The sequence below is a fragment of the Oncorhynchus keta genome, chromosome 28, assembly GCF_023373465.1.
Source record: "Oncorhynchus keta strain PuntledgeMale-10-30-2019 chromosome 28, Oket_V2, whole genome shotgun sequence".
Taxonomy (NCBI): domain Eukaryota; kingdom Metazoa; phylum Chordata; class Actinopteri; order Salmoniformes; family Salmonidae; genus Oncorhynchus; species Oncorhynchus keta.
The window spans coordinates 20746973-20806308 of NC_068448.1; the positions used below are offsets into that span (position 1 = coordinate 20746973).

The window sequence follows — 59336 nt, forward strand, 5'->3', positions numbered from 1 at the left end:
GAAAAGGGAAAAGGGATCAGCGGCAGCTAGTAGGCCGGTGACAACGACCGCCGAGCCCCGCCCGAACAGGAAGAGGAGCCACCTTCAGTAGGAGTCGTGACAATATTATGGAGCTATTCTGCTTCTACAGGTCCTGGGGCATTTCGTAAGGTCAACGGCATCATGAACTTTACCCAGTACCAAGACATTTTAGCCAAAAATCTGCCTCTGACAGGAGGCTGAAACTTAGCCGCAAGTGGATCTTCCAGCAAGACAATAACCCCAAGCACACATCACAAAATCAACATTGTGCAATGGCCATCTCGGTCTCCGAACTTTAATCCCATTGAAAACTGTGGTTTGAATTGAAAAGGGCAGTCTATAAGCGCAGACAAAGGATATCAAGGATCTGGAAAGATTCTGTATGGAGGAATGGTCTAAGATCCCTCCCAATGTGTTCTCCAATCTCATAAAACATTTTAGAAAAAGGCTCAGTGCCGTTCTCCTCACAAGGTAAGGTATTGAAAGGTATTGAAAACAGGGGTGCCAATCATTTTCACCCCTTTCATCTTTTTGAGAGAAAAATACATATATATTACTTGTTTAAAAAAATCTCTTTCTCTGAGCAATTGTATTAGTATAAAATAATATAATTCTCAGATGTTTTGTTATGCATACAACATAGCACACTATATGTATTATTTTTTTCATACAGTCTTTTTTGCTAATCTTTATCAAGGGTGCCAATAATCTTCTACCATTTCAGGCATGTGTAAATCAACCCAACTAGCAGAGGCTCAGACATGGATGTACTGACTGTGGAAACAGCCGCGGCTGCACTGTGCATCAGTAGCCCTGTGTTGTGTGTTCCAGCAGCTTCATCCAGTGTTTGTCCATGAGGAGAGAGGATGTTGACTCACCAGGGTTTTTCAAGAGCAAGCAGGGAGAGGGTGGAACTAAAAGATACTGTACTGCACTGGTTCCCAAACTTTTTATGGTCCTGTACCTCTTCAAACATTCAACCTCCAGCTGCGTACCCTTCTAGAGCACCAGGGTCAGCGCACTCTCAAATGTTGTTTTTTGCCAATGTTTGTAAGCCTGCCACACACACTATACGATACATTTATTAAACATAAGAATTAGTTTTTGTCACAACCCGGCTCGTGGGAAGTGAAAAAGAGCTCTTCTAGGACCAGGGCACAAATAATAATATAATAATAATCAATATTTTTGCTCCTTATTTAACCATTTTACATATAAAACCTTATTTGTTCATTGAAAATTGTGCATCTCAATACAGGTTAATGAGAAGTGTGTGCTTGTAAGGATGTAATAAATCTGCAATGTTGGGTTGTATTGGAGAGAGTCTCAGTCTTAAATCATTTTCCACACACAGTCTGTGTCTGTATTTAGTTTTCATGCTAGTGAGGGCCGAGAATCCACTCTCACAAAGGTATGTGGTTGCAAAGGACATCAGTGTCTTAACAGCGCGATTTGCCAAGTCAGGATACTCTGAGTGCAGCCCAATCCAGAAATCTGGCAGTGGCTTCTGATTAAATTTCATTTTCACAGAACCGCTTATTGCAATTTCGATGAGGCTCTCCTGTTCCGATATCCGTAAGTGGACTGGAGGCAGGGCATGAAAGGGATAACGAATCCAGTTGTCTGTGTCATCAGTTTTGGGAAAGTACCTGCGTAATTGCTCACCCAACTCACTCAGGTGCTTCGGTACATTATATTTGACATTGTCCGTAAATTTGAGTTCATTTGCACACAAAAAAATCATACAATGATGGAAAGACCTGTGTGTTGTCTATGTTAATGCAGACAGAGAAGAGCTCCAACTTCTTAATCATAGCCTCAATTTTGTCCCATTGAATATAGTTTTGTCCCATTGAATACAGTTGCGGAGTGTCCCTGTAATCCTAGATTCAGATCGTTCAGGTGAGAAAAAACATCACCCAGCTAGACCAGCCGTGTGAAAAACTCGTCATCATGCAAGCGGTCAGACAAGTGAAAATGAAGGACAGTCAAGAAAACTTTAAGCTCGTCTCTCAATTTTAAAAAACGTGTCAATACTTTGCCCCTTGATAACCAGCGCACTTCTGTATGTTGTAAAAGCGTTACATGGTCACTGCCCATATCATTGCATAGTGCAGAAAATACACGAGGGTTCAGGGGCAGTAGCTTGGTGCTTTCCCCAGTAAGGGGACAGTAGCTCTTTGGCTGCATCAGATTCACTGTCAGTGTCCATGCTAGCTGGGCTAACAACAAATGTAGAATTACTGATGCTAGCATTGGATGTGCTCGTGGAAGCAGAACAACTTGTGTCGTCGATAGGTGCAGGTGTAGTACTGTTGGTAGTAGCAGTATTACCAGTAGAGCTGCTATGTGTCTCTATGGATGCGGGTCTCACTTTAAAAAAAAACATTTATCAATTTTCAAGCAAACGGAATGAGCAGCAGCTACGTTTGGCTACATACTGAATTGGAATTCCCGCGAGAGAGTAACCGTTAATGTGATTGGATGTAATGTATTTCACCTTTATTTAACTAGGTAGGCCAGTTGAGAACAAGTTCTCATGTACAACTGCAACTTGGCCAAGATAAAGCAAAGCAGTGCAACAAAAACAACAACACAGAGTTACACATGGAATAAACAACAACAGAGTTACACATGGGATAAACAAACGTACAGTCAATAACACAATAGAAAATGTGTATACAGTGTGTGCAAATGAAGTAAGAGCTAACAAGATGGTTTCATTTTATTTTTGTCAGTGAAACGAGGCTACTCAGGCAAGAAAAAAAACTCACCCAAATGTATAGCCACGTTGGAAAACATAAATTGACCCTTTGAAAATGTGATTTTATTTTTTATTAAACACGTTTTTTTAAACATTTTTTTATGTGAATCACATTTTTATTTGGCGTACCTCCGACGGCATTGTGCGTACCCCTGGGTTATTGTGTTTGGAATCCCCAATAATTATACATACAGGGTCCCTAGTATGGTGCGCAGGTCTTTGTCCACTGTGTGTGTACATGGTTTGAATTTGAAACTGATAGCTAACTGTCTCACATTTTTCCATTACTTCCCAGTAATGATGTCAATCTTTGTCTAAGTTTCACACTTTAAAGTAAACCAATTCGAAAAGTTCAATTTGTACAACAGAATTGTAATGACGAGTGACGATACATATTCAAAAATCTAATCCGTAGATAGATTATGGTTGATTAAACTGATTAATTGGCCTAAGCAGTCCCACGCACCCTCCACCAGAGAAAGAGAGAGGCCATAACATAATGTCAGACAGAGGAGATCACTGAGTCATCTGTGATGTGATATTTTAAGAGGAGAATCAATGATCCCAAGAGGGGAGATGACGACAGTGAAAGTGGAAGACTCCCAAACAAAGCAAACTGAAGAAATTAGTGGCATCATTTTAGCATTGTTTGAAAAGGGAAATAGGGGAAGTTGGGTGGCTGGTGTGTCGTTTCTGCACGCTGTCAGTTTTTTTCCGTTTGAGTTTCAGATCGCATGATAATTTGTGGTGATATATTCATGCCCACAGAAGTAAATACAACACTATTATATTGAATCTCTATGTTCATGCCACTGATGTAGTAAATCACATATCACTCTCGCTGAAGCAGTGGTATTGTAATCAATTGTATTTTGGTCATATTTCTACAAAGCCTTGTAATATAGGCAATAGCATAGGCAGTGTTTTTCCTTCATCTGGCCTCCATATCTTTCCCTCTACAGAGTATGAAGCAACAGTTTTCAGGACAGACTATGAACATAACACCAAAACTGATGGTAACAGCACTGTACTCACATGATGTGAGTTGAAATGCAATATATTTGTTTTGAACAGAGACAAAACATACACAACAGGGTTGTGCCAACATGCCCGCATTCAATGTTATAACCTGCATAGCTGGGTAGGGATGGCACAGGCCTAGATCTCTTCAATTCCTCTTTTTAAAACATTCAATGAAAAAATAAGAACAAGTGCAGCTTTGTGTTATTATGGGGATTTTACCTGCATCACTGTTGCTCAAATCCATAATGGTTTAAGAGAATAGATTAAACTAAGAGGAATACTGACCGTAAAGTCCCTATTTTTTTAAAAACATTCATGGGATGATGACCTTGAGCGGGTCCAGGAAACTTTGAGACAATAACAGTGCTATTTCATCTATGAGCTGTATCTGGAACAGCTACAAGAGGAATTTAATCTAAGAAAAAAGAAAAGAAAAGGAGCTAACAAAAGTAAGATAGTCAAAATCCAACATGTGTGAGTCAGAGTGATGGCTTTTGTCCAAGCCCCAGCATTGGCGAGAAATCAAAACAAAAGCATGCCACTGGCCCAACGCTCCACACCACACTGCAGCTAGGGCCTGACAAAGAGTTGAAGGGGTGCTGGAGGTGTTCCATTGCCGCCCATTTCCTTTCCTGGTGTAACGGATGTGAAACGGCTAGCTTAGTTAGCGGTGTGCGCTAAATAGCGTTTCAATCGGTTACGTCACTTGCTCTGAGACCTTGAAGTAGTAGTTCCCCTTGCTCTGCAAGGGCCGCGGCTTTTGTGGAGCGATGGGTAACGATGCTTCGTGGGTGACTGTTGTCGTTGTGTGCAGAAGGTCCCTGGTTCGTGCACGGGTATGGGCGAGGGGACGGTTTAAAATTATACTGTTACATTGATGCTGTTGAGCCGGATTACTGGTTGCTGCGGAAAAAGGAGGAAGGTCAAAAGGGGGGTGAGTGTAACGGATGTGAAACGGCTAGCTTAGTTAGCGGTGTGCGCTAAATAGCATTTCAATTGGTTACGTCACTTGCTCTGAGACCTTGAAGTAGTAGTTCCCCTTGCTCTGCAAGGGCCGCGGCTTTTGTGGAGCGATGGGTAACGATGCTTCGAGGGTGACTGTTGTCGTTGTATGCAGAAGGTCCCTGGTTCGCGCCCGGGTATGGGCGAGGGGACGGACGTAAAGTTAAAACTGTTACACTGGCTCGGCCTGCCGCGTGTTTGAGTCTCTCGTCACACTTCCTGTTCTCTTTTCCTGTGGGTCCATGGGAAGAAAGACAGTGTACACTCCCCACCCTAGGCCCACACCTCTACTGAGATACGGCAGGCAGCAGCAGGCAGCCACGGCGGTCTCATCAGCTATAGGTGACAACCATGCAGCCAGTGCCTGGAGATATATGACAGTGTATTCAACATGGAAGCCTTTTATAGGTTGTGCTACCTGTGCTGATTGCCCGCTCAGGATGGACTTTGTGATGAGTCAATCCTACCTATGCAGAAGGCTGAGCTCAGAGATCAATATTTCTGAAAGGGGGAAATATGTTGAATCTATGGATAGGGCTTTGGTTGTCTTTTACCATTACCATTGATGAGTTGAATAAGTTATTGAGGCCTCATAGGAAAACATGAAACTGTACATATTCCTTCATGGCTCTTGGTTTTTAACAATTCAGGCCAATCCTAAATGGAATTGTCCTTATTTAGCTGAATTGTTGAATTTCGTATTTTGTCCAATAACCAACAATCAAAATAATGACGTCAGTAGATTCTGGACCTCAGAGTGAAACCACTATTGGAACAGTCAACGAGTCTCACATGTCTCCATAAGCCAAGTTGTGTGACCCGGGGTAGGCGTGTGGGTAGTGGATGGGGAAGAATGTCCAGAGTGGGAGGGAGATCACAATAGAGGCATTCTCACAACCCACTACACAATGACAGAAAATATGTTTTGTACCCAAGTGCAGTAAAAGCCAAACTAGAAGAGGGAGCACATTATGGGGCACTATATTCTATCTAGAAACATGTCTATGATGAATGCATCCACAGTAATCACTACATTTGCATAATCATAATCAAGATATTGTTAGTAGAGAATTGTATCAATTTTCCAGTGTTGTTTTCCAAACAACAGAGCTGAGCCTGTATAAACTACACTCTAAGCCTAAATCATGATAAACTCATGTAGACTGCTGTTGTGTATTCCAACAAACCTATTGATTTGTTACCCAACTATGTTCTAACAGATCAAATGCAAAGTCTGACCAATTTGCCTTGCGTGAATGATGGGTTCAGATGAGTTCTTGAAATTCTGTTCTGAACATAGATTTATGGTTCTGAACAGTCAACCTTAAAATGTGTCCCATAATTGTGGATCATCCCCAGTCGTGAGCTCACAGTGCCCCCATTGGATAATCTGCTCACAATGCAACGCAACGGCTGTTATGCAGGGAACCAGGCAGCCATGTGGGGGCAGTGCGGTGCTTCCAATTGCAATAGGCAGAACTCGGTTCAAATACTATTTAAAAAATCTAAATTACTTTCACATTAATTTCCGAAGTAAGTATTCAGATATATATGATTTTAAAAGTCGTTTAATATTTTAATGTACATGTATTTCGAAATACAATTGGAAAGTATTTGAAAATACTCAAAAACACTGAATCAAATACATTCCCATGCATTTAACTAAATAGTATTTTAAATAAGTACGTGTTTTTTTATTTTTTTTTACAAATAACCATTCAAATAAAAGTACTTGTTTTGGGCTGTGTGCTTGAAAATACTCAAATACACATAAAAAAATATTTTTTAAATACCAGATACTAAGTTCAAAAGGCCCTCTGCACACTGCCCTTGCTAGTATCACTGCTCTTTGCCTCAAGGCTTTTGTGAGTGTTCGCAACCTGCACCCCTATGCAGACACTGCTCCACCCACATCTGTTCAATGCATAGAATGGGGTTGGAATCGAGGGAAAATAAGCAAGCGTTACCAAATATAACAATGTGCATTTCACAAGTATTCTAATAAAGTGTGTACATAAAACATATCAAACAAGACTGTAAAACCATAATGAGGACATTTACCTATCAAGTACGTTTTCATATATCATTGGTTACATGCATTTAACTTAGGTATTTGAAAATAGTACTTCAAATAAGTATTTTAAATACCAATTCGGTATAATATTTGTTTAAAAAAAATACAAATAAACATCAAAATACTTGAATAAAAGTACTTGTTTTGGGCTGGATATTTGAAAATACACAGAAAAATATATTTTTAAATACCAGATACTCAAATACATATGTATTTGAACACAGGTCTGGTAAGAGGTGGATCATTTTAGGTGTTTAATGTGGTTATATACACTGAACAAAAATATAAACGCAACATGCAACAATTTAAAAGATTTTACTGTGTTACAGTTCAAATAATGAAGTCAATTGAAATAAATTAAATTAGGCCCTAACCTATGGATTTCACATGACTGGGAATGCAGATACCCTATAAAAAAAGGTAGGGGCGTGGACCAGAAAACCGGTCAGTATCTGATGTGACCACCATATGCCTCATGCAGCACGACACATCTCCTTCCTGTATGTGAAGTCACTGGATATTAGCGAGAACTGGAACACGCTGTCTTACACGTCGATCCACAGCATCCCAAACATGCTCCAATGGGTGACATGTCTGGTGAGTATACAGGCAATGGAAGAACTGGGACATTTTCAACTTCCAGGAATTGTGTACAGATCCTTGCGGCATGGGGCTGTGCATTATCATGCTGAATGATGTGATGGCACGACAATGGGCCTGAGGATCTCGTCTCTGTTCATTCAAATGGCCATCAATAAAATGCAATTGTGTTCATTTTCCGTAGCTTATGCCTGTCCATAACATAACCCCACTGCCACCATGGGGCACTCTGTTCACAACGTTGACATCAGCAAACCGTTCACCCTTTGTGGCATTTAATATCACTATTGCATCAGTCATTTGTCATTTGATCCCTCTATAATTGAAGTACATCAAGAGGTTTTTGTTGCATCTTGAATGAGATTAAACCTGTGAAATGTCAGAGGAGATTGGCTGGCCAGCATTAGCGCCTATGATTGGGTAACATGAGTCATGGTACTCATTGGAGTGATCAGATTTGACAGATTTGCACAATTCGCTGTGTTGGATGTCAACCCTCTCAGTCTAAAATGTAACACATTAGGTGCTCTGGTGTTTATGGGATATTCCCACGGCAACACAAGGGGAAACTGTGAAAGATACTGTCAGTGTCAACTATTAGCAGCATGCAGCCACTTTGCAGTGCAACTCGAGCTACATGGTTCATGTACATGGCTGCTTGATATAACCCACCCCAAAAACATCAAACTCTGTCTGTTGCTTTTGTAAACAGATGACACATTTGAGAAACTGAACTATGAAGGGTACATCAAATAATCTACCTTGGCATATACATCAGTATTATAAAAACAGCATCTGCATGATATCTGATTTAAGGCCTACAATAATATCTCTTTACATCTAGATAGGCAATTGAGAACTCTATCTCTGACTGTAGGGCTGACTATATCTGCGTATAGTACACTGAACAAAAATATAAACGAAACATGTAAAGTGTTGGTCCGATGTTTCATGCGCTGAAAAAAAAAATTAATGACATTTTTCACTTGCTTATTTCTCTCAAATGTGCACAAATTTGTTTATATCCCTGTTAGTGAGCATTTAGGAGTTTTTATGTCTGCAATAAAGCTCTTTTGTGGGGAAAAATGAATTCTAATTGGCTGGGCTATGCCCTCCCAGGCCCATCCACGGCTATGCTCCATCCCACTCATGTGAAACCCATAGATTTTGGCCTAATTAATTTATTTCAATTGACTGATTTCCTTCTATGAACTGTAACTCAGTAAAATGTCTGAAATTGTTCCATGTTGTGTTACTATTTTTGTTCAGTAGATATGGTCATATATTACATGTCAGTCCTGTTATGATTATAGGACCCTCTCCCATATCAACGTTAGTCCCACATTGCACCACCTGATGGAGCACGTATAGTATGTTCCAGTATGTTCCAGTACTGCTGTGGCGCTATCCTCAGCATAAGGACCTTGAAGTAATAACACTGATCTCCACTGAACTGGAGGGGCAGATGACTTCAACAGCCCATTTGTTTCTAATGGCGCTAAGCTCTAAAGAACATGGTTAATTGGCATGCCTGGCTGAATATAGATATCACTACGTGATAGGCTACAGATGAAGATGGAACAAGGCTTATATGTTATTGTACTTTTCATTTAATCATTTCAACAGACCATTTCCAAGTAGCCTAGCTAGCTAAATTAGATGGTTACGGTCATAAGGTCACTTCGAATCAAATGCATTAGCCTTGAGGTTAGAGCGCTGGGCCAGTAATGAACTGAAAGGTTGCTGTTTTGAATCCCGTAGCTGACAAGGTGAAAAAAAATCTGTTGCTGTGCCTTTGAGCAAGGCACTTAAACCCAATTTATCCAGGAGCACTGGACAATGGTGACCCTCGCCTTGACTCCACTCCCTGCAGGTGTCTCAGGGGGAGTTGGGATACTGTGTGTAACAGGACAAATATAAGCACTATCCAAAATCATTATTAAAAGAGACTTTTGTGTCATTGATGATTGATTGATCTGTAGATAAAGATAACCTAAGGATTATCCACAGATAGAGGCAGAAGGCTATAGTGTGTGTGTGGTTATCATGATAGATATGTTATTCAGTGGACCCATTGAAGTGAATGAAACTATTATTATATTGGGTGGCATTGACTTTACTCAAAGGGTTTGATGGGTGCCTTTATATTTGAGTCATTTAGCAGACACTCTTATCCAGAGCAACTTACAGGAGCAATTAGGGTTAAAAGCCTTGCTCAAGGGCACATTGATAGATTTTTCAACTAGTTGGCTTGGTGATTTAAACCATTGACTTTTCGGTTACTGGCCCAATGCTCTTAACCGCTCGGCTCAATGTCTAGGCCTACTGCTGTGGCAAGTCTCCTCCAGGTGTACAATGCTATTGCCCTAGACTTAGGGGCGGACCAGTGATGAAATCTTGGTGAATGTCCAGGTTTCTCTCAAGTGGACACCGGGGGTTATGGGTTCATGCTGGGGGACTGCAAGGATCATGGGTCTTAAAATAATATTCTGTCTAAATGTAAAACACCTCATATTTACACTGAACAAAAATATTAACATAACATGCTACAATTTCAAAGATTCTACATGAGATACATGCATTAGGCCCTAATCTTTTGGTTTTCACATGACTGGGAATACAGATATGCATCTGATGGTCACAGATACCTAAAAAAAAGGTACGAGCGAGAATCAGAAAACCAGTCAGTATCTAGTGTGACCACCATTTGCCTCATGCAGTGTGACACATCTACTTCGCATATAGTTCAGACTGTTAATTGTTGCAGGCCATGGAAGAACTGGGACATTTTCAGCTTCCAGGAATTGTGTACAGATCCTTGCAACATGGGGTCGTGAATTATCATGCTGAAACATGAGGGGATGGCGGCGGATGAATGGTACGAAAATGGGCCTCAGGATCTCGTCACTGTATTTCTGTGCATTGAAATTGCCATCAATAAAATGCAATTCTGCTCGTTGTCCATAGCTAATGCCTGCCCATACCATAAACCCACCATGAGGCACTCTGTTCACAATGTTGACATCAGTAAACCTCTCGCCCACACAACGCCATACATGCTGTCTGCCATCTGTCTGGTACAGTTGAAACCTAGATTCAAGAAGACACTTCTCCAGCGTGCCAGTGGCCATCAAAGGTCAGCATTTGCCAAATGATGTCGGTTACGACGCCAAACTGCAGTCAGGTCAAGACCCTGGTGAGGACAATGAGCATGCAGGTGAGCTTCCCCGAGACGGTTTCTGACAGTTTGTGCAAACCCACAGTTTCATCAGCTGTCTGTGTGGATGGTCCCAGGTGATCCTGGGGGTGAAGAAGCCGGATGTGGAGGTCCTGGGCTGGCGTGGTTACACGTGGTCTGCGGTTGTGAGTCCGGTTGCATGTATTGCCAAATTCTCTCAAACAACATTGGAGGCAACTTACGGTAGAGAAATTAACATTCTGTCAACGGCTCTGGTGGACATTCCTGCAGTCAGCATACCAATTGCACGCTCCCTCAAAACTTGATACATCTGTGGCATTGTGTTGTGTGACAAAACGTCACATTTTAGAGTGGCCTTTTATTTTCACCAGCACAAGGTGCACCTGTGTAATGATCATGCTGTTTAATCAGCTTCTTGATACCCCACACCTGTCAGGTGTATGTATTATCTTGGCAAAGGAGAAATGCTCACTGACAGGGATGTAAACAAATTTGTGCACAACATTTGAGAAAAATAAGCTTTTTGTGCATATGGAACATTTCTGGGATATTTTCTTTCAGCTCATGAAACATAGGACCAACACTTTGCATGTTGCGTTCATATTTTTGTTCAGTATTTGTTCAGATAATTTTTTCATTTGAAAGTAGAATCTGATAAGGACAGTGGTGACTTAAGCCTGCTGGAGGACTGCAGGAGCTCTAGAAAGCACTCTCAACAGCTCATGTGTCCCAATATGAAAAGTGGTCAGATTTTATTCATGTCATGTGAATGACAACTTTAAGTAAGTATTTCTGTACCTGTTCCTGAATGTGATCTTTGCTGTGTTCATATTAATGTAACTGATGCCATAAGACCATTGAAATGAGCAAGGTTATACATAGGTCTACATTAAAGAAGCAAGATCCCATTTCATTCTATCAGTCAGCACTTTTGACAGTGAGGTGACATACAGTACTTATGGTCAAATACCACAAATTGAGCCAGAGGGCTTTTATCCAGCACAGCATCGATATGCTTCTGTCTCTTCCCAAGATTAATTAGTTACGTCCATAAGAGGGATGTACTCAGATGGTTTATGATGATGATGATGATGATGATGACGGCTGTACTTTCCATGGTGGCTCTGACACTGAGCCAAACACATGCGCACGCGTGCGCACACGCACGCACGCACGCACGCACACGCGCGCACACACACACACACACACACACACACACACACACACACACACACACACACACACACACACACACACACACACACACACACACACACACACACACACACACACACACGACAATAAACAACTCAAACCCACTCAGAAATCTATACCCCCATAATAACGTAAATCATGTGGAATAATTTAAATGATGATTATAAACCACATGTAGATGGGCGTGGCTGTATTAAAAGTTACTGATGTGCTGAAAAAACAGCTAACTCTGCAGAGACAAACAGCTGCTCAGCACTAATAAATCCCTCACAGAGTAACAGGTGATGGTCTGATGGAGCTTCTGCCCCATGTGATGTGTGTGTGTGTGTGTGTGTGTGTGTGTGTGTGTGTGTGTGTGTGTGTGGTGTGTGTGTGTGTGTATGCGTGTGTGTGCTTGCATGATGTGTGTGCGTGTGCAACAAGCTTGTGTGTTTATATAATTTGAAAAGTTAAGCTTTGCTAAATCTACATGTTTACACAGTAATTCCATAGGCTGTTACAGTGAAAATACATTGTCACTAACACACACAACAACGGAAACTGTTTCTATTGGACAAATTCCGGTAGGTCCCTCCCCGTTTCATTCTGTTTGCTTCTATTTAGTTCCTAGAGTAAACACTAAATGTTTACTCTAGGAACTACTAACACACACATACAAACAGATTGCACCGTGGTAAGTAAATTGGCTTATTATGCAAAATTGTGTTTTGCAACGGAGTTACACAATTCAGCTCGTCAGGCTAAATGTGTGCCGTTTTGCTGGCTTAATGCCAATTGGAGTAAGCAACTCGTAGACCTGTGTGTGTGTGTCCCACTTCCTTCATTTCACTCAGCTCATTTACTGATGAATAGTTTTGAGTACTGGAGTGGGGTCATAGAGTTAAGGAAGCTATTCACAGGCAACAAACACAACATGTGCAGGCTGCAGGCAAGCAGCTAAACTGTACAAACTACAGGTGTGGAAAGGAGATAGTAACATCCTGTCTGGCTTGTGTGATTTGAGACAGTCACTGAGACTACAGTATGTCTGAGGCTAGGCCCCTGACTGACACTGTCCAGAACATCTGCTGCATGGGGGTACACAGTGCTGCTGTGTAATGGACGTTCAACATGAAGCTTTGAGGAGCTTCACTAATACAAGTTTTAGCTAATCCTCTTCAACTGTATCTCCTGCACATGTAGGCTACTTTGGTACGTGTACAAAAGCTGAAGAACATATGCACCACCAGGTACTTTGTGCAGGTGCTGGAGTTGTGGGTGAAATCATGGAAAACAGAAAGGAAAATGCTGCACACTGCTGCTCATGCTCCCAGGTGATATTTATAGGGTTTTATAACATTTCTTATAACATTTCGACCCTTAGGTCTTCATCAGGCATCCATGTCCCAGGTGGGGGTGGAAGGTCCTATATATAGGGGCAGTACTCGGTGACAAAAACATATAGGCCAATAATAAAAACCCTGGTAAGCAGGTGTGATGAAGGCTATTTGTCATATCTAGCATATTTGATTACAAAAGAAACACCACTAGGTAAAAAGTTCAATTTAATTTAAATTGGGAAAAAGTTTATTTAGTGAGCGTTTTAAATGGAGAGAGCAGTGTCAATTTATTATGCATGTGACATTTGGCCAATGAGCGACTGAAAGTTGTTTTGTGTCATCTAAAGTATCCTGTTTTGCTCTGTGTTAAGTTATGTTTTTTTTATATATTTAACAAACTTCTGTCTCTCGATGTGTTTGTAGTAAGCTAATTATGTTGATTTGTGGACACATGCTTCAATGGAATCCCGCGAGTGCGTCACTTGCAAGGAACTCTGACTGACGCGAGCTGATTGGCTTCAGCCTGGAAAGATACCCGCCTCGGCGTTGCCTTGTACGGGAAATGGAACGGGGCGTCCCTCTGACATACAATTGATCGTATAAAAATGTGTTCCCTTCAACAACATTTGGACTGCAGAGCAAAAATAACTACTGGAGATGACGAGCTACCGCTTGGAATACGGACATTGCTTAAAATACTAGTGGGTTATAACAGGTAAGGGAGCGCTCCGTTTTCACTGTCAGTATCATATTACATTTACCAGAGGTCTAATCCCGAGGGATTTACAGGAGCAATTAGGTTTGAGTGCCTTGCTCAAGGGTACATGGACAGATGTTTGACCTAGTCAGCTTGGGGATTCGAACCAGTGCCCTTTCAGTTACTGACCCAATGCTCTTAACCACTAGGCTACCTGCCACCCCTTATTATGGTGCATTCTGTAAATTAATGTAATTAATTAGAACCATGTTATCCTAAAATGCATAAATCTAAAAGTCATACATGCAAAAACTGGAGAGACATGCCATCTACAGGTGACTGGGAGGACAATTAAAAGTTACTGTATATTTAAATGGTGTATATTTGACAGTGAATTGCTGCATGAGATCATCATACTGTATGTGTATAGTTATTTAGTTATACGCATGCTACATGCAACTGTCAGCATGCAGTGGCTTACCTGTTGATACAGGTAGGAGGTACTACATGTGCTTCCACTTAGTTCCTCTGTGCATCTAGTGCATCACAATCGAATGCACTGCCAACTACACTATTTTTAAAGCAATGTACTAGTCAGACAGAAAAATACTAATGTGGCTCCATGGAGAAAGACTGAAAGCTGCAATATGTAACTTTTTGTGGACCTGACCAATTTCACATCAAATGTGTGTGTTATAGATATGTCACTCTTCAGTGAAAACAAGTCTAAGAAGCGGTAGATATTTTTATGCTTCCCATTAAGATTGGTTTTTGTGTCTTACTTTTGGTTTTGTACACCAGCTTCAAACAGATGAAAATACAATATTTTTGGTTATGGAAAAGCTATTTGACAGCGGTTTAGATGGTACAATGATTATCTACACTATACTTGCTTGTTTTGTCACATAAACAAAAATGAAGCAAACTATTAGAATTTTAGCAACCAGGAAATGGGGAAATGATTCTGGATAGGGAGACTCTCAAAGATGCACTAACTTTAGTTGTGCTGACAGACATTCAAATCAGTCTTTTACCTTCAGTGGGGGATCTACACTCCTCTTCCTTCATGGCCTGAGTCCATACTCTGAAAGCCAAACCCCTCAGACATGTAGTTCGGTGTGTTTTTAAACTTCAAAGATTTCCAGGGTCATGTTCATTATGCTGATTCTGTTGCAAAATGTTTCTGCAAATGGAACGAAATAGGGCGGGACCTACCTGTATTTGTCCAATAGAAACTTGTTTTAGTTGAAAAACGGAACGTTAATGATGGTTAAAGAGTACACCCATGGTAATGGGGATGTAGTTTGGGAAAACACTCAACTGAAACCAAGGCTTTCTACAAGAGAGACTGTTTTCTCAATCTACCGGCGGGGTCAGAAGGGTTAGCATTACCTACTGCACGTTGGGAGGAAGGGCACAGTTATGAAAGTTGTGTGGCTTGTCCTGCAGGGGAGGGGGAATCTGGCAACTGAAGTAAATTCATTTCATGCCTTTAGATGAGACAGATTTGACAGTCCTCCATAACCCATGCAGGGATTGGCAACCCAGGGGTACAGGATGTCAACTACAAATTCATGACTGTAGATTCTAGAAGATTCTAGTATCTCTTACAGTCAGCTCACAAAGGCCCTCTGTAAAATTGCCTTTGTAAATGCTCTCACGTTTTGTCTGCACCTTTACTCAACAGAAATGGCCTGCATTCACCCCCCGCATGGAGTTCAGCCTTATGATAACAGCCTCTACAACTCAGAGTCTCTGAGCCTGGACCTTACCTGCAGGTTAGCCATGGACGTGAGTAGCCAGATGGACCAGCTCTCTGCCGCCTCCCTGCCTAGCATCAACTCCCTGGTGGGCACCTACACTGGCGAGTTTGATGCTTCCTCCTGTCAGATCGCCACAGCTCCTACAACCTCTAGCACAGACTCTGTCCATGAATCGCCCTTCAAGAAGGATGACTTCCAGATTTACGGCTGCTACCCTGGCAGCTTTGCCCTGAGCTACTTTGACGAAGCCCTGTCGTCTGGTGGCTCTGAATGTTTCGGCAGCCCGGCGTCTGTCCAGTCTCCCACTAGCCCAGGCTTCCAGCCTGCCTCGGCCTCCGCCCCCTACTCTCCCAGCCTGGACTGCTGGGTGGCTGATAAGACTGCATTATTACAGACAACCTCTTTCTTCACCTATGGACCCGGCTCAGTAGAGGATCTGTCTCCTCTGGACCAGCCCCAGCCCCAGCTGGCTGATCAAGGCCACTTCTCTCTGAGTCAGGAGCAGCACCCCTCCCTGCTTTCTTTCTCCCCTCTAACCCTGGAGCCAGGCACCCTAGATGACTCTGGCTTCATGGAAGGTAGCATTTCGCTGAAACCGAACAGCCCTACTGGAAATGAGGGTCGCTGTGCTGTCTGTGGGGACAACGCCTCCTGTCAGCACTATGGGGTTCGTACCTGTGAGGGCTGCAAAGGTTTTTTCAAGGTGAGCAGCTTTTTCCTCTCTTCTGTCAATTTATTTCATAAATTGGTGTATAATGCATTTTTCACACAATGCAAACACAATTAATATATTTGCCAGCAGCATACCACCCTGCATACCACTGCTGGCTTGCTTCTGAAGCTAAGCAGGGTTGGTCCTGGTCAGTTCCTGGATGGGAGACCAGATACCAGATGGAAGTGGTGTTGGAGGGCCAGTAGGAGGCACTCTTTCCTCTGGTCTAAAATAATAAATATCCCAATGCCCTGTGATGTGATTGGGGACATTGCCCACTGTGCTGTCTTTTGGATGGGACATTAAACGGGTGTCCTGACTCTCTGAGGTCATTAAAGATCCCATGGCACGTATTGTAAGAGTAGGGGTGTTAACCCCGGTGTCCTGGCTAAATTCCCAATCTGGCCCTCAAACCATCACAGTCACCTAATAATCCCCAGTTTACAATTGGCTCATTCATTCCCCTGTAACTATTCCCCAGGTTGTTGCTGGAAATGAGAATGTGTTGTCAGTCAACTTACCTGGTAAAATAAAAAAATATGCATCTCCATTGCTAGCCTGAATTTAATAGTGAAGGTTTTTTTTCTGTGTTCTTTGCAGCGTACTGTACAGAAAAAAGCCAAATATGTGTGTCTTGCCAACAAGGACTGTCCGGTGGACAAGCGGCGACGGAATCGCTGTCAATTCTGTCGTTTTCAGAAGTGCCTGGCAGAAGGCATGATGAAAGAAGGTGAGCCCAGAACTTCAAATGCATTTTACTACCACATATTTCACAATAACTACTGTTTCTCTCTCAGTTGCTAAGACATTATTGACATTGTATTTCTCTCGCTCTCTCCAAGTTGTGAGAACAGATAGCTTAAAAGGTCGAAGAGGTCGTCTGCCCTCCAAGCCAAAAGCAGCCCAGGACCTATCTTCTGCTGAGTCTCCAGTTAATATTATTGCCTCTCTTGTGAGGGCACACATTGACTCAAACCCTAGTGTTGGAAAACTGGACTACTCTAAGGTAAGGACTACTGCAAATTCTCCATTGTGGTCTGTCTATTATGACTTACTGTTTTTTGGCGTTTAAGGTCACTGTTGGTACTCTAAGGATGGAGCATAAATTGAACCAAAAGAATGCAGGGAATTCCCCTAATGGAACTAACCCTTCTCCCTCCTTTCTAATTCAGTACCAGGAGACTGTGGCCAGTCTGTCAGAGGAAGTGGACGTTGGTGACGTCAAACAGTTCTACAACCTCCTCACGGCATCCATGGACGTGATTAGCAAGTGGGCTGAGAGCATCCCTGGGTTCACTGCCTTCTGCTCTGAGGACCAGGAGCTGCTACTGGAGTCAGCCTTCATGGAACTGTTCATCTTGCGACTAGCATACAGGTAAGAAGAACCAAATTATGTCATTGTAAAAAAAAATGTAAATGGTCCAGAAGACCACCTTGCATATACAGAGCTATAACTGTGTTGTATTGACATTGGTCACTGTATTGCTAGGATTATAAAGTACATAAAATATGAATGACAGGATTGATTGCACCCACAACTCACATTGTGCAGATATTTTAGAAGCAACAATCATGGGTATCAAAGACATTGTTAATCCATCCTATTTATATTCTCTTTCCAAGGATCAACCCTGAGACACACAAGCTGATATTCTGCAATGGAGTGGTGCTTCACCGGATGCAGTGTGTACGGGGCTTCGGTGACTGGATAGACTCTATCATGGACTTCTCCCAGAGCCTCCACCGCATGAACCTGGACATGTCGTCCTTCTCCTGCCTCACAACCCTGGTCATAATCACTGGTGAGAGCTCAACCCACCTACGCATACGCGCCAGCCTGTCAGGCTCTGTTAACAGAGACATCACACCATAATCCAGTACATTATGACAGCAGGCGCCATGTTGCAATGTCAATATTTATGTTCACCCTGACCTGAGTTGCCTGAACAAGCTGGATCTACATACATCTTGATTCACAGGCTTACATAATGTTATTGTGTTACAGAATAATGATTAAATGTCCTATTTTAAAAATTTAAAAAATGATACTCTCACCACTTTCTGGTCACATGCGAAGCCTTTTCTGTCTCCTGATTCTCCAGACCGCCACGGCCTGAAGGAGCCCAAGCGGGTGGAGGAGTTCCAGAACCAGCTCATCACCTGTCTCAGAGATCACGTCTCGAGCTGCGCCTCGGACTCCACTCGGCCCAACTATCTGTCCCGCCTCCTGGGAAAACTGCCCGAGCTACGGACTCTCTGCACCCAGGGCCTGCAGCGCATCTTCTATCTTAAGCTTGAGGACTTGGTCATACCACCTCCCATAGTGGACAAAATTTTCATGGAAACTCTGCCTTTCTGAGAGTGAGAAAAGACTATACAGAGTGTGCTAGAGATGATAAATGATGAAGTGATCTCCCTGTTGGATTAGGGACAAACAAATTAAACTCTTAAAGACTGAAATAAAAGTGCTGAATAATACTATCTTAAAAGCTCTGAAGCTATATTGCACTTGAGGAAAACAGGACCTCTTGTACATTAGCAATGGCCATAGTATGGTGCTGAAAGGATAATTAACTTCTTTATAATTTCAGTAATAGTTTTAATGCAGTATTTCAGATGTATGGCTTTGAGTGTGCACTAATTACTTATACTGGAGTGAAAAACAGACAGGCCATGGACCAAAAGCAGACTGCCATAAGTTAAGTAAACAAAGTTAGATTTTGATGAACATGCGTTAGTGCACTTTAAAAATAGGCCTGTGAAATGTAATGACTGATACTAAGGACTGCATCATCTTGCTTCGTATGTACATTATGCCTTAGCTAGATGGTGTTTTTGAGATTCAGGTTCAAGATTTTACTACTATCATGGTGTTATAGCATAGCCACAATGACTCCACTGCAGCATTGTGACTGAAACATGTTACAATCATAAGGTTAAATAAATAAATAAAAGAAGGACATTTGAGAAGGGTACCTGATCTTGTTGAGAACTACCAGTTGCCGATAGTGATGATTATGCTTTCAGTGATGTTGGGTAAATATCACTGAAATATGGCAGCTATGATTAAGCAGCCAGAACAAATATTACAACTTAATTGTGTTTTTTGCATCTATGAATGTTTCACACTCAAGTGTACAAAACATTAGGAACACCTACCTAATATTGAATAACCCTCAGAACAGCCTAAACTCGTCGGAGCATGGACTCTACGTGTTGAAAGTGATCCAGAGGGATGCATGTTGACTTAATCTTCCCACAGATGTGTCAAGTTGACCGACTGTCCTTTGGTTGGTCGACCATTCTTGATACACATGGGAAACTGTTGAGTGTGAGAAACCCAGCAGAGTTTGTTTTTTTGGATCTATTTTTATTTCACATTATACAATGCGCAGGATCACGTTACAAATATTAACTGACATGACAACACTAACAAACATACAAAACTATTTACATACTGGTCAAGAGTACATTTTGAGGACACAAAATGAAATTTACAAAAAAATATTTATGTTCTCAAAAAATAATGTCACCCCCCCCCCTTTCTTACCATGTAGGTCCACTGCTTGGTCAAGAGTTGTTGATATCTGATAAGAGTTACATAATACATCCCATGCCTCAACTGAGTTTGCCTGAGCTTTGTTTATCACGGCCACTGATCGCTCTATACAAAGAATATCTTGAAAATATGATAACCATGTTTGAGGTGAGAGGATTGTAGGGGTAATCCAAGCACTAATGATAACCTTTTTTGCTGCTGTTAACCCTCCATAAATGATTATTTTCTGAACCAGTTGCAGTACAAATGAAGAGTCATCATTCAACAAAAATAAATCTTCGTTCACAAGGAAACACATTTTTGTGAGGAAATCTGAAACGTGACCTGAACTGGGACACCACAGAATATTCCCAAATCATGTGACCAGAACTGGGACACCATAGGACATTCCCAAATCATGTGACCAGAACTGTGACACCATAGGACATTCCCAAATCATGTGCAATAGTGTTCCAACAGCATTCCTATGGCATCTATCACATATTGGAGTAGGAATCAGCTTCACCTTAAAATGATATATACATAGATATATACATAGAAAAGAGTCGGCCCGAGAATTCAACCCTGTGGCACCCCCATAGAGACTGCCAGAGACAACAGGCCCTCCGATTTGACACACTGAACTTGGTGATAGTGTGATCCAGGTGAGGCAGTCATTTGAGAAACCAAGGCTGTTGAGTATGCCTATTAAGAATATGGTTATTGACAGAATTTTAAAACCTTGGCCAGGTCGATGAAGACGGCTGCACAGTACTGTATTTTATCGATGGCGGTTATGATATCGTTTAGGACCTTGAGCGTGGCTGAGGTGCACCCGTGACCCGCTGGGAAACCAGATTGCATAGCGGAGAAGGTACAGTGGGATTCGAATTGGTCGGTGATCTGGTTGTTCACTTGGCTTTCGAAGACTTTAGAAAGTAAGGGCAGGATGGATATAGGTCTGTAACAGTTTGGGTTAAGGTTGTCTCCCCCTTTGAAGAGGGGGATGACCGAGGCCGCTTTCCAATCTTTAGGAATCTCAGATGATACGAACGAGAGGTTGAACAGACTAGTAATAGGGGTTGCAACAATGGCGGCGGATAATTTTAGAAAGAGAGGGTCCAGATTGTCTAGCCCAGCTGATTTGTAGGGATCCAGATTTTGCAGCTCTTTCAGAACATCAGCTGTCTGGATTTGGGTGAAGGAGAAGCAGGGAGGGGGGCTTGGGCCAGTTGCTGTGGGGAGTGCAGAGCTGTTGGCCGGGGTTGGGGTAGCCAGGTGGAAAGAATGGCCAGCCATAGAGAAATGCTTATTGAAAGTCTCGATTATCATGGATTTATCAGTGGTGACAGTGTTTCCTAGTCTCAGTGCAGTGGGCAGCTGGGAGGAGGTACTCTTATTCTCCACGGACTTTACAGTCTCAAACTTTTTGGAATTAGTGCTGCAGGATGCAAATGTCTGCTTGAAAAAGCTAGCCTTTGCTATCCTAACTGACTGTGTGTATTGGTTCCTGACTTCCCTGAAAAGTTGCATATCGCGGGGACTGTTCGAAGCTAGTGTAGTACACCACAGGGTGATTTTGTGCTGGTCAAGGGCAGTAGTCTGGAGTGAACCAAGGGCTATATCTGTTCTTAGTTTATTATTTTTTTGAAAGGGGCATGCTTATTTAAGATGGTGAGGAAAGCACTTTTAAAAGAGCAACCAGGCATCCTCTACTGACGGGTTGAGGTCAATATCCTTCCAGGATACCTGGGCCAGGTCGATTAGAAAGACCTGCTCGCAGAAGTGTTTTAGGGAGCGCTTGACAGTGATGAGGGGTGGTCCGAGAATGATTTACATGGTTATCAAAACGCCATGCCAGGGTAAGCCTACACGAATCACAGCCCTTATTTTAAGTGTTTCTAAAATCCCCTATGGGTAAAATTAATGGTGGAAAAACAATTGAAACCATTTCCCTATTTGACTGGTAGGTTTTATGGGTATTATGATACCACTGTGGGGCTCTATAGTTTCTCTCACTTGTGATTGGATACCTTTCATTTAACAAGGGATTGGCCATACATAAAACTGTATGATCCAATCATAAATTACAATTACTTCCCTTCCCCAGTCGCTCAAGTGACTTATTTCAACAATGAATAGTGAGACATTCTCACACTTTAAAATGTGTAGAGTATGCTTCAATTGCTGAGTGTAGACTACCACTTCTGGCGGGTTGCTACAAAGGCAATCCTATGAAGAGACCATTCATGAAGTACAGGTGCTCCTTACATAGGTCAACAGTAATGTTGAGAATCAGCTGGGTATTATTGATAAGTTATCAATTTCCCTAAATCAGGCAATAAGCATTGTGAGGGGTGCAACTGCTAATATGGAAGAAGTTGGTAACCCAGTGATGCTAGACTGAAGACAGACAACTCCATGGGGAAGGACTTGGGTTTCACATTGCCTTGTGGGAACACAAACTGCCATTGCCTAATTTTGTCACCATGATCTGCGTCAACAATAGTGCACAGAAATGTGTGTGCAGAGAGAGACATGGGCTGCAGTCAGACTCAGAGCATGTAGCAAATGCAATCTGTGAGGAAACTTAACACATATTGCATCCTAGGGGAGTTGATAAAAAATAAATCCCTTTAAAAAGTTTGATACAGATCTTACTCAATGCTCCATTGACTTGGTTACCTGCCAGTCACGTCGGTAGTTTCTTTCAATCCAATAGCTATTCTTATTATTATGAAGTGATGGTTTACATATTAGCTGGGAGCTGTTACAAATCTGTATGCTATATTCAAACAAAATGTGACTAAAGCTGCACTAGTCATGTACAACACAATGTATACAGTGTCTGTCTGTCTGCTCAGTTCAATAAACTATAAAGATATAAGGGTCAAGTTCTTTCACTTTGTCCCATTTAGCTATTCCTACTGCATGAATATGTCCCATCTGTATTCCTTAGCATGGGTCTTAAATTAAGAGACAGGTGGTTGTGAAACTGTATATGTTCAGGTATTTTAGTCTCCAATTGTCTGATATTGAAAAACTCCTAATCCTGACCAGATTCTGGTCCAATATATATTTTGTACCCCAAGGACGGTGTTGGGAAAGGGTGCGTGCTGAGCAGGGAGGCAATGTTTTGCACTTGATGTGCAGATTAGGAAATTCCCTGTCTGGTACGGAAACCCATTATGAACATCTGACCCCCCACCACCAAGAATCATTCAGCAAGTGTAACTAAATAATGTCACCATCACTCACTCCGATTACAGCAGTTGTGGGCGATGGCATGCCGTTGTGTGAATGAGTCTCCCCTTAGAAAGAAGAAAAACGTGAATGATAAAACACGTGATCAAAAAAATCCCAAGGAGCACGTGGAGAAAACTGTAAATCCATGATTTTTTAATTGTCTTCAGAAAGATAAAATTACAAGGCCACTACAGACCAGACCCCGTGCCACCGACTGTCTACCAACCATGCACTGTTTTGGAAATGGGGCAGCTGTGAGATGATAATGTTACGATTATAAAACTAGAGTGATAGGGAGACTTGGGTTCCAGTTGCAGGCGATAACTCTTGGTGGCGTACCTGAAACTTTTTTGCGTCAGGCACATCCTCCAGAGAGCCAGCCAGCCCAGGCATGAGGTCAGGAGAAATCACATCCCGGACACAAGCAGTCATGTGAAATAAAATAAATCCAGGGCCCGGAGCAGTCAGAGGATAATGTAAGAGTCTGAAGGGAGACTCACATTGTGAAATAAGCATAATGATGGATTCTATTAAAATGTAAATGTTTCAAGTTAAACTGTAGTTTGTTTGTATCCTGTGTAGTGAATGATTACTGTGAGTATTAATGGAGTTTAGGCCATGAAACTGTGTGTATGCTAATTTAGAAACCATGAACTAATTAGAGAAAAGGAAATTGCCTAGGATCAGACAGCAGGGTGAGGCCTAGAACAGAAGATGGACGAGGTGGGATTCTGACATCTGGCTAAACAAAAAGAGGACAATAGGCATTCCACAGGGGAGCCAGAGGGAAAATCATTGGGGTCATAAAATGTATAGCTAGGGAGATGACGCCTACAAGGGAAGAGTATAAAATGTGTTGTGAACTTTCTAAATGCATGCACTCAGCTGACTGTATCCTTGGTATTAAACACTTTACATTTCTGAGCTTTGTCTTAATTCGTTATTGCAATAGTATTTCTCTATTTAACAATACCTACAGTCAAGAGTGATTCATGTTAGTTACATCTGTAAATTATAACATAGAACCATTCTATCTGCAATGATTGAATTCCAACTTTTAGTCATAAAGAACAGCATTTAAATGTGAGCTACACGTCATGTGATGGGAGGCATTGGCATTTGATAAAATGCACCCATTGCATTCTTATACCCTTATAGCCATTTTTGTACAAACTATGATGCCACCAGGGTATAAGAATGCAATGGGTGCATTTTATCAAATGCCAATGCTGTAGTCTCATCCTAGGACTAGGCCTACCAACTGACACTGCATGTTCAGATTCAGCATAGATAGATATGGTCTGGCAGACAGAGGATGCCCCATTCAGACCACTGGTGAGTGATGAGTTAGAGCACCTGATCAACACTAATTCTAGACTAGGGGTTAGTCCAACAGTCCTCCTGGAGAACTTGGGCGAGCACGTTTTGCATTGCCCTGTCCCCTGGCTGTTGCTTGAGTGGGCGAAGTTAACACCTACTTTGAAGCCAGTAGAATGCCCCGCTCAAAACAGCCGGCAAGTCTGGCTCAGTCAAAAACAAAACAAAATGTACACGGTAGAGACAAACTTAACTTATGGTCATTGATTAACAAACATTATAACAGTCATTTGCATCAGAGGCAAACTGAGTAGTTTTACTTTGCTGTTTGTCATTAATTATAAAAACAGTAACAATTGTTTCTCTCTTTCTGACATTTTCCCATCATCTGTCGGTTTATAGTTAGTATTGACTTTCACTGCTCCCAGCTCTACAATTCTCCACTTTCGCCACTTAACATAGTCCGGCGTCCCAAAGCTGTTCAAAACGAGCACGCCCCTTCTCGCTTTTGTGGAGCAATAGGTAAGGATGCTTCTAAGGTTGACTGTTTTCGATGTGTGCAGAGGGTCCCTGATTCAAGCCCAGGTTTGGACGAGAGGGACGAAAGCAACACTGTTACACAAACACACCTGAATCAGCCAATCAAGGTCTTGAGGAACAGTGCACATATTCACAAAACACTTCTTATGCAAAAACTTAAGAAGCTTCTTAAAAAATATATAATAAAGTTCATAAGATAGTTCATTAGTGCAATTCCTCAACAATATCTTAAGATTGAATGATTTTCCTACAAACATCTTGTTAGAATCTTCTTAAGATGTTTGTACCTAGGCAACCGGCAATCATGTTAGCATATTTCTTACTGAGATTACTGTTCTAAAACATTTTATTACTTTATTTTGATTTATTTTACCTTTATTTAACTAGGCAAGTCAGTTTGTGAGTGTATTAAACAAGTTCAATTGATTTCATGAGCATATTCTCTTACTGCCATGAGTTTAAGACAAGGGTTTAGCTATCTTATAATTAAGAACAAATCCCATAACTTTTTGCTTAAGGTGAAACATAAGAAATAACGCAGAACCTTTCCAATAAACTTTGAGGAAAAGCAACTTTGCTTTACTTTCTTCATAAATCTATAGTTGAGGAAAAAATGGCAGTTAAGAAATTAAGGCTTTGTGAATCTGGGCGAAGGTCCAAGGAGGGTTAGCCACCCCGTTCTAGAATGGTTGGTTGAAAATTACAGATCAGCTCATAGACATAAACAAACTGCACAAAAACTGAAATATCACATTGACATAAGTACTTTGTTGAAGCACCTTTGGCAACAAATTACAAACTTGAATCTTCTTGGGTATGATGCTATAAGCTTGGCACACCTGTATTTGGCGAGTTTCTCCCAATCTTCTCTGCAGGGCCTCTCAAGTTCTGTCAGGTTGGATGGGGAGCGTCGCTTCACACCTATTTTCAGGTGTCTCCAGAGATGTTAGATCATTTTCAAGTCCGGGCTCTGGCTAGGCACTCAAAGTCCTGAAGCCACTCCAGCGTTTTCTTGGCTGTGTGCTTAGGGTCATGGTTATGTTGGAAGGTGAACCTTTGCCCCAGTTGGAGGTCATGAGCGCTCTGGAGCAGGTTTTCATCAAGGAGCTCTCTGTACTTTGCTCAGTTCCTCGAGCCTGACTAGTCTCCCAGTCCCTGCCGTTGAAAAAAACATTGCCACAGCATGAAGATGCCACCACCAGGCGGGTTGTCATGTGCATTTTAGTGAAGAGTGGCTTCCGTCTGGCCACTCTACCATAAAGGCTTGATTGGTGGAGTGCTGCAGAGGTTGTTGTCCTTCTGGAACCTTCTCCCATTTCTACAGAGGAACTCTGGAGCTCTGTCAGAGTGACCATCGGGTTCTTGGTCACCTCCTTGACCAAGGCCCTTCTCCCCCAATTGCTCAGTTTGGCTGGGCGGACAGCTCTAGGAAGAGTCTTGGTACCTCCAAACTTCTTCCATTTAAGAATGATGGAGGCCACTGTGTTCTTGGGGACCTTCAATGCCGCAGACATTTATTTTGGTGCCACTCCCAGGTGTGCCGACACAATCCTGTCTCGGAGCTCTACGAACAATTCCTTCAACCTCATGGCATGGTTTTTCTCTGGCATGCACTGTCAACAGTGGGACATTAGACAGGTGTGTGCCTTTCCAAATCATGTTCAATCAATTGATTTTACCACAGATGGACTCCAATCAAGTTGTAGAAACATCAAGGATGATCAATGGAAACAGGATGCACCTGAGCCCAATTTCAAGTCTTATAGTAAAGGGTCTGAATTTATATATTTTTTTATTTAAACATGGCAAATAATTTAAGAACAAATTCTTATTTACAATGACGGCCTACCCCGGAAGACGCTGAGCCAATTGTGCACCACCCTATGGGACTCCCAATCATGGCTGGTTGTGAAACAGCCTGAATACTTACGTAAATTAGGTATCCTTTTTTATTTTTAATACATTTTCAAAAATATCTAAAAACCTGTTCTCACTTTGTCATTATGGGGTATTGTGTGTAGATTGATGAACATGTTTTATTTAATCCATTTTAGAATAAGGCTGTAACGTAACAAAATGTGGAAAAAGGGGAGTCTGAATATTTTCTGAATGCAATGTATGTGTAGGCCAAGGGAATCCTAACCCATGTGTCTAAACCAATGACCATCAAGTAGTTTCCAGGCAATAAGGAACGTTTATTGCAGTTTCTTGTCCACATATTGTAGGACATAGGCCTACACAACTATAATTTTAGCAGCTCAAACAATGCAACGAAACGGGTATTTCACTACGAGAATCACACAAATGCATTGGATCCAACTGTAAAAGGGAGTAGAAAGTCATGACTTGATTAGATTCCTCCAAGGGTACACCATGTTCCTAAGGGGACTCATATTCTCTCAACCCAGATGGCAACACAGAAGGAGACAGACAGTCCTCTGAACACCTCCAATATTAGCCTCCACTTTAAAAATAGCCAGTCATCATATGAAATCAATAATGTCACTTAGAAGCGACTGAGTGTGTGTTGGCAGGGCAAGTCCCTTCTAGGATTAACACCCCACTTGTGGCCTTGGGGCTCTGTAACCGTAACCGATACTGCTCATGCTTGCTCACATGGATGCTTGAGGAACATGGACATTTGAGATATGAAGTAAAAATTGCCCATGGGAGATAACATAGTATCCCCAAAGTCCTTAAGGAAGCAGCCTGGACAGGTTTATCCAAATTCTAGTCCCCCTATAATCTCTTTAGCCTAGTTGCTGAAATTGATTCCATGAGTAATTAATGACAAAGGGAAAACAAATCTATAGTAGGTCTTGATGTATAGCAACACATGTATGAAAGATTACATCTTTAAAATGCTAAATGTATTTGCGGCATACATAGTCAAGTATGATTCAATGACTGTCTCTACAGTGAATTGTGTGTAAACCTAAGCAGACTTTCCAGCTACAAATGGATTAACAGTGCCATCAGGTGGCCTTGAAGAGATGCAAAGGCAGCCCAAGAAAGGGAGAAGAGGGCAAACACTCACACACACACACACACGTCTCCTTTAAAAATACTTACAGTGGGGCAAAAAAGTATTTAGTCAGCCACCAATTGTGCATGTTCTCCCACTTAAAAAGATGAGAGAGGCCTGTATAATTTTCATCATAGGTACACTTCAACTATGACAGAAAAAATTAGAAAATAAAATCCCGAAAATCACATTGTAGGATTTTTAATGAATTTATTTGCAAATTATGGTGGAAAATAAGTATTTGGTCAATAACAAAAGTTGATCTCAATACTTTGTTATATACCCTTTGTTGGCAATGACAAAGGTCAAACGTTTTTTGTAAGTCTTCACAAGGTTTTCACACATTCCCATTCCTCCATGCAGATCTCCTCTAGAGCAGTGATGTTTTGGGGATGTTGCTGGGTAACACGGGCTTTCAACTCCATCCAAAGATTTCTATGGGGTTGAGATCTGGAGACTGGCTAGGCCACTCCAGGACCTTGAAATGCTTCTTACGAAGCCACTCCTTCGTTGCCCGGGCGGTGTGTTTGGGATCATTGTCATGCTGAAAGACCCAGCCATGTTTCATCTTCAATGCCCTTGCTGATGGAAGGAGGTTGTCACTCAAAATCTCACGATACATGGGCCCTATTCATTCTTTCCTTTACACGGATCAGTCGTCCTGGTCCCTTTGCAGAAAAACAGCCCCAAAGCATGATGTTTCCACCCCCATGCTTCACAGTAGGTATGGTTTTCTTTGGATGCAACTCAGCATTCTTTGTCCTCCAAACACGACGAGTTGAGTTTTTACCAAAAAGTTATATTTTGGTTTCATCTGACCATATGACATTCTCCCAATCTTCTTCTGGATCATCCAAATGCTCTCTAGCAAACTTCAGACAGGCCTGGACATGTACTGGCTTAAGCAGGGGGACACATCTGGTACTGCAGGATTTGAGTCCCTGGCGGCGTAGTGTGTTACTGATGGTAGGCTTTGTTACTTTGGTCCCAGCTCTCTGCAGGTCATTCACTAGGTCCACCCGTGTGGTTCTGGGATTTTTGCTCGCTGTTCTTGTGATCATTTTGATCCCACGGGGTGAGATCTTGCGTGGAGCCCCAGATCGAGGGAGATTATCAGTGGTCTTCCATTTCAGTGGTCTTCCATATGTCTTCCATTTCCTAATAATTGCTCCCACAGTTGATTTCTTCAAACCAAGCTGCTTACCTATTGCAGATTCAGTCTTCCCAGCCTGGTGCAGGTCTACAATTTTGTTTCTGGTGTCCTTTGATAGCTCTTTGGTCTTGGCCATAGTGGAGTTTGGAGTGTGACTGTTTGAGGTTGTGGACAGGTGTCTTTTGTACTGATAACAAGTTCAAACAGGTGCCATTAATACAGGTAACGAGTGGAGGACAGAGGAGCCTCTTAAAGAAGTTACAGGTCTGTGAGACCTTGAAATCTTGCTTGTTTGTAGGTGACCAAATACTTATTCTCCACCATAATTAGCAAATAAATTCATTAAAAATCCTACAATGTGATTTTCTGATTTTTTTTTCTCATTTTGTCTGTCATAGTTGAAGTGTACCTATGATGAAAATTACAGGCCACTCTCATCTTTTTAAGTGGGAGAACTTGCACAATTGGTGGCTGACTAAATAATTTTTTGCCCCACTGTATGTCAGAAACCTAGCTTGGCAAAGAAGCCTCAGAGAGCAGAGTATCACTACAGAAAAACAATGAAAGTGAAGTCTAGTTTTTAATTGAATACATTGTGAACCTTGACATTCTCACTTAAATTCTGACTGTCATCATTCAGAAATGAAATGAACCTCGTCATTTAGTTGTTCTTGAAATGTCATATTTTGGGAAGCTTCACTGGGAATTCAAAAATCTAATATATTTTCTGAGCATCATGAAACAGCTGACATTTCACTTCTTGCATAAAGAAAACGATGGAATAACTTCATAGAGTTTGTTAAATCATATTGAAGAGATGAAAAAGAAAGTATCAGATTTAAAAAAATATATATTTCACTAACATGGATGTTGCATGGGAGATCATTAATAGGACGTTGTCTAGAGAAGAACACTCTGGATTTGACACTGTACGTGGACGCAGCAACCTTTCAGCAGCTGCATCAGTCATCACCAACAACGGATTCAGTGTGACTCATCCTGAGGAAAATTACCTCTTCACGTGGTGCAGATCGCTATGCTGTGCGTATTGTCGCTCACTGATTTTTTGGCATTATTTTCCTTGGCTGCAATCTTCTAATTAAATGAGAAAGTATGATTAAATCTGCTTGTAGCAGACTGGAGACGGTCTCAAGACCATGAACAGATCATGGTAGTTTCAATGTAGGATTGTAACCCTACTTGTGGTTCAAGACATGCATAAAGTAATGTCTTTTAAAAAAATGTACACCTTTATATGTATCTTAAAATAAAATAAAGTTTTCAGTATATTCCTTGAATATATATTTTATAGCTCTTCTTTTAAAAGTTTAACTGTCAAACATTGGGGTTTTCTTTTCATAGCCTCTATACCAATGCTATAGAATGTGTCACCATCCATGCAGGAATATCAATAAAACCCATGTGTGGGAGATCAGTAAACCTCTTGTGCACATTACATTATCATTACCTAATACCCTGTCTAAAATAACATTCATGGAAATAGCTCACGTCAAAGAAAAGGCAAGTGTTGAGCCCTACTGTGACTTCTAAAAGCACTGTTGCTAAATACATACTATATAGAAATTCAAACTCAACTCTGGACTGAGAAGCCATTCACCGTTCCCCTTTAAAATCAGGAACTGATTTAGACCTATGCCACCAGGTGGGTGCAATTAATTATCAGGTATAACAGAAAACCAGCAGGCTCCGGACCTCGTACGGTAAGAGTTGCGTACCCCTGCTATATAGTTATATTAGTTACACATTTCAAATATGGACAGTGCAGGGATATTTTACCCCCGATCATCTTGATAAAGGACCATACAATTATTTTAAACACATTTGTATTTAATGGATTACATAAAATTGGAAACAAATAACAGTAGGCTACACCAACATTCAATTTCCATTCATACAACGTGTTCGGTAAATTGCCACAGTAGATGTGTCTTGGTAAACAAGGAAATATTTTATTTCAGGTGTATGGAATGAATGCCAAATAGAACAAATCTCCCATGGTCTGCTTAAAGTAGGACTAAGTTGTTCCGATGGTAATACCCACCAGAGGGCAAACATATCTTCAAAGACTATGGCAGCAAGCAGGGCTAAGGTGACACCAGAGACCACTACTTAGAAATAACCAGTTTTGGCATGGACATTGCATTGAGGATTTCCACCATTTTATCATAGTCAACTGGGTGGGACTTCCTCTGGGTTTAGGAAGGACCACACAATTCCATCCAGGTCATCAAGAGGGATAAGCCAATGAATTCTGTGAGCAAACATTCCATAACTGCAGGTGGCAGTAACCAAGATGGAATAGGAAGCGAGACATCCCACACTGTTTTTTTTTGTGGTTAGTCAATGAACTAAGCAGACCAGACCCTGCTGCTAATGCATTGGCCCATTTAAAAAGAATAATTCCCCAATGGTAAACAGTTGAAGGAGCCGCACAGCTATGTTACAATGGGATGCCAGACTATCGCATCTGGACTATGATTTACGCTTTGTCTTGCTAAATTAATGTTTATGGCTGAGAAAATAAACAAATGTTTTCAAATGTTGCATTATTCAAGAGTCTAGTATGATAGATGCATGAAAAAGTGCTTGCATAGCAAGTTGAATAGTTTCCCTGTTTAGCCATAGTCCAGTAGGCGATCTACTCCGATTTCAAAGAATTCGTCAAAGCGTGCTTGAGCGCAGAATAGCTTATGAATTTACAAACACCCAACACCTGTTATGACCGTGTCAGTAAAACGTCAGCATTAAAACAATTAAATGTGTTGCCAGCAGCAAATATTTATCTACCAACACTCTAGATAACATGAAAAGAGCAGAACCAGCTGTGTTAGTAAATTGTCAGATTGAGGTTCAGTCATTTGTCTCGAAGTAAATTAGGTAGCCAACTTTAGCCAGTTAGCTTGGTAGTCGACTGTGGTTGTAATGTCAATGCTCGGATCAACCCTACTCCCCGGCCAGAGCGTCCAGTGTGAACTGAACGCTCTGAATTTACAAACGCCTTTGAGCGCACTCTGGCACTCCAGTGAATTTACGAGCACACCATGTATGGTAGATTTGAGCCAAACCCCCTCCGGCTCGTGACATTCCCGTTGCTAATGTGAATTATGGCAATTTTAATTTAGTCCCTATACCTCTACTATCTGCAGTTTGAGTTACCAAACATGGCTTTATTCTTGTTCAAACAACACACTCCAGATGGCAGTACGCACCCTTTGTTTACCACCTCAGAAGTAGTAGAACGTTGACTAATCCAAATAGACAGGTTGGTTGTTTAGCAACAAAACCAACACATGCGCAACTATGGAGCAGAACAGACAGGGTTGTCTTAAATTATGAAACTATATTTTCTAATGTTTATTGAAAACAAACTTTGCACAACGAGCACTTGTCACAAATACATTGTCACAGTTGTCGGTTAGCAAGCGAATTTCAGCCATATTAGCATATAGGTGGCGTCGGTCAAAACAAGACATTGTAACAAGATACAAGCTGAAACGAACCACATACAATACGATTCCACTAATGGTAGCTTCTTGTCATTGTTTCCATCCAGAATCACAAAACACAAGACTTCTGCCCCATTTGATGAACGTGCATCGTTTGTGACATTGTCAGCTAATCCATCTATGGAGATGGCCTTAGCCGTTGCAATTAAGAACAGCTGCGTGGATGAATTTATTGTCTATTGACGGTTTAACAAGAGATAAATTGGGCCCAGTTTTTCAAAAATTATCTGGATTTTGCCTATCGGATAGGATTACATGTCCAACTCTAGTCCAATCTGCTTAAATGCCCAATCCATTTTCAACCTTTCAGTTCTCTTGTGCCCAAACATGCAAATTGTAGACATTTAAACCTTCATGAGGACAGAACATTACTTCCAACTTTTTTTGTGTAATTACAGACCAAAATCGAATAATATACAACACACTGGCAAAAGATCAAAGCAACATTCATTATGAGGCTAAATCAACTTTACAGTCAGCATAATGAGCATCTTGAAGATATCTGATATGTGCAATACAGTGAGAATATATTCATCTGCAGTAGGGCATCAGGAACATACAGTACATCAACAGCCTACATGCAGAGTTAGGATAGGGAAACACTTCTGCAAAAAAGCCTTTTAATAACAAAAAAGGGGACACAAACCCCAATCACCATGTCTAAGGTTAGGTTACAAAGCATGCATTTATAGTAAAACAAAATGGGATTTCTCAAATGTGTCCATAATCAAGTCAAAGTGAGATAATAAAACACGCATCTATGATATAAAACTTAACTGCAAGATAGCCTCTTGACTTCCAACTTTTGTCTTTCATTCTGCCCTTTGTCAGTCCTGAACAAAAATAATGAGAAATAAAATGAGCCGAAGAGTGACAAGTGAGCACCTGACCACAAGCTTTTAAGTGAGACAGTACAGCAAGAAAGACACACACACACACACACACACACACACACACACACACACACACACACACACACACACACACACACACACACACACACACACACACACACACACACACACACACACACACACACACACACATAAGAAATACAGAATGCTGTAACATAAAACAGATCAAACATGACTTACACATTTTCCAGGGCAGAGTTCTTGGAGCTCGGAGTCCAGGAGTAAGATTATTTGTAGTGCATGGCTCAGTCCTAAAAAAAGAAGAAAAGACTACACTTAAAACTATGTTTTAAATTTGAAAATATTAACCAGCTCTGTTTCAAATATATCTAGTAGCAATGAACTCCACTGCAAACTGTGTGGTTAGCTGACCTGTTCTGACTGATCAGGTTTGTGGACACTCCCCATACGAAAGGCACCGAAGAAATATCAGCTTCTACAAAAAGAAAAGGCTGCATTTAAATAAAATGCTGCGATGGAAATCAATGGAAAATCTCCAGCATAAAAATCTGAAAAGTTGCATTCACTGCATCAGTCCACGGAGTGTGCAGAAGTTGTGAAACAAATAAATGCATACATGGCATCTTTGCTTTGAGTACACACGCATAATCAGCAGTTTGAGAGAGTACCTTTATCCCAGTCCTCATCACAGTTGGTGTTCGTCCAGGTGCTAACAGGTACCTGCCATTTGCTCTGCACCTCAGCGCTGCCCACTGGAAATCACAGAACCTGGTTAGACTATCTAAAGGGTGCAAATAGGCTTATCATTGAATAATACAAATACAGAAAGGGTAAAACAAAACAAAAAAGGCTCACAGTCTTCTGCATTCACAGATATTCTGTCAACACAGTTAGCAATGTGGTGTGAAAGCTCATGCTTGGGCATCAGGTGGCGGGCGTTGAAAGGGCACGTTTTTAATTCACTGGCCAGTTTAGGGTGGTTCTACAGGAAAGGACAAGAGGACAGCTGAACAACTTGTTTTCCCATGTACCAACTGACTATATTAGCAACATTTAAGATGACATGGCAAAATGTCATATTGCGCCTTCAACAACATTCCTTCCTGTAGCTACTAACTTTGCTGCACTTGATCAGATGGTATGGAAAGCGGCAGGCACGGATCTGATGGTTCTTGTCGTATGGACACTGAAGGAGTTTATTTGGATCACAGGCATCTTCTGGATCTATTGACAACAGAGAAAATAATGCCATGGAGCCAAGTTAACACCAAGGAAATTACTTAGTTAGAATGAGCTAAAAGTGGACTAATGTAGGCAAGGTGTCAAATCAAAATCAAACGTTATTAGTCACATGCGCCGAATACAACAGGTGTAGACCTTACAGTGAAATGCTTACTTACGAGCCCCTAAACAATGCAGCTGAAAAAAATATGGGTAAAAAAACAAATAAAAGCAACACGTAATTAAAGAGCAGCAGTGATAACAATAGCGAGACTATATACAGGGGGGGTACCGGTACAGAGTCAATGTGCAGGAGCTACAGTCAGTTGAGGGAATATGTACATGTAGGTAGAGTTATTAAAGTGACTATGCATAGATGATAACATAGAGTAATAGGAGTGTAAGAGGGGGTGGGGGCAAACCAAATAGTCTCAGTAGCCATTTGATTAGATATTCAGGAGTCTTATGGCTTGGGGGTAGAAGCTGTTAAGAAGCCTCTTGGACCAAGACTTGGCGTGCGGTAGCAGAGAGAACAGTCTGACTAGGGTGGCAGGAGTCTTAGGCAATTTTTAGGGCCTTCCTCTGACAGTGCCTGGATGGCAGGAAGCTTGGTCCCAGTGTTGTACTGGGCCGTTTGCAATACCCTCTGTTGTGCCTTACGGTCGGAGGCCGAGCAGTTGCAATACCAGGCAGTGATGCAACCACTCAGGATGCTCTTGATGGTGCAGCTGTAAAATCCTGAGGATCAGAGGACCCACGCCAAATCTTTTCAGTCCCCTGAGGGGGGAATAGGTTTTGTCGTGCCCTCTTCACAACTGTCTTGGACTATGTTCATTTGTTGGTGAAGTGGACACTCAACCTGCACCACTACAGCCCTGTCGATGAGAATGGGGGAGTGCGCGGTACTCTATTTCCTGTCGTCCAATCATCTCCTTTGTCTTGATCACGTTGATGGAGAGGTTGTTGTCCTGGCACCACACAGCCAGGTCTCTGACCACCTCCATATAGGCTGTCTTGTCAGTGATCAGACCTACCACTGTTGTGTCATCAGCAAACGTAATGACTGTTGAAGTCATGCCTGGCCGTGCAGTCACGAGTGAACAGGGAGTACAGGAGGGGAACTGAGCACGCACCCCACAGGGGCCCCTGTGTTGAGGATCGGTGTGGCGGATGTGTCGTTACCTACCCATACCACCTGGGGGCGGCCCATTAGGAAGTCCAGGATCCAGTTGCAGAGGGAGGTGTTCAGTCCCAGGGTCCTTAGCTTAGAACGTGCGTTGAAGATGCCGTTCCCATAGCAACGATAAAAACATTCCCTAACCAGAAACCGTGGATTGATGGCAGCATTCGCGTGAAACTGAAAGCGCGAACCACTGCTTTTAATCAGGGCAAGGTGTCTGGTAACATGACCGAATATAAACAATGCAGCTATTCCCTCCGCAAGGCTATTAAACAAGCTAAGCGTCAGTACAGAGACAAAGTAGAATCTCAATTCAACGGCTCAGACACAAGAGGCATGTGGCAGGGTCTACAGTCAATCACGGACTACAAGAAGAAACCCAGCCCAGTCACGGACCAGGATGTCTTGCTCCCAGGCAGACTAAATAACTTTTTTGCCCGCTTTGAGGACAATACAGTGCCACTGACACGGCCTGCAACGAAAACATGCGGTCTCTCCTTCACTGCAGCCGAGGTGAGTAAGACATTTAAACGTGTTAACCCTCGCAAGACTGCAGGCCCAGACGGCATCCCCAGCCGCGCCCTCAGAGCATGCGCAGACCAGCTGGCCGGTGTGTTTACGGACATATTCAATCAATCCCTATACCAGTCTGCTGTTCCCACATGCTTCAAGAGGGCCACCATTGTTCCTGTTCCCAAGAAAGCTAAGGTAACTGAGCTAAACGACTACCGCCCCGTAGCACTCACTTCCGTCATCATGAAGTGCTTTGAGACTAGTCAAGGACCATATCACCTCCACCCTACCTGACACCCTAGACCCACTCCAATTTGCTTACCGCCCAAATAGGTCCACAGACCACGCAATCTCAACCACACTGCACACTGCCCTAACCCACCTGGACAAGAGGAATACCTATGTGAGAATGCTGTTCATCGACTACAGCTCGGCATTCAACACCATAGTACCCTCCAAGCTCGTCATCAAGCTCGAGACCCTGGGTCTCGACCCCGCCCTGTGCAACTGGGTACTGGACTTCCTGACGGGCCACCCCCAGGTGGTGAGGGTAGGCAACAACATCTCCCCGCTGATCCTCAACACGGGGGCCCCACAAGGGTGCGTTCTGAGCCCTCTCCTGTACTCCCTGTTCACCCACGACTGCGTGGCCACGCACGCCTCCAACTCAATCAAGTTTGCGGACGACACAACAGTGGTAGGCTTGATTACCAACAACGACGAGACGGCCTACAGGGAGGAGGTGAGGGCCCTCGGAGTGTGGTTGTCAGGAAAATAACCTCACACTCAACGTCAACAAAACTAAGGAGATGATTGTGGACTTCAGGAAACAGCAGAGGGAACATCCCCCTATCCACATCGATGGAACAGTAGTAGAGAGGGTAGCAAGTTTTAAGTTCCTCGGCGTACACATCACAGACAAACTGAATTGGTCCACTCACACTGACAGCGTCGTGAAGGCGCAGCAGCGCCTCTTCAACCTCAGGAGGCTGAAGAAATTCGGCTTGTCACCAAAAGCACTCACAAACTTCTACAGATGCACAATCGAGAGCATCCTGGCGGGCTGTATCACCGCCTGGTAAGGCAACTGCTCCGCCCTCAACCGTAAGGCTCTCCAGAGGGTAGTGAGGTCTGCACAACGCATCACCGGGGGCAAACTACCTGCCCTCCAGGACACCTACACCACCCGATGTTACAGGAAGGCCATAAAGATCATCAAGGACATCAACCACCCGAGCCACTGCCTGTTCACCCCGCTATCATCCAGAAGGCGAGGTCAGTACAGGTGCATCAAAGCTGGGACCGAAAGACTGAAAAACAGCTTCTATCTCAAGGCCATCAGACTGTTAAACAGCCACCACTAACATTGAGTGGCTGCTGCCAACACACTGTCATTGACACTGACCCAACTCCAGCCACTTTAATAATGGGAATTGATGAGAAATGTAAATATATCACTAGCCACTTTAAACAATGCTACCTTATATAATGTTACTTACCCTACATTATTCATCTCATATGCATACGTATATACTGTACTCTATATCATCGACTGCATCCTTATGTAATACATGTATCACTAGCCACTTTAACTATGCCACTTTGTTTACTTTGTCTACATACTCATCTCATATGTATATACTGTACTCGATACCATCTACTGTATGCTGCCCTGTACCATCACTCATTCATATATCCTTATGTACATATTCTTTATCCCCTTACACTGTGTATAAGACAGTAGTTTTGGAATTGTTAGTTAGATTACTTGTTGGTTATCACTGCATTGTCGGAACTAGAAGCACAAGCATTTCGCTACACTCGCATTAACATCTGCTAACCATGTGTATGTGACAAATAAATTTGATTTGACAAATAAAAAATTTGATTTGATTTATTGATGAGCTTTGAGGGCACTATGGTGTTGAACGCTGAGCTGTAGTCAATGAATAGCATTCTCACATAGGTGTTCCTTTTGTCCAGGTGGGAAAGGGCAGTGTGGAGTGCAATAGAAATGGCATCATCTGTGAATCGGTTGGAGCGGTATGCAAATTGGAGTGGGTCTAGGGTTTCTGGGATAATGTTGTTTATGTGAGCCATGACCAGCCTTTCAAAGCACTTCATGGCTACAGACGTGAGTGCTACAGGTCGGTAGTCATTTAGGCAGGTTACCTTAGTGGTGTTCTTGGGCACAGGGACTATGGTGGTCTGTTTGTTGGTATTAAAGACTTGGACAGGGAGAGGTTGAAAATGTCAGTGAAGACACTTGCCAGTTGGTGTCACTGGGCACTCTCGACTGTGCTTCTCTTTGTAGTCTAATGGTTTGCAAGCCCTGCCACATCCGAACGAGCGTCAGAGCCGGTGTAGTACGATTCGATCTTAGTCCTGTATTGACACTTTGCCTGTTTGATGGTTTGTTGGAAGGCATAGCGGAATTTCTCATAAACTTCCGGGTTAGAGTGGACAAACATGCACAGGTAGCCTACTTTTTGAAGTGATTTATTTGACAATCAAATGAAAATATGACTGGCTGTGTTCATGCCACTTTAAAAATGTAATATTTTCTGTTTAAATGACATCTATTATTAAATTCATAGAGACCCCCCGGATGTCATTGCGTAATTCGCACTCTGCCCAAATGGATCCAATCAAAAAGGGATAGTGAGGCCTAGGCAGATTGTACAATGAGACATATTTCACTGGATGTATAAACATGAAGCATCCAGTTGGTGGTTCCACTCACTTCCACTCACTGGCAGGCAGTGGATTTTGGCCAACATTCTGCAAATTCTCATCAATTAAACATTTGATCTCAATAAAAGTTATGTTCCAAAATACTATAATCTGTTATAAACAGAGTGGACTAAGTTTTATAGACATTACCATTTGCAAAAGTTTTTTTAATTTTTGAAAGCAAGCTGTTTAGGAGCACAAACGCAAATTGAGTTAATGTAAATGCACTATTCACAGTAGGCGTTCCCTAACAGAAATATGCATACTAAAACGCGCCAATGGGATATTGCTAGCGCGTGCTTGGCTCTGCCCACCATGACTCATTTGTCCCATTGGAAACAACAACCTGTGGTCTCTTGGTTTAATTATAAAAATATTTGGTGCTAGTGCAGTATTCAAGCCTCTGTCATAGTCAGTTGATCACATTCGTGCAGGACAATTAGGTCACTGCAGACAGAGAAAAGTTAATTAAAGTATGAGAGGTCCCTAGGAGCCAACAATCAAAAATGGTAATTGATTGAAATTACAAAAGGCAATATATTTGACTCTTACCAGCCTTCTCCCCTTCCTCATCGTTCCAGCGTGGCAATGTCTCAGCTAGAGTAGTCTTCGAAGGACTACAAGTTGATCCAAATCGGATGGTAGACATCTTCCCTCGAAGTGTGGCCTGGTGGTCGCTGAAGCCAGGTTACCGAGCTAATTTACTCAACAAGCTCGTAGCACGTGAAGATTTAAATTATCTTTCAGGTAACGTTAGGTAGCTTACAATGTTACCACCGTGATCATGCATTCAACCGCTGCCTACAGTTTGCGTTTCTAATTTGTACGTTTATTTTCCTGATACTAGTTTATATATAACATGTGGCATGGCCAGCTCACTAGCTAGGAACGTTTAAATAATGTTTCTGCATAATAATAACTCTTAAACTTTGCCTTTCTCTTGGCAATAAACAGATTTTTAAAAAGTAAAACAAGCAACGTCTTTAAAAATAACCAGATTTAGCAAATATTCACCTTTTTAGTAAACTGAACTTGGAAGAGCGCGTGTAGATAGCTGTAGTGGAAATTGACTTCAACTTTTAAATAAGGCAAAACATGGTTTGATCCAGTGGGTGTGTCCTACAATGTCAATCAGCCATGTCATTGGCTGTCAATCACGTTGCCACAACATATGTGACGCTCAGCGAATATACACTGAACAAAAATATAAACGCAACAATTTAAAAGATTTGACTTAGTTACAGTTCATATAAGGAAATTAAATAAATTCATTTGACTTCCTCAATGTATTTAATTGGGAATACAGGTATGCAAAATATTTTATTTAACCTTTTATTTAACGAGGCAAGTCAGTTAATTAAGAACAAATTCTTAAAAGGTAGGGACGTGGATCAGAGAACAAGTCAGTACTTGGTGTGACCACCATGTTGGCGGCGGATAACTGGCATGACAATGGGCCTCAAGGATCTCGCCATGGTATCTCTGTGCATTCAAATTGCCATCGATAAAATGTAATTGTATTCGTTGTCTGTAGCTTATGTCTACCCATACCATAACCCCACTCCATCATGGGGCACTCTGTTCACAATGTTGACATTAGCAAACCACTCGCCCACATGACGCCATACACGCTGTCTGCCATCTGCCCTGTACAGTTGAAACCGGGATTCATCAGTGAAGAACACACTTCTCCAACTTGCCAGTGGCCATCGATGGTGAGCATTTGCACACTGAAGTCAGTTACGATGCCGAACTGCAGTCAAGTCAAGACCCTGGTGAGGACAACGAGCACGAACCACAGTTTCATCAGCTGTCCGGGAGGCTGGTCTCGGACAATCCAGCAGGTGAATAAGCCGGATGTGGAGGTCCCATTTGTATGTACAGTGGATTTGGAAACTATTCAGACCCCTTGACTTTTTCCACATTTTGTTACAGTCCTGCCCTGATTAAATAGTTTTTTCTTCCTTATCAGTCTACACACAATACCCCATAATGACAAAGCAAAAACAGGTTTAGACATTTTTGCCCCCCCAAAAAATGGTAAATGTTATTTTACGTTTATTTAAGTATTCAGACCCTTTACTCGGTACTTTGTTGAAGCATTTTTGGCAGTGATTACAGCGTCGAGTCTTCTTGGGTATGACGCTACAAAATTGGCACACAAGAATTTGGGGAGTTTCTCCCATTCTTCTCTCAAGCTCTGTCAGGTTGGATGGGCAGCACAGCTATTTTCAGGTCTCTCCAGAGATTTTTAAGTCCGGGCCACTCAAGGACATTCAGAGACATGTCCCGAAGCCACTCCTGCATTGTCTTGGCTATGTGCTTAGGGTTGTTGTCCTGTTGGAAGGTGAACCTTTGCCCCAGTCTGAGGTCCTGAGTGCTCTGGAGCAGGTTTTCATCAAGGATCACTCTGTACTTTGCTCCGTTCATCTTTCCCTCAATCCTGACTAGCCTGCCGCTGAAAAACATCCCCACAGCATGATCCTGCCACCGCCATGCTTCACCATAGGGATGTGGCCAGGTTTCCTCCAGACGTGATTCTTGGCATCCAAAACATGTCCAATCAATTGAATTTACCACAGGTGGACCAATAAAGTTGTAGAAACATCAAGGATGGTCAATGGAAACAGGATGCACCTGAGCTTAATTTCGTGTCTCATAGTAAATTGTCTGAATACTTATGTAAATAAGGTATGTTTTATTTTTAATACATTTGCAAAAATGTCAACCTGTTTTTGTCATTATGGGGTATTGTGTGTAGATAAAGGATTCTTTTTTTAATACATTTTAGAATAAGGCTGTAACGTAACAATGTAGGGTCTGAATACTTTCCGAATGCACTACATGTAATCCTTTATGACCATATGTACCTCTGTGATTAATTATGATTTATTGTGCACAAAAGTGAATCAAATTGTTTCCACACATGATTTTGCATTTGCAGAATGGTCATGTGAAGAGAAATGTGTATATTTTGGGAAGTGAGCACTCTGTTTGACCTGACGAAGAGCCTTTTATTGTCCCCAGCACAAGGTGAACCTGTGTAATGACCATGCCATTTAATCAGCTTCTTGATATGCCACACCTGGATTATCTTGGCAAAGGATCAATTCTGACAAAAATATGTAAACGAATGAGAGAAATAAGCTTTTTAGTGTGTGGAACATTTCTGGGATCTTTTATTTCAGCTCATGAAACATGGGACCAATAATTTACATGTTGCGTTTATATTTTGGTTCAGTATATGCACTACATGACTAAAAGTATGTGGACACCTGCTCGTCGTACATCTCATTCCAAAATCATTGTCCCACCTTTGCTGCTATAACCGCCTACACTCTTCTGGGAAGGCTTTCCACTAGATGTTGGAACATTGCTGCAACGACTTGCTTCCATTCAGCCACAAGCATTAGTGAGCTCGGGCACTGATGTTGGATGATTAGGCCTAGCTCGCGGTCAGCATTCCAATTCATCCCAAAGGTGTTCGATGGAATCTTGATAAACCATTTCTGTATGGACCGCGCTCTGTGCACAAGGGCATTGTCATGCTGAAACAGGAAAGGACATTCCCAAAACTGTGGCCACAAAGTTAGAAGCACAGAATCATCTAGAATGTCATTGTATGCTGTAGCGTTAAGATTTCCTTTCACTGGAACTAAGGGGCCTAGCCCAAACCATGAAAAACAGCCCCAGACCATTATTCCTCCTACACCAAACTTTACAGTTGCCACTATGCATTGGGGCAGGGAGCGTTCTCCTGGACTCCGCCAAACCCAGAGTCGTCAGTCGGACTGCCAGATAGTGAATCGTGATTCATCACTCCAGAGAACCCGTTTCCACTGTTCGAGGCCAATGCAGCGAGCTTTACACCCCTCCAGCCGACGCTTGCCATTGCGCATGGTGATCTTAGGTTTGTGTGCGGCTGCTCAGCCATGGAAAGCTATTTCATGAAGCTCCCGACGAACAGTTATTTTGCTGACGTTGCTTCCAGAGGCAGTTTGGAGTATTGCAACCGAGAACAGATGATTTTTACGCGCTTTAGCACTCGGTGGTCCCGTTCTGTGAGCTTGTGTGGCCTACCATGTTGAGGCTGAGCCACCTCTCGAGCAAGGTATTGACAACTCATTCAAAACTTTATATAAATGTATCTTAATGTTGTGTAGTCATTGTCAAGCCACTGTTTTGTGGCACTTCTCTTAACAGTCCTATCTTGGCAAATCTTTGGTAACGCCCAACCAAAGATACTGACAACAACATAGGGCAAGTAAGCACTAGCCTGGTTCCAGATCTGTCCAAGTGCTGTCACAGCTGACTTGCCATTTCTAGATGTTTGGCACGACAACCATCATGGGAGCAGTTGGTAAAAAATACTGGTCAAACAGTTGCATCCTCTACTGACAGAATGAGGTCAATATCATTCCAGGATACCCGGGCCAGGTCGATTAGAAAGGCCTGCTCGCTGAAGTGTTTTAGGGAGCGTTTGACAGTGATGAGGGGTGGATGCTACCTTTCCAAAAAGTCAGTTCGTCAAATGTCTGCCCTGTTAGAGCTGCTCCTGTCAACTGTGCAAGTGCTGTTATTGTGAAGGGAAAACGTCTAGGAGCAACAACGGCTCACCCTCCATGTGGTAGTTCACACAAGCTCACAGAACTGGACCGCCGAAGCACGTAAAAATAATCTGTTCTCGGTTGCAACACTCACTACAGAGTTCCAAACTGCCTCTGGAAGCAACGTCTGCACAATAACTATTTGTTAGGAGCTTCATGAAGTGGGTTTCCATGGCCGAGCATCCACACAAAAGCATAAGATCACAGTGCGCAATGCCAAGTGTCGCTGGCTGGAGTGGTGTAAAGTTTGCTGCCATTGGACTCTGGAGCAGTGGAAACAGGTTATCTGGAGTGATGAATCAAGCTTCATCAAATCACATTTTATTGGTCACATACACATATTTAGCAGATGTTATTGCAGGTGTAGTAAAATGCTTGTGTTCCTAGCGCCAATCGTGCAGTAATATCTAACACTTCACAACAATACATACAAATCTAAAGTAAAAGAATGTAGTTAAGAAATATTACGAGGGGCAATGTCGGAGTGGCATTGACTAAAATACAGTATATACATATGAAATTAGTAAAGCAGTATGTAAACATTGTTAAAGTAACTAGTAGTATATGATAGCCTCCTTGCAGCATGCCTAAGGCACATTCACTCAGATAAGCAGAGACCCTGGGCATCTTTCTTTTGGTGTTTTTCAGAGTCCGTAGAAAGGCCTCTTTCGTGTCCTAAGTTTTCAGAACTGTGACCTTAATTGCCCACCGTCTGTAGGCTGTTAGTGTCTTAACGACCGTTCCACAGGTGCATGTTCATTGTTTATGGTTCATTGAACAAGCATGGGAAACAGTGTTAAACCCTTTACAATGAAGATCTGTGAAGTTATTTGGATTTTTACGAATTATCTTTGAAAGACAGGGTCCTGAAAAAGGGACGTTTCTCTTTTTTGCTGAGTTTATATATGCATGTAAGTCGCTCTGGATAAGAGCGTCTGCTAAATGACTTAAATGTAAATGTAAATGTAAATAGTTGACAGACGAATCTGGGTTTGGACGATGCCAGGAGAACGCTAACTACCCCTATGCGTAGGGTCTGTTTTTCATGGTTCGGCCTAGGCCCCTTAGTTCCAATGAAGGGAAATCTTAACGCTGCAGCATACAATAACATTCTAGACCAGCCTTTGTTAAAGTATCGGTCGCGACCCAACGTCTGTCGCGACGTGTCAGAATACATTTAATTGCCTAATTAATTACTGGAATGATTTGGCATCTGCGCTCTCTGCTTAGCAGCGGTCTCAGCTCAGTTTGGCAGCTGCGCGAGTGGGAGATGCCCTTGTGCTTCGAGGTTTACCAGATCCATTTTCTGCAGTTTTCTTGAAGATCACTCCGCGACACACTCGATGCAGCGCTGTCGTTCAGCTGCAGATCATGCGCTTTCAGCCACTGACTTGTCATTCCCACTCTCCATCACTCATCAAATGGACTTTAATTTTTTTAATTTAGTATTATAAATCGAATGGCGTTATGTTAGCCACGAATTCTGACTGAGCTCGATTGTAATGAAACGCAACGATGAGTTTCTCGCTTTCATATAAACTTTGAGAAATAACGAGGTGCGCCCACAATGTGGGTGGGGAAGAATTTAGTAATGAGTATCTCAAAACGAACAAATTAATAAAAACGACACGTCCTGACCTAATATCCACAGCATATTGCTAAACCCAGGGAATACTTTCAGAACAGGGCAGAATGCTTCAGTTAACATTGGAAAACTAGTGGAAAACAAAGTCAGCTAGCAAGGCATTGTCATTTTATAACCGGTGATAAGCAGAAATAAGGGAGTACTATCTCTCATAGTAGTAGATATGAGTTTCTCTTTCCATCAGTCCCCAGGACTTGTACACAACTAATAGCTAGCATTAGCCAAAGCAACCTAGCTAGCTACTGATGCAATCCCCGGTAACTGTACAGATGGAAAATGAGGCCTGCTGTACATCTTACTGTAGAAATTGTTAAACTAGTCTAGGTTGGAACTGTTGCAGTTTTAAAATAAAAAAATACTACTTTTTATTCTGAACTGGAATAAACTGATTGAAGCAAGATGTTTTTTGAGACCAACACAGTTCTGGGTTGCTCATCTGCAGCAGGAAGCGATCTCCTGCCTGACCGAGAAAGCAGTAGATGTTCAGATCCAGTTTGGCACCACATACCTATGCAAGTCAGGGTTCTCAAGTACAGAAAGAGTTTCAAGGCTGAGCATCACCTCAGTATTGTACTGTCAAAAACTGATCCCAGAATAGAAATGCTTGTTGAAAACTTAAACCAGCCACACACCTCACATTAGGACTGTGTGTGTGTTTTGTTCTCCATCTGTGTGATGTGATCAATCAGTTTATTTCAGTACAGAATAAAAACATATATATTGTATTTTTACAGCAACAGTTCCATCTCTTTCAACAATAATTTCTACAGTACTGTACTGTTAGTACAACCCTATCAAAAAGCCTGTGTGTGTGTTCTGTTATTCATCTGTGTGATGTGATCAATCAGTTTATTCCTGTTCAGAATGGAAATTGCTTGTATTTTAACAGCAACAGTTCCAACCGAGACAGGTATGTAAGTGTTTTTAATGGGGGAATTAAACATGAATAGATATTTCATTATTTGTTTTTGTCTATATTGCATTTGTGTGTAAGGGAAATGAACTGTACTGATATTTACATATAGTCATTTTCCTAAGCTTGGTTGCCATATTTTCCTATGCTTGGGTGCCATATTTTCCTATGCTTGGGTGCCATATTTTCCTGTGCTTAGGTGCCAGGAAAACACATTTCTAATTTGGGTCCCAGGCTGAAAAGGTTTGAGAACCCCTGTTCTAGACTATTCTGTGCTTCCAACTTTGTGACAACAGTTTGGGGAAGGCCCTTTCCTGTTTCAGCATGACATTGCCCCTGTGCACAAAGTGGGGTCCATACAGAAATGGTTTGACGAGATCGGTGTGGAATAACTTGACTGGCCTGCCTGCACAGAGCCTTGACCTCACCCCATCAAACACCTTTGGGATAAATTGGAACGCCGATTGCGAACCAGGCCTAATTGCACGACCTCACTAATGCTCTTATGGCAGAAGGGAAGCAAGTCCCCACAGCAAGGTTCCAACATCTAGTGGAAAGCCTTCACAGAAGAGGAGGCTGTTATAGCAGCAAAGGAGGGACCAACTCCATATTAATGCCCATCATTTTGGAATCAGATGTACGACAAGCAGGTGTCCACATACGTTTGTTTATGTAATGTACTTTCATTACCATTTTTTTGTGTCTTTTAGACTGCGGCTGTATAGACACTGCTCATCCTCCAAATCCAGGCTAGGGAATGGCCAGCAAGTTGTGTCCAAGCTTCAAAGGGTCCATGCCAAATATGAGCACTTCCTCCAAAGACGTTCCTCGCTTTTATGTTCTCTATAGCACTTTTACGAAAGGTAAAAACTATGCTCGCCACAGCACCATGTTAAACTCTCATAAGTGGGTACATAAATTGTGTTGTTTCGTCATCAAGCCTTTGTTTGGCATCTCTATTTATACAGATCTACCATACTGTAGCAAAATGATTTGGATTCGGTCAACCAATAAGACTTCACGTTTGAAGGCAAAAGAAACACAAAGATGTAGCCTAGTTAATTTGGCTTCTGGCAGCTTCTGTGCTGCCATTACAATGAAGCCATCTTTTGTATTACCATTCTTCAGGATTTCGGCTCTTTTTCCAAGATGCCAAAGAGGTGAAGGTGATAAAAACAAGGATGCTCACCAACAGTGTCAAAGTCCAGGACTTAACCTATCGTGATATGGAGAAACTCGGGCAGGTCGGTGGAGGCTAGGGCATACACTTGAATAACAAGGAAAGTTCTTATGTGGTTAGCAGTCTTTCTTTATAATCTGCCTATTAGTAGTAGTATTAATAGTATTGTCTGAAAAGTTCTCCTTAGTATGTAAATGGTAACTTTTTCGATGTTTGTTTTTCTCAGTTTCGCAGAGACATGATTAAAGCCATTCCGCTGCTTTTAATTTCTATTCCTCCATTTGCCAACTATCTGGTGTTTGTCCTAATGTGAGTTCACTTAAGTCATCAACATCCTCCTCTTGACTCATATTCAGTTAGCAAATATCTTAATGATCAATTAAATGGCAGTTAAAAGGTCAAATAATTGTGCATTTATGCCCTCAATGATAATACATTGTGCCCCCCCTACAATGTATTGAAACCCTCTTTGTTCATGTGTCATGTTTCTTCTCTCTGCTTCCCTCTCCTTTTTACGACCAGGTACCTTTTCCCCCGCCAGCTCCTGATCCGCCACTTCTGGACCCGCCAGCAGCAGACAGAGTTCCAGGAAGTGAACCATTCCCACAGGGTCCAACACCACTGGGCAGTGGTGAAGGGGCTTGAGAGTGCAGGTTCACATGTCAAAGACAGCCGCCTACTAGACCTCTGCCACAAGGTGGGTGAATGATCCAGAACAATTAAACCACTCCCTTGCATATATATATATATATATATATATATATATACTGCTCAAAAAAATGAAGGGAACACTTAAACAACACAATGTAACTCCAAGTCAATCACACTTCTGTGAAACCAAACTGTCCACTTAGGAAGCAACATTGATTGTCAATACATTTCACTTGCTGTTGTGCAAATGGAATAGACAACAGGTAGAAATTATAGGCAATTAGCAAGACACCCCCAATAAAGGAGTGGTTCTGCAGGTGGTGACCACAGACCACTTCTCAGTTCCTATGCTTCCTGGCTGATGTTTTGGTCACTTTTGAATGCTGGCGGCGCTTTCACTCTAGTGGTAGCATGAGACTGAGTCTACAACCCACACAAGTGTCTCAGGTAGTGCAGCTCATCCAGGATGGCACATCAATGCGAGCTGTGGCAAGAAGGTTTGCTGTGTCTGTCAGCGTAGTGTCCAGAGCATGGAGGCGCTACCAGGAGACAGGCCAGTACATCAGGAGACGTTGAGGAGGCGGTAGGAGGGCAACAACCTAGCAGCAGGACCGCTACCTCTGCCTGTGTGCAAGGAGGAGCAGGAGGAGCACTGCCAGAGCCCTGCAAAATGACCTCCAGCAGGCCACAAATGTGCATGTGTCTGCTCAAACGGTCAGAAACAGACTCCATGAGGGTGGTATGAGGGCCCGACGTCCACAGGTGGGGGTTGTGCTTACAGCCCAACACCGTGCAGGACGTTTGGCATTTGCCAGAGAACACCAAGATTGGCAAATTCACCATTGGCGCCCTGTGCTCTTCACAGATGAAAGCAGGTTCACACTGAGCACATGTGACAGTCTGGAGACGCCGTGGAGAACGTTCTGCTGCCTGCAACATCCTCCAGCATGACCGGTTTGGCGGTGGGTCAGTCATGGTGTGGGGTGGCATTTCTTTGGGGGGCCGCACAGCCCTCCATGTGCTCGCCAGAGGTAGCCTGACTGCCATTAGGTACCGAGATGAGATCCTCAGACCCCTTGTGAGACCATATGCTGGTGCGGTGGGCCATGGGTTCCTCCTAATGCAAGACAATGTTAGACCTCATGTGGCTGGAGTGTGTCAGCAGTTCCTGCAAGAGGAAGGCATTGATGCTATGGACTGGCCCGCCCGTTCCCCAGACCTGAATCCAATTGAGCGCATCTGGGACATCATGTCTCGCTCCATCCACCAATGCCACTTTGCACCACAGACTGTCCAGGAGTTGGCGGATACTTTAGTCCAGGTCTGGGAGGAGATCCCTCAGGAGACCATCCGCCACCTCATCAGGAGCATGCCCAGGCGTTGTAGGGAGGTCATACAGGCACGTGGAGGCCACACACACTACTGAGCCTCATTTTGACATTACATCAAAGTTGGATCAGCCTGTAGTGTGGTTTTCCGCTTTAATTTTGAGAGTGACTCCAAATCCAGACCTCCATGGGTTGATACATTTGATCTCCATTGAAAATTTGGGTGATTTTGTAGTCAGCACATTCAACTATGTAAAATCTGAGATCCAGGCAATTCGAGACTTGTTTTCTGGACCTCCCCTGGGTATCAAGAGAATGAACGCAGATCAGATGGTCAGTGCTTCCTTTTATTCAGAAATTTCCTGAGTTTACGGAATGGATATCAGACCTACTGGATTTGCCTCATCAGAAAACACAACATACAAGTGAGCTCAAAGTATTAGGACAGTGACACTTTTGTTGGGGCTCTGTACTCTAATACTTTGGATTTGAAATAATACAATGACTGAGGTTAAAGTTTCGACTGTCAGATTTAATTTGAAGGTATTTTCATCCATACTGGGTGAACCGTTTTAGAAATTACAACCCTTTTGGAACATACTAAGTCCCCCCATTGTAGGAGGCCAAAATTATTGGGGAAAATTCACTTCTATGTATAAAGTAGTAAAACATTTAGTATTTGGTCCCATATTCATAGCACATAAAGACTACATCATGGTAAGTAATTTAAAAGTCACTGTAAATAAGAATATAATGTTTCTAAACACTTCTACATTGAACTTTTTACTACAAGTGAATTTGTCACAATACTTTTGGTACCATAAAATGGGGGGGGGACTATGTACAAAAAGTGCTGGAATTTCTAAACGATTCACTCATGTGGATGAAAATACCATCCAGTTAAAAGCTAACAGTCTGCACTTTAATCTCAGTCATTGTATAATTTCAAATCCAAAAAGTGCTGGAGTACAGAGCCAAAACAACAAATAATATAACACTGTCCCAATACTTTGAGCTCACTGTAAGCCTCTGTCTCCAGAGGCAACTCTGTCCCCTGTTCTTCCCGACTCCCAACTCCCATGATTGCCACTCGACTGAACAGCCACGGCATAGAGCTACTACAGCTGGACCGTGCTCTCAACAGACATGGCCTGCACCAGTTGGATGACTCAGAGCTGAGACAGGTCAGTGCACATCACTGGACCTCATTCTTAAGATCTACATGTAATCGGATTCATACAGTGCATTCAGATAGTATTGAGACCCCTTCCCCTTTCCACATTTTGTTATGTTACAGCCTTATTCTAAAAAGGATTACATTCATTTTTCAAAAAATCTACACACAATACACCACAATGACAAAGCAAAACAGGTTTGTATACATTTTTGCATATTTATTAAAACATGTAAATAAGGTGTTTTATTAAGTATTCAGACCCTATGCTATGAGACTCGAATTTGAGATCAGGTACATCCTGTTTCCATTGATCATCCTTGATGTTTCTACAACTTGATTGGAGTCTTCAATTGATTGGACATTATTTGGAAAGGCACATCTCTGTCTATATAAAAAGGTCCGCTTGGCCTGAATGCCAAGCGTCACATCTGGAGGAAACCTGGCACCATCCCTACGGTGAAGCATGGTGGTGGCAGCATCATGCTGTGAGAATGTTTTTCAGTGGCATGGACAGAGACCAGTCAAGCTCGAAGGAAAGATGAATGGAGCAAAGTACAGCGTGATCCATGATGAAAACCTGCTCCAGAGCACTCAGGACCTTAGACTGGGGCAAAGGTTCACCTTCCAACAGGACAACAACCCTAAGCACACAGCCAAGACAAAGCAGGAGTGGCTTTGGGACAAGTCTATGGATGTCCTTGAGTGGCCCAGCCAGAGCCTGGACTTGAACCCGATCAAACATCTCTGGAGGGACCTGAAAATAGCTGTGCAGCAACGCTCCCCGTTCAACCTGACAGAGCTTGAGGATCTGTAGAAAATAATGGGAGAAACTCCCCAAATACAGGTGGCCCAAACTTGTAGCGTCATACCCAAGAAGACTCAAGGCTGTAATCGCTGCCAAAGGTGCTTCAATAAAGTACTGAGTAAAGGGTCTGAATAAATGTGATCAGTTATTTTTATAAATTTTTATACATTTGCACAAATGAAAAAAGTAATTATGGGGTATTGTGTGTAGATTGAAGGGGGGAAAACACATGTAAACCATTTTAGAATACGGCTGTAACGTAATACAATGTGGAAAAAGTCAAGGGTGGCGGTCACAATGTCACCTGTGAGGTTCAAGTCAGTCTGTCGGTCTCACAGTAATTATCAAACACATTTAGCATGTCCTGGCTTCCACACAGAGCCTACAAGCCACTGATGCAGACCTTTGGAACATCTATATTTAAAAAGTCTAATAAATCCATGTAATATAGCCTACACCTTCACAATAAATCTGTCATTTATTTTGCAGGTCTAAAGTAGCATGATATAAAGAATGTAGTACATTTCAGAATAGCATACTCTGAGTTGTCCTTATGTTTGGTCCTGATCTGGCTATACCAAATAACTGTGGGCTATACTAGTTCACTTAGCAGACAAGATTTGCTTAGAATTCCGTAGCATTTTATATTATGAAGAATACAATTGAACAAAGCTGAATAAAATAAAGGATATTTTCTCCAAACGATTTGAGGGAGTGTGGCTATTCTGTTGAATGGTGTGGTGGAAATTTCAATTAAAAACAGATATTCCTGCATAATTTAGAGTTTAACTTTAGTTCTACAAACGTTGGGCTATAAGTTTTGATTTTTAATACATTGTACGGCTGCATGATGTGACTAATGATGATGATGATTAGAAAAAAGTCACTTGAATTGCATGAGCTCTGCTTTCTTTTTTGAGCAGACTATACACACGTCATAAGTCTCTCATTCCCAATTTGACAAGCACTTGATAATGCCTTAAATGATGGAGGCATCCCCTTTGTGTGGCCGTAATCCACCCCCAAAAAATCCATGCCTTTTGCAGGCGGGGGCCATTGTGCCCTTGGCCCAGAGTGCTGCATTGCGCTATTATTCCTGAGTGGTGCGCGCCTCGAAGCGCCGCTCACTCACATGGCTCTCCATCACGTGATCAGGTCTCTCTCACAGGCTACAGGTGAAGACAGACAGATCCGGGACACCACTGCACGCATCCTTATCCAATTCCAAGGAGCATAGTGAAGATATTGGAAGAACTGTCCACATTTACTTTGTCAGCCAACAAGATAAGTAGGCCTAACGAACAGCAAAATCACTAGCCAATATGAATCTATCCTCCATAGTACAAAAGTCTATCTATTCAAATCAAATTTGATTTGTCACATACACATGGTTAGCAGATGTTAATGCGAGGATAGCGAAATGCTTGTGCTTCTAGTTCCGACAATGCAGTAATAACCAACAAGTAATCTAACTAACAATTCCAAAACTACTGTCTTATACACAGTGTAAGGGGATAAAGAATATGTACATAAGGATATATGAATGAGTGATGGTACAGGGCAGCATACAGTAGATGGTATCGAGTACAGTATATACATATGAGATGAGTATGTAGACAAAGTGGCATAGTTAAAGTGGCTAGTGATACATGTATTACATAAGGATGCAGTCGATGATACAGAGTACAGTATATACGTATGCATATGAGATGAATAATGTAGGGTAAGTAACATTATATAAGGTAGCATTTTTTAAAGTGGCTAGTGATATATTTACATCATTTACCATCAATTCCCATTATTAAAGTGGCTGGAGTTGGGTCAGTGTCAATGTCAGTGTGTTGGCAGCAGCCACTCAATGTTAGTGGTGGCTGTTTAACAGTCTGATGGCCTTGAGATAGAAGCTGTTTTTCAGTCTTTCGGTCCCAGCTTTGATGCACCTGTACTGACCTCGCCTTCTGGATGATAGCGGGGTGAACAGGCAGTGGCTCGGGTGGTTGATGTCCTTGATGATCTTTATGGCCTTCCTGTAACATCGGGTGGTGTAGGTGTCCTGGAGGGCAGGTAGTTTGCCCCCGGTGATGCGTTGTGCAGACCTCACTACCCTCTGGAGAGCCTTACGGTTGAGGGCGGAGCAGTTGCCGTACCAGGCGGTGATACAGCCCGCCAGGATGCTCTCGATTGTGCATCTGTAGAAGTTTGTGAGTGCTTTTGGTGACAAGCCGAATTTCTTCAGCCTCCTGAGGTTGAAGAGGCGCTGCTGCGCCTTCTTCACGACACTGTCTGTGAGTGGACCAATTCAGTTTGTCTGTGATGTGTATGCCGAGGAACTTAAAACTTGCTACCCTCTCCACTACTGTTCCATCGATGTGGATATGGGGGTGTTCCCTCTGCTGTTTCCTGAAGTGTTGAGGATCAGCGGGGAGATGTTGTTGCCTACCCTCACCACCTGGGGGCGGCCCGACAGGAAGTCCAGTACCCAGTTGCACAGGGCGGGGTCGAGACCCAGGGTCTCGAGCTTGATGACGAGCTTGGAGGGTACTATGGTGTTGAATGCCGAGCTGTAGTCGATGAACAGCATTCTCACATAGGTATTCCTCTTGTCCAGATGGGTTAGGGCAGTGTGCAGTGTGGTTGAGATTGCATCGTCTGTGGACCTATTTGGGCGTTAAGCAAATTGGAGTGGGTCTAGGGTGTCAGGTAGGGTGGAGGTGATATGGTCCTTGACTAGTCTCTCAAAGCACTTCATGATGACGGAAGTGAGTGCTACGGGGCGGTAGTCGTTTAGCTCAGTTACTTTAGCTTTCTTGGGAACAGGAACAATTGATTGAATATGTCCGTAAACACACCGGCCAGCTGGTCTGCGCATGCTCTGAGGGCGCGGCTGGGGATGCCGTCTGGGCCTGCAGCCTTGCGAGGGTTAACACGTTTAAATGTCTTACTCACCTCGGCTGCAGTGAAGGAGAGACCGCATGTTTCCGTTGCAGGCCGTGTCAGTGGCACTATATTGTCCTCAAAGCGGGCAAAAAAAGTTATTTAGTCTGCCTGTGAGCAAGACATCCTGGTCCGTGACTGGGCTGGGTTTCTTCTTGTAGTCCGTGATTGACTGTAGACCCTGCCACATGCCTCTAGTGTCTGAGCCGTTGAATTGAGATTCTACTTTGTCTCTGTACTGACGCTTAGCTTGTTTGATAGCCTTGCGGAGGGAATAGCTGCACTGTTTGTATTCGGTCATGTTACCAGACACCTTGCCCTGATTAAAAGCAGTGGTTCGCGCTTTCAGTTTCACGCAAATGCTGCCATCAATCCACGGTTTCTGGTTAGGGAATGTTTTTATCGTTGCTATGGGAACGACATCTTCAACGCACGTTCTAATGAACTCGCACACCGAATCAGCGTATTCGTCAATATTGTTATCTGACGCAATACGAAACATGTCCCAGTCCACGTGATGGAAGCAGTCTTGGAGTGTGGAGTCAGCTTGGTCGGACCAGCGTTGGACAGACCTCAGCGTGGGAGCCTCTTGTTTAAGTTTCTGTCTGTAGGCAGGGATCAACAAAATGGAGTCGTGGTCAGCTTTTCCGAAAGGGGGGCGGGGCAGGGCCTTATATGCGTCACGGAAGTTAGAGTAACAATGATCCAAGGTTTTACCACCCCTGGTTGCGCAATCGATATGCTGATAAAATGTAGGGAGTCTTGTTTTCAGATTAGCTTTGTTAAAATCCCCAGCTACAATGAATGCAGCCTCCGGATAAATGGTTTCCAGTTTGCAAAGAGTTAAATAAAGTTTGTTCAGAGCCATCGATGTGTCTGCTTGGGGGGGGATATATACGGCTGTGATTATAATCGAAGAGAATTCTCTTGGTAGATAATGCGGTCTACATTTGATTGTGAGGAATTCTACATCAGGTGAACAGAAGGATTTGAGTTCCTGTATGTTTCTTTCATCACACCATGTCTCGTTAGTCATGAGGCATACGCCCCCGCCACTCTTCTTACCAGAAAGATGTTTGTTTCTGTCGGCGCGATGCGTGGAGAAACCCGTTGGCTGCACCGCCCCGGATAGCGTCTCTCCAGTGAGCCATGTTTCCGTGACGCAGAGAACGTTACAGTCTCTGATGTCCCTCTGGAATGCTACCCTTGCTCGGATTTCATCAACCTTGTTGTCAAGAGACTGGACATTGCAAAAAGAATGCTAGGGAGTGGTGCACGATGTGCCCGTGTCCGGAGTCTGACCAGAAGACCGCTACATTTCCCTCTCTTACGAAGTCGTTTTTTGGGGTCGCTGCATGGAATCAATTCCGTTGACCTGTTTGTAAGGCAGAACACAGGATCCGCGTCGCGGAAAACATATTCTTGGTCGTACTGATGGTGAGTTGACGCTGATCTTATATTCAGTAGTTCTTCTCGACTGTATGTAATGAAACCTAAGATGACCTGGGGTACTAATGTAAGAAATAACACGTAAACAAAAAACTGCATAGTTTCCTAGGAACGCGAAGCGAGGCGGCCATCTCTGTCGGCGCCGGAAGTTTTGTTTCTGTGCGAGATAAATATTCCAAACCGTCTGGGACAGTTGTGGGATGCGATCCCAAATTAATACAACCACTAGCATCAAACTTTTTAAGCAATGTGGCTGACGCAACAGATCAGAACATTAAAACTTAGGCTATTTCTTCACTTTATAAGCACAGCAATGCACACATGGCACTAGGCTATAAGCGTGAATGTTCCATTGGAAAACACCATAAATGCAATTATGCATGTAATTATTTTATTATAAAAAAGGGTACATTTATGGTGAAAATAATCTTCCCCAAACTTGAAACTCGCGTACTGCTTATGTATGCCAGTCAGGCTCTATGCCCCTTGTAAAGCAGATTAAATGTGCCTAATTTTAAAGTAATTTTGGCCACTTTAGTTTTGATAACCTTATCAAAACATATAGGCCTATGGGCTAGGTTACATGAAATGTGTGACTGATTTTTTTAAAAAGTTGCAAAAAGGCATCGTTTCTTATGCTGGGCGTCATTCACAAGTGATAGGCTAATATTGTCATCAGACCCATCAGACTGTTCTTGATTTAATCTTGTCTTTACATATACTAAATAATGTGAAATTTTGATTTTAGAATGGACCATTATCATGCACCAGTCTCGAAACAGGGGCATGGGGAAAAAAATACATGTCATCTATGCACTTAGAGCGAACGGAAGAAGCTTTTCCCGTGGTTCATTTTCATGCCAGCCAGGTAGTTAGGCTATACTCCTGTTGTAAACGTAAACAATGTGCTTAATATTAGAGAAGTTGAGAAATAAATAGTATGTCTAGCCTATTAAAAAGCTGATGGGATCCTCTTTTTAGTAGAGGCCATCACTCTGTTTTCTCAGCAATTGCATAGCCTATAGAAATTTTGCGCAATATGAGCTCTAAGAGTTTTAGACTTTTGATTAATTTTGCATTAATGTCAAGTGATTACAGGGACAATAGAGTGCTGAGTACCAGGCAGTTAGCAAGTTTGGTAGGGTACTAATGACCATCAGCAGCATCAGAGCTTGGAGAAGCCTAATTATCGTCACTAAACGGTCACTGGTATTACGGTCAACGTAACAGCCCTAGTCAAAGGGTCTGAATACTTTCAGAATGCACTCTGTCAGCAAAAACCCAAATGGATCAAATACTAGTAATTTGCCACTAGTTAAATTGATAACTCAACCCTGGTCTTGTCAGGCCTGCTGTCAAGGGGCTTGACTCTGGCAGTCTCAGCATCAACCAGTGCCTGGAATGGCTTTCAGTGGCTCCAGTTCTCCTCTCATATGAAAGGGACCTATTCTCTCTCTCTCTCTCTCTGTCTCTCTCCCGACAGTGTTTTTCTTTCTTTGTGGGGAGACCGATGTAAATATGGCTTATTGTCCTCATGCCTCTATGTCCCAGAGTCAGAGGTCTCTCTGCTTGTGCATAGCATGGTCTTGCTCTCTACCAACTACCCAAAGCCCTACCAACATTAACAGGAAGGAACAAGGAGTGATCTGCCACTTCCATTAATTCAGCCATCTCTCACCATGCTGGGCAGGGCAACTTTCCTATAGGCCGTCAACATCTGCAGTCTACCAACGCAATGGAATAAACACCAAACACTCATCTCACTTTTAGGGCAAAGTGATTAGTTGATACATTGAATTTCTGTGGTGATTGTGACAGAAATGTGATAACATTGCAAAGTCTCAAACTGGTCGATAATTTCAGGCTCCAAATCAAATCTTATGTCACGTGCACGCTATACCCCAACATTTTGTTTGAGAAAAATGTCAGTAGAGTTAAATGTGATGGAAACCCTTTACTTTTTTCATTAGTCCACTGTTGATACAGTTCCAAAATGTTTTGCATGTCTGCAGTCAAATTAGCAAGATACAGCGCTAAAGTCAAATCTTTAATTTGACTGCTGACATGAAAAACAACTATCAGTGGACTAATGAAGAAAAAAAATACCAAAATAGTTTGAGGGGAGTAATCTGATTACAATTGGACAGGTAACCAGTAACGAACAGATTACATTTAGAAAGTAACCTACCCAACCCTGTACAGTGGGTTGTAATAAGGTTGCGTTTGACATTGGGGAAAAGAAAAGAGCAACTACTGATAGTAGAGTAGTAAGTGCAATGTTTTATAGAATGTTGCTTTACATTAGCACCTAATGTTGCTTGCCAATGCTGTAGTAAGGTGATACTGGTGAATAATTACTGCAATTCAACAGGCCATTAGACATATTTAAAAATGTTTCAGCTATGATGGCACTTTACTTGTTCAAGCATTGTTTAGTTGATAGGAAATGCATTTCATGTTGGAAATATTGTTAGAACTTTATTCACCAACCAGTGACAAACTGCACAGCTACAGTAAATGGCAAATGTGCCTTGCTGGTGGATGGGTGCAATCCATTTAAAAATGTATGGGATTGCTAGTCCGTCATTTTGAAGTTGCCAATAAGATTCTCAGATAAATATGCAAACTGTTTTGTATTTTTTACAAAATGCATTTGATCTACTTGTTCAACTCCTTTGGGGCTTTGGAATCCATTATCTGGTGTATTAAGGTCATGTTTCTGAAATAAAATGTACCACCTAAAGTACTTGTCAATGTAGACTAATGCTCTTATTTACAGTAAGAACCAGTTGACCTGCACATTGCATGTTCACAAGCATTGTCATCACCAATTATTTAAATAAACCTACAGCCTTGTCCTTGAATGCAAATTTACTGAACATACTTAAATATCAATGCAACAATTTCACTGAGTTACATTTCTTAAGGAAATCAGTCACATACCTTAGAGGTTTGGGCGTGGATCAGAAATCAATTAGTGTCTGGTGTGACCATTTGCCTCATGCAGCATCTCCTTTGCATAGAGTTGATCTGGCTGTTGATTGTGGCCTGTGCAATGTTGTCCCACTCTTCAATGGCTGTATGCTGAATATTGGCGGGAACTGGAACACACTGTCGTACACATTGATCCAGAACATCTCAAATGGGTGACATGTCTGGTGAGTATGCAGGCCATGGAAGAACTGAGACGTGTACAGATCCTTGCAACATGAGGCTGTGCATTGTTGAAACATGGTGACGGCAGCGGATGAATGGCACTGAGGATCTGTCTCTGCATTCAAATTGCCATGGATAAAATGCAATTGTGTTGTCTGTAGCTTATGCCTGCCCATACCACCATGGGGCACTCTTATCAGCAAACCAGTTGCCCACACAACGCCATACACATTG

General features: G+C 42.4%; 2 protein-coding genes and 1 pseudogene across 2 annotated transcripts; 2 read left to right on the forward strand and 1 right to left on the reverse strand.

Annotated features, from left to right (window-relative positions):
* Nucleotides 1-13753: 13753 nt before the first annotated feature.
* Nucleotides 13754-20179, forward strand: LOC118360783 (probable nuclear hormone receptor HR38). The gene is made up of 7 exons (XM_035740198.2): nt 13754-13932; nt 15602-16380; nt 16990-17119; nt 17232-17395; nt 17562-17764; nt 18013-18191; nt 18492-20179. The coding sequence occupies exons 2-7, from the start codon at nt 15604-15606 to the stop codon at nt 18746-18748; spliced, it is 1710 nt and encodes a 569-aa protein (XP_035596091.1). The 5' UTR covers nt 13754-13932; nt 15602-15603; the 3' UTR covers nt 18749-20179.
* Nucleotides 20180-32568: 12389 nt separating this feature from the next.
* zgc:56699 (uncharacterized protein LOC405758 homolog) lies at nt 32569-40423 on the reverse strand. The gene is made up of 8 exons (XM_035740200.2): nt 40272-40423; nt 39810-39970; nt 34728-34834; nt 34466-34592; nt 34279-34362; nt 34022-34085; nt 33830-33900; nt 32569-33568 (listed from the first exon to the last, which is right to left on the reverse strand). Coding segments are annotated over exons 2-8 (552 nt in total). The 5' UTR covers nt 39907-39970; nt 40272-40423; the 3' UTR covers nt 32569-33566.
* A 5596-nt stretch (nt 40424-46019) lies between these two features.
* Nucleotides 46020-57604, forward strand: LOC118360390 (LETM1 domain-containing protein 1-like; annotated as a pseudogene).
* The last annotated feature ends 1732 nt before the right edge of the window (nt 57605-59336 follow it).

Bases quoted from the DNA above. Each gene is read 5' to 3' on its own strand.
- LOC118360783 (XM_035740198.2), top strand. From the start codon at position 15,604: ATGGCCTGCATTCACCCCCCGCATGGAGTTCAGCCTTATGATAACAGC. The intron at 16,381-16,989 runs GTGAGCAGCTTT...TGTTCTTTGCAG, and splicing joins GCTGCAAAGGTTTTTTCAAG to CGTACTGTACAGAAAAAAGC. The intron at 17,765-18,012 runs GTAAGAAGAACC...TCTCTTTCCAAG, and splicing joins ATCTTGCGACTAGCATACAG to GATCAACCCTGAGACACACA.
- zgc:56699 (XM_035740200.2), bottom strand. From the start codon at position 39,906: ATGTCTACCATCCGATTTGGATCAACTTGTAGTCCTTCGAAGACTACT. The intron at 34,593-34,727 runs GTTAGTAGCTAC...CCTTTCCTGTAG, and splicing joins ATCTGATCAAGTGCAGCAAA to AACCACCCTAAACTGGCCAG. The intron at 34,086-34,278 runs GTACTCTCTCAA...TTCTTTTTGTAG, and splicing joins TGATGAGGACTGGGATAAAG to AAGCTGATATTTCTTCGGTG.